Here is a 72,089-nt window from a genome sequence, read left to right as displayed (position 1 = left end):
AACTTATTAGGATTTCACCATTGCTTAGTATCTGATCAATCTTAATCTGTCAGAACTTTACCACTACCTAGTATCATGTCAACTTTGATTTGTTAGGATTTCACTACTGCTAAACATTCGGTCCTCTTTGACATATTTAGACTTCTCTAATTGCTAAATGTCCGATCAATCTTGATCCACTTGGATTTCACATTTGACTCCTTGTTAGATTTTTAATTGTCAAGTGTCTGAGCAACTATGATCCACTTAAATTTCTTTTTTATTAACTTCATGTTAAACTTTTGACTGTCAAATGTCCTGTCAATCGTGAACTACTTGAACTTCTCCATTGTCAAGTATTCGATCAGCCACAATCTACTTGACTTTTTGTTAATTAACCATCCACATCCAAATCAATCTTGATCAACATGACTCGAGATCGATAGCATCAATAATCTCCATCTCTAATAAAATTTCCTTCTACTAGATGTCTAGCTTTCATCAACAAACATATTATTTAAATATCGAAATTTGATTTGAGCCAACTTAAACTTAATCAATATTGATCAAAGGTCAATTGCACTAACAATAACAATAGAAACTAAGACGAGGTGTAATTCGACTCACACTCTGATCTAACCTAATGTTCTTTATAAGTATGAGCAGAAAGGTACATGCGAAGGTTAATTAGGACTGTAGTCTCTAGTAAATTAGGGACGGTTCACTCACCAAGTCATTTATTATTGCTTATTACTATTAATCCCAAAAACTGATGGTGTGAAAAGTTGCATAGATTGTGACCATAATCTACAGGAAAAATTAGAGATCATAGACGGACAATAAAGGAGTCGTGAACCATGTTTGCATACGACCAATAATTTCATTAGTAGTAGTGAGAGGTAGAGAACTCAGAATAAAGAATTCAAGGGATTGAGCTCGAACTAAAGAGTTAATGAGAATTAAGCTTAGAGCAGAGTTTAACGAACTAAGACTTGAGGTAGAGAGGTTAGGAAATTGAGCCCGTAATTAGTGTAGTTTGTTGGGGCAATTTTACCTCAAGTGATTTAGATTTTAATGTTTGGTTGAATCAGTTTAAGTTAGGCAATGTTTGTGATCTAACATGTGTGACTTGAGTTCACAGGAAAGTCTAGGAATGGAGTCTTGACATTTGGTGAATTCCCGGAGGCACGGCCTCTTGGCAAAGGACGAAGTCCCGGAGGCGAGGCCTCTTGGCAAGAGAAGACTTAGCACGACAAAGTTGAGGGAAACGTCTCAAGCTAGTGCAAGGAAGTGCACGAGGCTTGTAGAAGGCGTTTGAAGACTTGTGTCAATGCTAAGGGATGAAAAAGAAGCTGAAAAAGGGAGTTTTCAGCTTAGTCAGTCGATTGGCCCTGCCAGCAGTCGACTGGGGTTGATTCGAAGAACACACAGCCAAGTTCAGAAGTATCAGTCAACTGAAGTCTGAATTCTAGTCGACTGGTGTCAAACAGAAAGATCAGTCGAGAGGTACAGTCGACTGGTACCAATCGACTGGTGTTGGAGCAGTCGACTGATAGATTACCGTTGGGCGACAGCTGACAAATTAAATGCGTATTAAAAGAGTCATTGAAGTCCATCAGTCGACTGGCCCTAGGATCAGTCGACTGGCCCTAGGATCAGTCGACTGGCCTTAGGATCAGTCGACTGGTGCACGGAATTTTATAAAAAGAGCGGTCAACGTCGCAGAAAATAACACTTGATTCTTTCATCTTCCTGACAGCTCTCTGACATTGTAGAAACTCTTTCTTTTCCTCCTAAAACTCCACTACAAATCTTATACGAGGAAGGAATTGTGTTGTAAAGGTTTCTCTGCCTTCGAAGCGTGCTTTGAGAAGGAGATTATTTCATAGTGGAATCGTCGGCTATGTGTGTGGATCCTTGGATTAGTCACCTCGTTGAGGTGAATACCAAGTAAATAACTGGGTTAGCATTTGATCTTTATATTTTATTATTATTATTTTGCTTCCGTTAACAATCTCGCAAAGAAAGATCGAAAACTACTATTCACCCCCTCTAGCCAACGCATCGATCCCAACATTGTTGATAGTATTTATTAGCAAAACTTCAGAGATATCAACGTGCCAACCTAAACCGAGAGATTTTCCCATTAACCTAAGGTTTTTAAACATTTTTTTTCTAGTAATCTAGGTGTTCAGTTCTTTGAAGTGATTAATTATGGAGATGAAAGGTTTGGTGGCACAGTCATGATTTCCAACTAGAGGAGGCAAATTCAAATTAAATTTTCTAAAAGTCTTAAATTTTATATTTTACTTCACAACTACACACAATAATTTTTAAAAATTATATGTCACAATTATAATACATCAAACACTTCTAAAATCAAATTATCCAACTCTAAAAACTTGAAAATACTTAAAACATATAAGCTGAACTTTTCAAAATTTCCAAACATTAGTGTAAATCTATTTTCACAATCCAAGAGTCTAAATTTCAAATTTAAATTTAAGGAGTTGAAAACGAACTTAAATTCAAAAATTTTGAGCTTAGCCCTTGGTTCTAGTTAGTTGAAATAACTATTCGTCGATCCTTGAAGCTATTTTCTTCAATATCTATTCAAAAACACAACACAATTCAATCAATCAACCAAAGTTTAAAACCTTCTACTTTAAATGTCAAAAATCGAGCAAACAATCAAAAAGTGAGATGAGGTTCTATTTCACTCACTGCACTACAACCTTCAAAATTATAATATATGTATTGAAACTGAGCTTAAGTTTACTCAAATCATAATTTTTTCTGACAAGAATCAATGGCGACAGCAAGAAATGGGTCGCACAACTCTGGCAAGAGAAGAGGCCCAATAGACTTATTCCAAGTTGCGATATTTTCTCTGGCAAGTGATACTAATAGATAACTTAGGTTGAGGGCTTTCTAAATATATGGTCAATTTCAATTTTTCGATGACTAATAGTGGTGAGTTAGTCGGTCAAAATGATAGTGAGGATTTGAGACTATTTTGAAGAAGAAATAGAAAGAGAAATAGCTATGAATCAAATATATTTTAATCTTAAAAAATTCACATGGAGGTCTAATCTAGAAGAATTTTTATTTAATCTGATGGAAATTAAATAACACCAATTATGATATTGTGAAGTAGATGTAGTGCAGATTTTGATTTATGATATGATAATAATTTTTATAATTATGTATTTATGTATTTGTGAAGCTCATTATATATTATATTTGATGTAATTTATATGAAATTTTCTTTTTTATGTGTGGATCATTCACCTTAATTCTCCATGCATGTAGTACATACGGGTGGGTGCGGAGATAAAGATTTTATTGATTTAAACCAAAATTGATTTGGAGTTGATTTGATCAAGTTATGGCTGAATCAAGTTACTTAAGTCTGTTCGATTGATTTAAAATAAATTAAGAGTATTTTTATAATAATAACAAATAAATGATTTGAATTATCAAACACTAAACAAAGTGCTAAATTAAAATTGGATGAGGTTCAAACTAAATTTAACGGGTAGATGCGGAGATAAAGATTTTGTTGGTTCGAACTAGAATTGATTTGGAGTTGTTGTAGTCAAATTATGATCGAACCAAATATATTGACTTAAATTGGTTCGATCTATCCATAAATCTCAAGGGGGTCGCCCCTTCCAATCTCCATGTGGCTATGCAGTTCCACAAAAGTTTTCCACCATCCATCAGAGTAACTTCAAGACTACCAATAGTCAACTTCCATGATCAATCCATTGTTGTAAAACGTACTTAGGGGCATGATGATTATAGTATTTTAGAGAATCCACTGATGATCCTACTATTGCATCATGCCCCTAAGTGTGATATGCCAACCTAAAGTAGAGATATATTGACATGGCTTGTTATCATCCTTTACAATTTGATATTAATTGCATACATTATATATATATATAAGTTTTCACATTTATAATTTATAATTATTATTTTTATACTCTTAAGTGTTAGGGCATGATATTGTCCACTTTGGGCTTAAATCCTCATGGTTTTGTTCTTGGGCTCTCCCTAAAAGATCTCATACCAATGGAGATGCTTTTCATCCTTTTAAACCCCCCCTCAAACGGAAAGCTTCCGTTTGATGTCCGAATCCTCGATCCACTAGGATTTTCTGCCTCTCGGTCCATCCGACCTATTAGGACTTTCTGCTTAGCCACAACTAGGACTTTCTATCTGATGTCTGGTCCTCTTGATTTAGACATGGAAGCACCCACTTCCTTTGTTTAAGGTTCAACCCACATGGTTAGATCTGGATCATGACTTTTCCGGCGGTTAGTCCGGTGAAAAGCGGCCTCGCTCTGATACCACTTGTTAGTATCGATGGAATCAAAATATTTCCACAATTGTATGATATTGTCCACTTTAGGCCTAAGCCCTCATAGTTTTGTTCTTGGGCTCAACCCAAAAGGTCTCATATCAATAGAGATACTTTTCATCCTTTAAAACCCATGATCTTTTCTATGTATTTTAAATGTGAGAGTATGTTTCCACCCTTGCAACCCGACATTAAGTATCCGATCTTTGGTCCTTGTTTACAAACCAACTTATTTTGAGTGCCGATTGTTGTTTAAATTATATATAAATCTTTAATAATCACTATGTAGCTACCTTTCATCTAGTTTCTATGTATTTGGAGTCTATCTCCGAAGTATGATTGAGTTGGTTACTACGGAAAAAATCAAATCTTAACTAAGCTGATATTCCACCACCGTAGCAATATCATGGAGCCGCTCAAGTCCAGCAGATGAAGTGTAGGTGATTAATCCTTATACCTAGAGTCCGTCTGATACAAACATGCAAACCTACTGATCTCATTATGTCTCATTTTCATTTGGTTTATTTTTCTTATGATGCCTTCAATCAAAACAAGGAACCAAACATCTTCCCTTCTTCTTTCTTTTCTGATCATTTCATCGATTCTTTTTATTTTTTCCCTCCTCGATCGGCTTCTTTCTGTTCTTCTCTATTTCCAGCTTAAAAAGTCGTTATAACCGTCTTCTCTATTTCAAGAGGAGGGAATTAAAGAGGTACCAAATATCTTAAAGTTTACATAACTCCAACACTTAATTTGAATTACTCTAAAAAATTCAAGTTTTGGCCGGACGCCATCGGCTTTGACCAGATCAAACGGAGGAAGCCTCTCTAGCTATATATATATAATTCAAGTGGTTTAGATTTCAAGATATGATTGAAAGATAATGTTAGAGCTATATATAACAAATTCTGTAAAGAAAAAAAGTGTACGTTAACTATTTCCTCTCCGTATAATCCAAATATCACCTATTTTATATTAACAAATAGCAGTGATCAATTAATTAGTACCTTTCTCCTTCCTCTCCTGCAAAAAGGTGGATCCGCCACTTTAGCAGCTCCACACGGTCGGCCCACAGAGGTAAATCGAGAAAGTGCAATTGGTTACGACGCAGAAGGGTATTGCCTGGCTTCGCCAGGATTTGAACCCCCTCTAATATAAAGATATTAACAGAAATCGATGTGTCTATCCATTGTCATACACTGAGGTAGTTGATTTAAAATTTATCAAGACCAATTTAAAATATAAGAAACATCAATGTTTATATATAATAAATCTGTTAGGACATCGGCAATGTATTCTTTTTCAGCACAGAAAGAGAATATCATCCAATGGATCCGAGCTGATCGATAAGCAATCCTTTCCTTTTATTTAATTTGACACTTTATTGAAGAAGAAGATATATAGGGATTTAGAATATTTTGGTGACGCTGGAGGCTCCGTCGACCATGAGGTTGTGGCCGCTCACGAACCTCGACTCGTCGCTGGCCAAGAACAGCGCCGCCTCCGCTATATCCTCCGCTTTCAGCATCACGCCCTTCAGAGCCGAGATCACCTCTCCCAATGCCTTCACCTTCTCCTCGCCCGACAACGCCATCGGCGTCGCCACCACAGACGGTGACACGCAGTTCACACGCACCCCGTGCTTGCCCAGCTCCGCCGCCGCGCTCCGCGCTAGCCCCACCACCGCGTGCTTCGAGCACGAGTACACCGGATGACCCAGCATTCCCACCACCGACGCCAAGCTCGCCGTGATGATGATGCTCCCGCCTTGCCCCGCCGCCACCATGGCCCGCCCCGCGTGCTTCGTCCCCAGCAGCGGTCCCAGCACGTTGACCCCCATCATCCGCTCGAACACCGCGGTCGTGTCGTCCTCGCCGAGGATGCTGCTGCCGTAGGAGCCGAGGATGCCGGCGTTGTTGAACATGATGTCGAGCTTGCCGTGGAGGGAGATGGCGGTGTCCACGGCGTGCTTCACGTCGGACTCAAGGCGGACGTCGCAGTGGACGTAGGAGGCGACGTCGTCGGAACCTAGGTCGGCGCAGAGGGCCTTCCCCTTCTCGTCTTGGACATCGGCGACGATGACACGAGCGCCGTGGCGAACGAACAACTTAACCGTGGCCTCGCCTATACCGCTAGCGCCGCCGGTGATGACGGCGACCTTGCCTTCGAGCCTGATGAAAATTAATCAACCATACAATCCATTATATTAACTCAGGCGAAAGAAAACACTATAAAAATTTCACAGATTAAAAGTAAAGACCTCCTCTCCATTGAAGACATCTTACTAATCTACAGTAGCTTTTGGTGATGCTTGAATGATCCCTCTTCTTCTGTCTTTATAGACCGGACATTTGTATTGATTTAAATATTAATATATATATCATCTTTTAAATATATATATAAATATATAACATTCATCATATTAATATAATTCTTTTATTAACACGTTTATTTTAATATGAATATTTATTATTTATGAATTCTATTATCCACTTATTTATTTTTATTTTATACTAAATAAATAAATACACTCATCTCAATCACGTTCAATTCTTTAAACGCTAATTTATATGTGAGGATTATAATTAACATTTCCATCATTGATTATATAATATCACTTGAATATTATAATCCTCACACTCCTCGTGGGAATTATATTATTCCATGCTTTCAAATATTTAAATCTCCATTTTCCTATTTCTCGACTATATAAATGTAAATATATACATAATAAGTTGTGAAATAAACATAAGTCACTATCTTGACTTTAAGTGATCCACTTGAAAAACGTTGAAAAGCAGCTTTTAAACAATTTGGAATAAATAATTAGAGTGAAAAGCAGCTTTTAAACAATTTGGAATAAATAATTAGAGCGTACGTGTTATGTTATCGGTCCCTTGTCTAGATGCAAAGACATTTCTTTTTCTCGATAAAAATCTAAATTCGATAAGTTTCTTTCCTTTAATACAGATTTGGAGTTTTTTTAATTCAAAAACATGTAATTATTTTTTATTTTTTTGACAATATGACTAAAGTGCTACAACTTTGGAATAATATATGTAAATTTATGATGAGGTATGTTTATTATTAACTTTTTAGGAAATTACTTTCAATTTAGATAAGCTTGCAGCAGCCAAATTTTAAATAAGTTAATTTATTTAGAATATGGATAATGGAAACTAATCAACAGTTTAAACTACTAAAATTTGAAGAAGAAAAAAGAGTACCAATGATCGAAAATTCGCCAATGAGATAGATGTTGGCGTCCAGTGGGTCGTTAGAGGAAAATAAATAGTGATTCATGATTCGTCACTTATCGATTATATATGTAATATGTTTATCTGTACAAGAAGGTAGAAAATATAAATAACAAATACAAATTTATTCGAAATCTCAATTTCTACTCTAAGGTGTATCGTCCTAGCAATAGCATCTATAATTTTCGTAGATAGAGAAATTTTTTACCGTTCTTATTTTTATACAAGTAATATAACACAAATACAAAGATATAAATACAAAATAATGAAAGTGAATAACTTTACAAATGAGATCTTCACTTCACTTGTTGTTGAATGCTTTGAATTGCCTTTTGATATTAGATTTTTAACTGTCAAGTATCGGAGCAATTGTGATCCACTTGAATTTCTCTTTTGTTAACTACATGTTGAACTTTCGACTGTTAAATGTCCTATCGATCGTGATCCATTTAAACTTCTCCATTGTTAAGTATCTAGTCAACCACAATCTACTTGACTTTTTGCTAATTAACCATCCACATCCAAATCAATCTTGATCAGCATGACTCGAAATTGATTGCATCATTAATCTCCATCTCTAATAAATTTTTCTTGTACTAGATGTCTAGATTTCGTCAACAGACATATTGATTAAATATCAAAACTTAATTCGAGTCAACTCAAACTTAATCAATCTTGATCAAAGGTCGATTGTGCTAACAATAGAAACTAAGATAAGGTGTAATTTGACTCACATTCTGATCTAACATGTTCTTTATAAGTATGAGCAGAAGGTACATGCAAAGGTTGGGACTGTAGTCTCTAGTAAATTAGGGAAGGTTCAATTTGTAGGGATCTATATGCGCCTAAAAATAATTTTAGCCGCATAAACGCAGCGAAAAAAGGATCCCTCCAGATATCCATGCGAAAATCATGTTAGTGCAGGAAGCACTAGCAGATCGAACCTGAGTTTTGATTATGGAACTAGGATCAAGTTAAGTATGTGGTTTGGCTAATCAGGTTGAATTGAGTTTGCAGAAAACAAGTTAAGTCCTAGTGCTGCTAGGCATGAAGTCTTGACAGAGTCAAAGTGCACCAGGCAGAAGTCTGGACTTGGTCAGGAGGACCAAGTTGCAGAAGGCTGAACTTGGTCAGGAGGACCAAGTTGTAGTAGAAGAATGGACTGATCAGGAGGATCAGTTGCATTACAAGTCCTGGGGGGCAACGACAGAGCCGAGCACAAGTCCAACGGATCAGGAGGACTCGGTTGACATCAGGTAAATTCTCCCAAGGGAGTGGGTGAGGACGCGTTCCTACAAGGAACAGTAGGCGTCGGTCTAACCCAGGATCTCACCGGAGATCCGAAGTTAAGACTCGGAGTTGGTTCGGTGAACCGACTCAAATACTTTACATGTTATTTGTGAGCTAACTTTTGTGCAGGAAGAAAATCCGACGAATGCTTAACTCCGGCTGAAAAACTGAGTTTTCGGGTCTGGAGTCGACCCAGATGGGTTTTGGAGTCGACTCCAGCCGAGTCAGCCGAAGTCCGGAGTCAGCGCGTCGAGTTTTCTGCCAAATCAGTCTGGAGTCGACTCAAGTGAGCTTCTGAGTCGACCCAGAGTCAAAGTCTGATCGTCGCTGCCGCCACCGCAATTGGAGTCGACCCAGAACGAGATCAGAGTCGACTCAGAGAGGATAAACGTCGAAGGGATTAAGTTCTATCTGCCACATCTGCTGGAGTCGACCCAGATTGCAATCTGAGTCGACCCAGGTCGACTATATAAGCCCTCCGCGAGCAGCAGCCGAGAAACTCATTCCAAACACTCACAAACTCTGTTCCCGCGACCTCTGAGCCTCCATTCTTCGACGTCGGTGCTACGCCTGATCCAAGCTACTTCAACAAACACCGAGGCGCCGAATTCAATCTCCGGGGAGCGAAAAATTTGGTAACAAAGTCTAAGTCTGTAATTCAATTAATATCATTCTTGTAATCGAGTTTTGTATCAAACTTTTTACGATATACTTGCTGCCGGAAAGGGGCAAGTATTTTAGTGGATTGTCCAACGTAAACGGTCAAGGACCGTGGGCCTTGGAGTAGCAGCGTTGCGCTGTGAACCAAGTAAAAATAAATGAGTCGTTTATTTTTCTTGCACTTATTTACTGCTATTGATACTTGTGTGTAATCGCTTCCGTTTCCACACTCGAAAGTTTTACGAAAAATCAAAAAGCGTGCAAACACGCTATTCACCCCCCTCTAGCGTATTTTCGATCCTACAAATCATATTTGTTTTATCGATTCTATTTACTGGAATCGAGGTTACCTTCGATGCGAGCCCTTCGCAATCCCGACAGCAACTCTTGCTTTCAAAGGTTGACGGATCTCAGCACGATCAGTGTGTTTGCGCCTCCACGATATTCACACGAACACTGAGATGGAGAGGAACCAGATTGTGGTGCTAGTCACAATGATAGGTTCGACCAAGAGGTAGAAAAGAGGAGGAAGAAGACCAAGATCCTTTTCTCAAGAGTCTCTCACCCTTTTTTATATCCAACCATGGAATATGAAGGATTTTTGGCTCTTGGAATTCAATGGAATTAATACCTTTATTAATCTCATGCATGCTATGCATGATGATCATGCAACCCTCTTAATGATGCCCATGCAACCCTCTTAATGATGAGGGAATTAATACCCTATTAATCTCATGAATGATGATCATGCAACCATCTTAATGGATTCGATTTGACTTGAGTCCAACTCGAGTCTCACTCAATCTGAATTGACTTGAGTCCAACTCGAGTCTAATTCAACGAGTCTACCTTGAGTCCCACTCAATGAGTCTAATGTACATTAGACTCAATCCAATGGCCTAATGATCCATCACATGAACCATCTCCAAATCACATGTCCTAAGTGTGTGACCCAATAAGTTCTCGTAACGTTGACAATGTCTTTAAAACCATTTTAAAGACATAAGCAATGAGCGGCATCTAACAATACATCATTGTTATCCAAGTGACGAGAATGTCGAGATCTGACACAACCTTTCCGTGACTACTATCTTGCATGACTCAGTCCTTCTATCATTAATATCTAGATTGATCAATGAGGTATAGACCGTGTCATCCTCTTATCAATCATGAATTTCTTGATCTCTAAGTAGACTACTCAATCAAATAATCTCAATATCTCATATTGACTTATTCGAGCATGATCATGCATTTTTGCAGTCTTACTCTATCAAGGGGCCCATAGATATTACTTCCATTATATGAAATGGATAGATCCCATCTACATCATTCACATCCCTCCGCATAACTTATTGCATATCCAGTGATCGCCTTTATAGTCACCCTGTTACGGGTGACATTTGACGAAGCCAAAATATACAACTCATTATGTAGGGAACCGTAGTGACTTCAGGTCTAAGGACTGTTCATACTAATAGTCATATGAGAATGTTTATGACACTCATATAACGATCCATGAAATATTCTCATGGCGGATCAATTCAGTACATAGTCTCTAATATATACCCATGTGTCAACGTGATATCACATATCCATGACTTGTGAGATTAAGTCATCAATTGACCTATATGCTAGTCTCAACGCATTAATATTGTCCTTGCATATTAATGCTCAACTAGGAATAAATAAGAGTAGTGTTCTATATATGTCTACAGACTCTCACTATCAATTCTACCAATCGATATGTTATAGACAAGAACCTACTACTCAAGGACACTATTATATTTATTCATATAGCACGGATAAGAAATAAGCATAATAAGCAAACCTTGCCTTTATTAATGAATATGATACATATGTTCCCTAAACAACCATCTCATGATTGACACTGAGGACTGATACTAACACATTCATCATGTCATTTATTATTGCTTAATGACCATTAATCCCAAAAAATGATGATGTGAAAAGTTGTATAGATTGTGACCATAATCTACGGGAAATTAGGGATCATAGACGAACAATAAGGAGTCGTGAACTATGTTTGCATACGACCAATAACTTCATTAGTAGTAGCGAGAGGTAGAGAACTCAGAATAAAGAATTCAAGGGATTGAGCTCGAACTAAAGAGTCAATGAGAACTAAGCTTAGAGCAGAGTTTAATGAACTAAGACTTGAGGTAGAGAGGTTAGGAAATTGAGCCCGTAATTAGTGTAGTTGAGAGTATTTATTTGCAGAACTTCAGAGATATCAACGTGCCAATCTAAACCGAGAGATTTTCCCATTAACCTAGGTCTTTAAACATTTTTTTCTAGTAATCTAGGTTTTCCGTTCTTTGAAGCGATTAATTATGGAGGTGACAGGTTCGGTGGCATAATCATGATTTCCAACCAGAGGAGGCAAATTCAAATGAAATTTTCTAAAAAAATTTTAAATTTTATATTTTACTTCACAACTACACACAGTAATTTTTAAAAATTATATTTCACAATTATAACACATCAAACACTTTCAAAATCGAATTCCCCAATTCTAAAAACTTAGAAATACTTAAAAAATATAAGCTGAACTTTTCAAAAATTCCAAACATTATTGTAAATCTATTTTTACAATCCAAAAGTCTAAATTTTGAATTTAAGGAGTTGAAACAAACTTAAATTCAAAAATTTTAACCTTAGCCCTTAGTTCTAGTTGAAATAACTATCTATCGATCCTTGGAGCTATTTTCTTCAACATCTATTCAAGAACACAACACAATTCAATCAATCAATCAAAGTTTAAAATTTTCTACTCTAATGTTAAAAAATTGAACAAACAATCGAAAAGTAAGTTGAGGTTCCATTTCACTCATTGCACTACAACCTTCAAAATTACATTTTATGTACTGAAACGGAGCTTAAATTTACTCAAATCATAATTTTTTACAATAAGAATCAATGGCACCAACAAGAAATGAGTTACACCGTTCTGGCGAGAGAAAAGGCCCGACAAACTTATTCTAAATCATGATATTTTCTCATAAAAACGGTACCAATAGATAGCTTAGGTTGAGGACTTTCTAAATATGTGGTCAATTTTAATTTTTTGACAACTAAAAGTTGTGAGTAAGTCGGTCAAAATGATGGTGAGGGTTTGGAGAAGAAATAGAGAGAGAAATGAATCAGATATATTTTGATCTTAAAAAATCCCCATAGAGGTCTAATATAGAAGAATTAATCCGGTGGAAATTAAATAGTACCAATTATGATATCGTGAGGTAGATATAATTAATGTAGATTTTGATTTATGATGTGATAATAATTTTTTATAATTGTGTATTTATGTATTTGTGAAGCTCATTTTATATTATATTTGATGTAATTTATATGAATTTTTCTTTTTTATGCATGGATAATTCACCTTAATTCTCCATGCATGTAGCACATACGGGTGGGTGCAGAGATAAAGATTTCGTTGATTTAAACTGAAATTGATTTGAAGTTGATTTGATCAAGTTATATATGAAATCAAGTTACTTAAATCGGTTCGATCAATTTAAAATAAATTAAGAGTATTTTTATAATAATAACAAATAAATGAACTGAGTCGAACACTAAACAAGAGTTTTGAATTAAAATTGGATAGGGTTTAAACTAAATTTAACAAGTAGATATAGAGATCAAGATTTTGTTGGTTCGAACCGAAATTGATTTGGAGTTGATATGGTCAAGTTATGACTGAATCAAATATATTGACTTAAACTGGTTCGATCGGTCGATAAATCTCATGGGAGTCGCCCCCTCCCATCCCCACATTTCTGTGTCATTGTTCGGTTCCACAATTAAAAGTTTCCCACCAACCATCAAAGAACCTTCGAGAAGTGTTTACGTTGAGGCTATCAATAGTCGACCTCCATGATCAACCCATTGTTGTAGAGCGTCATGCTCTTATTTGGGTATTAGAATCGTAGACCGCAATATGATCGCTCTGTCAGATGGTAACCCAAAAGGAATCATACTTCATACTACTTTTCTTAATTTTTTTTTACCAAATAAAGAATATGGATGCTCCAATCGAGAATTAAATCATAGTATTTTCAAGAATCCACCAATAATCCTACCATTGCACCATGCCCTGGATGGTCAAAGGTTTAGATATGTAAGTGTGATATGCGAACCTAAAGTAGAGATATATAGACATGGCTTGCTGTGGTTGTTATCATCCTTTACAATTTGATATTAATTGCATACATTATTTATTTTAATATATATATAAAAGTGTCCGGTCCTTACTCTTTGTAAGTGTAGGTGATTCATCCTTATACCTATAGAGTCAGTCTGATACAAACATATATGCAAACCTACTGATCTCATTTTGTCTCATATGCTTGACGCCTTCAATCAAAACAAGGAACCAAACATCTTCCCTTCTTCTTTCTCTTCTCTCTTTTCTGATCATTTCATCGATTCTTTTTATTTTTCCCCCCTCGGTTTCTTTCTGTTCTTCTCTATTTCCAACTTAAAAAGTCATTATAACCGTCTTCTCTATTTCAAGAGGAGGGAAAGAGGTACCAAATATCTTAAAGTTTACATAACTCCAACACTTAATTTGAATTACTCTAAAAAATTCAAGTTTTGGCTGGACGCCATTGGCTCAGGGCCGGCTTTAGGCATATAGGCCTTAATAGCCTATGCCTAGGATCCCAATTTTATTGGACCCTAATTTTTTAATATATCAATTATTTTATATATATATATATTTTGAGAAAATAAAAAATTATTAAAATATTTTTATTAGATTTGGTAGAGATTTGACTTTAACCAGAGGACGAGGAAGATTTAAAGTCGTTCTTTATTAAATATACTTAATTGCTAAATTCAACCTCAGGTCTGTAACAAATATAGCAAAGTTCAAGCTCATTGATATGTGTGACTTGCAGTTTTAAAAGTTGATGCATACGTACTTGTTAAAATTCTTCGACTTCTCAAATATTAGGTCATATTTATGCCATCTAGCATTTCTAAGGTCATATTTACGCCATCAAGCTTTTCTATGTAAAACCACCAAGTATTTGCATAAAATTGAAACCAATCAAAATATACAATTTTACTCAATAGCTATAATCCAAATCATATGCCCCCACTAGCCACCATGTAATAGTGAGAAAAACTATAAATAAATGAGAAATGAAATGGCACAAATGAAAAGAAGATCAGTATTTAGTACTCCCTGGACTTTCTAAATAAGTTATATTGCTTTGAGCCTTTGAGAAATTTATGGATCCACTTGATCCCAATTCCTTATGAACTTCTGCAGTCTAGCCATGGTAGTTCACTATCTGATCAAGTTTCCTCAAGGATTTCAATGAGGCAAGTAGATCCTCTTCCACTTCTGTTACGGTCCAACACATGAACTGAGACCAAGAATCAACCTGATGTTGGTGAGTCGCTTATGGTTAGGGATAGATGTCCTAAGCTGAAATGAAATTTCAAACCTATCTCTCAACAATTAACACAATAAGTTATATTGCTTTGAGCCTTCGAGGAATTTATGGATTCACGTGATTCCTCAATTCCCTATGAACTTATGCAGTCAAGCCATGGTAGTTCACCATCTGATCAAGTTTCCTCAAGGATTTCAATGAGGCAAGTAGGTCTTATTCCACTTCTTCCATTAGGGTCCAACACATCGACTAAGACCAAGAAACATCACTTATGATTAGGATAGATATCCTAGCTCCAAATGAGATTTCAAACCTAGCTCTCATCAATTAACACAACTTTGAGCTACGTTGCAGATTTGATCTCTGACCAACACGATATGATTTTGATATTGTAGTGTCATGTCAACACAATTTTAGTACTCTTTTACTTTTAAAGTAAGTCTATATTAATTAAAAATATTTTCATTAATATTTAATTGCAATAGATACAAACTATCGAGTTTATATTTCAAATGTTTACTATTGAGTTCACATTACAATATATGTTTAGTGCTTTTGAATTTTCTGTAACAGTTATCAATAAGATATAAATTTAAATCCTATACTTTTATTATTATTGCACATAATGAAATCTGAGAAAGTTCAAGTCAAGATTTATCATAGAAGTCCTGACTCAACTTCTTCCATGGATCAATCTACTACTTATAGACCAAAAATTCATCACTCCAAAAATATATGATACAAATTCAAGTCTAGAACTTGCACCAAAGAATGGTCACAGAGATTGGCTTCAACATGTTTAAATATGCAATGAATCCAAATTGCTACAGATGATCTTAGGCATAAGCATTGCTTATGTTACATTTATTTTGATGTTTCAACTTTGGATTATTGATATAATTTAATGATGTTTTGTATTTTGAGGATATTTAAAAGTATCTAGTAAATTTTTGTGTGTGTGTACAAAACTGATATGTTGCGCGCATGCTCGCAGCGTCAACAACTGAATGTGCATCAGTGATCCGGGGCCCACTCAGTCGTGGACATGTGTCATGCACGAGAAGGCATGCAGCATAAGGAAACTATATATATATATATATATAACTATTTTTTATGAATGAGTGTTCACTCTATATAGTTTTTATTCAAAAAAAAACAATTCTCTTTTGTGCTTGACTTTTAACTTAGACAAACTAAGATAGTTAGATAAAGACAAATAAATATATTTCTTTCTAAAAAAGAATTTGATACAACACTTAATTGAATCAAAATTTATGCAAATAATTAAGATGAGTTTAGTGAAGCACATGGCATGTCACCTTGTTAATACCAAAAGGAGCTTCGTGTATCAGATGGAAGCATTAGTTCTTGCAACATCCTTGGAGTTGCACATATGTTCATTATAAATTACCATATGATGCAGCAAAGCTAAAGTCTCTCATATTCATATATCTCAACAATAATCATGAGTTTCACTTTGGCTATCACCCTTATATTGACATTGATACTGACTCTTAAGAGCTCTAGCATCATGATCATTATCCATGTGCAACTTTGTTCACATGTCCAATGATCCGGTGCAAGAGTCAAGGGAACATAACTTTCATCACTACCTGATGTATCTCTTTTATCATCACCTCCTTCAATAATTGCACTATTGTTCACACCACCTTCAGTAATTGCACTATTGTTCACACCACTATTATTATTTCAAACTTCTCATCAAATTGTAGTATTAGCAGGTGACAACATTTCGTCACTCATTATATTCTTACTCAGCGATTGCATCGAGTGGATTTTGACTGAATTATTAATTGGCTTTTTCCCTTGAAAGCAGGAATTTTGCCTTTCATATTCTCTTTAGTGGAGATTGTAGAAGTTTTGTCTATCCCTTTATTGGTGACCTTTGGTTGTGTTAGGGACTGAGATGTTTGAGAAGTCTAGGTTCAGATCCAAATAATAGAAATTCCTGGTTAAAAGCTTCATCATCATCTTCTTTACCAACATCTCCTCTACTTTCACTTATTCCATCTGTTGGGTTAGGAAATTAAGATGGTTGTAGTGGATCTACTACTTCATTAAATAATGGATTCTTGGCCTCAATAACAGTACACCAATTCATCATTAAATCATCCGTCGTTTGGACCCACAAAAAGATAACTGAAAGAGTTATATCCCTCTCAAAATAAATAACTTTTGTTAACACTTTGTTTAGTTATAGTCTTAATATTACACTTCTGAAAACTATTAAGAGATATCATTTTTTACTAGACTATATAGGTATTAATATGTCAAATTGACATAATACCTTAAAGTAATTGAATATATATAATCGTCAATACAGTATCAAAATTTTCTTAATATTAAAAAATTATATACCTACCAATTGAACATTTTTTTTCTGATTTAGTTAATCCATCTTGTAGTTATTTATCAACATAATGTTAATCCATCTTGTAGTTATTATATCAACATAATGTTCATAATTAGTTGTTGTATGCACCTTTTAATTTTCTTTTTCTTTGTGAATTAAATGGAAGTTGTTGCCTATTTACAACTTACTGTCCATGTTGACCTTGCGTAAAAAAACGCACAAGATTCTACTATCATAAGAATACTTGCAATATAATCTTAAATCTAGTAGATATAACAATTTAATGTGTCTGTCTGCCTTCAGTGGTGCTAGAATACTAAGAGCTTTCCTGGTGCTTAGAAGAGTGCAAACCTAGTTACTCTCAGTTGTAAAATCTCCTTATCAACAATTTTCCTCATTATTCCATGAACCATCCAATGATGATAATAAATAAATTTTATTAACGATTACCCTTTTCACTATCTTCTTCACTATATTTACTCCAGCAATATTCATCATCATCAAATCAATGTAGTGTGCTGCTCATGGTGTCTAGAACAATATTGCTGTTGGATGTTCTTACTCTAAGACCTCTCTAGTGCTCTTGAAGTTGGCACCATTATTTGCACTATATGTTTACATGTATCTCTCAAACTACACTATTAATTAAGTGACATATGGATGAATCATACTAACCACAATTACATCAATAAATTTGTGAAATATCACTTTTCTATTGCAACATAATGTAAAGTTGATAATGCTAGTTTATGTAGATCGAATCCAGTTATCACTCATTAACTAACCTCAAATAGGTAGTATTGTTTCTTGCACAATGGAATTTACATATTAATATGGACTAATATTAGAGGTTGTACAAAATATTTGCTGCATTAGAAGAAATTTGATTGAAATGAAAATTTTAACAACAATTTCACTGATCTATATCTTGTACATATTATTCTTGAACTGTGATTAGTGTTGCATGTTTAAGTATTCTTTTGCCAATCTAATATCTTCCATTCTAAAACAGTTGGTGCTTTTTAAAAGGTATTGTATCAATACAGGGCATAACAAATGAATGTCATCTTGTGAAAGGTATATAAAATATTGAAATACTCAGTAGAAGTTCCAAGAAATACTTACAGCATCACTGTGAAGTCCATATACTGACAGGACAAAACAAGTTTGATCTGACTCACACATTATATAGTACCTAATAAGAACATTAACTGCATCAAAGTTGGGTATGATTTAGGTACAAGCATTAAAGCACATTTGATGTGTGGCAAGTGAGAATATGAATCAAGGAGGCAATGTGCCACATTAAGGGGCCCACATATTTCTGCACAACTTAACACATAAGATATGAATATATAGATAAAAAGTCAACTTTTATTATCTTTTACAGCTTGGGATAATGTCAAACAAGGACCAGGACATGTCCTGGGCTATTGATACCTTTTCCAACTATGTAGTTAAATAATCAGTAGACTTAATACGATTGCTAATATAACATTGATGAAAACCATAGTTATAAATGCTATTGCTGAGTTGGCATTTCAGCTATTCTCACAAGATCACTTAATTGCACTTAAAAGAATTTAAAAAATTAAATAATAGGAGAATGATCCTTCACTATCAAGATGTATGTTAGGTATCAAATGGAATTGGCTTTGACAAAGCATATCAGTTCTCTCCTGTCCTTTAAACTATTTGCTTTACCTGTCATATAGAATAGCTGTTGAGAGCAAGTATAAAAGGCTCTTTAAATATCAAATCAGAATAATAAGATATAAAGAATCATTAGATGATGTGACCTAAAGACTTCTCTTGTAAATATTAATAAATAAACAGAATTAATAGCATAGAGAAAACTTACAATGGGGCAATATCCTCATGCTTAATGAAGAGTAGTATTTTCCCAATTACTGCCACTGCTTTGTTGAGCCCCTCCTTTAAAGTATTAATGCTAACTTTTCTGTGTGATGATTTCACTTAAAAAACATGTAAACATTAAGCAAAATGCTTTCAATCAAATAGATGGTACCCTACTGAATAGAAAAAACGATAACTTACAACTAATTTCATCTAAGCTTGATACTAGTGATGCTAATCGTTTAGCTCTGGTCAACACCTACAACAAATTTGTAGAACAAGAGCATCATTTTAGCAAAGTATAGCTGCAAGAATGTGAACACTTTTGACTTGCCCAAGCAAATTCTTTAGCCAAAAAACTAATAATAAATAAGGAAATATATTTTTTAAAAAAAATAAAAATATATACTAAGAAATAATAGGTGGATGAATATTGAACATTAAATGACAAAAATTCCATGTTTAAAACTTTAAGTCGACCAATAAAACCCCTGGACAAGGAGAAGGGCCTTTTAGACACTAGAATTCTAATGCAATAAAGAAGAGTTTATAAGAGAGGCATAATATATGTTAAGAGTGTTATTCATGAAGGTTTGTGTTCCCAGGACACATTGTGTATGAGAACTATCTAAAATATGTACACAAATCAACTTGGAAATATTAATGTCAGCAAAACCAATAATGATACTTACATTTGAGATTTTGTGTTCCCATACGATAATCTGAGAAACATTCTTATCCTCAAGCAATAATATTGTGCATACTCTGAAGCAAAGTTTAAAATATCGAGCCGTGCCGGAGTCTCAGTCCCGGACCGGAACGATACAGTTTTGGTACCATATCGTACCGTGCCGGTATAGTTTCGGTATTTTTAAAATATAAAATATATTAATTAAAATAAAAAAATTAATCTAAATATTTAAAAATAAAAAATAAATTTTTTTAATAATTTTATAGATTTTAATAAAGCCTATTTAAATTATCCCGAACTATAATTTTGAACTATAGCTAAGAATTGATTATTAAAACCTAATTAACCCCTAAGTTTTAAAAAACAAAAAGAAAAAGAAAAATCGCACGATCGGTATGCACGGCCCGCGCGCGGAGCGTCGCCGGGCCCCGGCGGCATCGCCGGCCCCGAGCGGCGCCTCCCGCGGTGTCGTCGGGCTCGGGCGGCGTCGTCGGGCTCGGGCGTCGCCGAGGCCTCACGATGCCTCTGGAGGCGTCGCTGAGCCCGGGCGACGCCTCCGAAGGCATTTCCCGGCCGGAATTCCTGTGTCGGCGCTGTGCCGGTGCCAGTGCCTCGGCAGAAAGATATTTTTTGCCCGTATCGCCCGATACAACACAAAATTTCAATCCTTGCTCTGAAGCAACTTGTTGTTACTTGTAATTTCATATCAAGGATATCTTCCCCATTGCAAAAGGTATGCATATCCGTTTTAAATAAAATCAAGTTTCTGTTCAATACATGCTTCTCTTAATCTCAATTGTGGATCCCATGACATCAACAGATGTGAGTATAATGTACCGATTAGCATTTTAGCTGAAAGGTAATGTATGCCTTTCAAGCCTTGTCTTCCCCTCAAGTTGCCCGAGTTGATACGCCGCCTCATCCTTATGATCTTTCAGCTCAGGGGACGCTGGAGGATCATCCAACCAAGGACTAGGGCAAGTATATGGCTACGGTGCCAAGCCCTAATTTTTGAGGGACACTCTCCCAAGAAATTGCATTTGCCCCTAGTAGCAAAAAAGAAGACACCCAGCTCACTCCCACAGAGATAAAATAAACGATGGAAAATGACCGGCTCCAAGGGTATTTGAAACAGCCGAAAGATAATGACAACGCTGGTGACTAAACGGAAGGAGTTGGGAGCCAGTTGGGAAAGAGATATCTGGAAGTACTGCGATAACTCCTGAAAATACGGGGAGAGGGGAAATCGCAATCCGCCCTGCATCTGACTCTCGAAGAAGGTCACAAATCCTGTGGGCTGGTTGTTCGATCGTTCGTCCGGCAGCGGAACCCGTAACTCGTGATCCCAAGGGAATGCCATATATCTCTCGAAAATGCCCCAACATTACTGCCGTCACGGAGGACTGTTCTCGATCGAACCACCTGTCAGTGGCCATCGCCTCTGCCATTGCTAGGGTTGCAAGAAGAAGAGAGACGGAAGAGCACAGAAACAACTCACGGTGAGGGGTCGAAATTAGAAGAAACTTGCGCCGCATGGCACATTTGTTCAAACTTGAACTAACCGGTAGCCGTCGGATCATGACCATAAGAAGATAAAGCGACAGGAGGCCGACAGATGGCTATATACCTCTCCCCATGCTTTTCTCTCTCTGCTCCAGGCATGGCATGGTGTATCGCCTCCTGTAGATCCTTGATGGTCCCCCATCTGCTGTTAAATCCGCCGTCGAACCTCTCCACCTTAATCCGTCCAATTAGTCGGACTACGTCTCCTTCGACTAGACTTGAGGGGGATGCTTATGATGCGGGGAGTCAAGGAAGGTAACGCGGTCTTTCTTTAAGGCACCGCCAAGTCAAAGTCTGAGCCATGGCGGCAAGCCCTCTCCTCTCAGTAGGAGAAACTCCCGTCTCGACAAGCCCTCTCCTCTCAGCAGGAGAGACTCCCGTCTCAGCAAACCCTCTCGTCTCGGCAGGAGAGACACCCGTCTCGGCAAACCCTCCCGTCTTGGTAGGAGAGACTCCTATTTCGGCAAGCCCTCTCCTCTCGGCAGGAGATACTCCCGTTTCGGCAAGCTCTCCCTCTCGGCAAAGGAGAATATTCAACTTGTTCCTTGGCGTCGACGTCGAGGAGCTCCCTCCCGGAAAGTTTCGTCCTGTCTCTTTTACCTCCGTCTATGAACCCGGCCACTCCACCTCTACCAGGATAGACTTTAACTCTAACCTTGACCTTCTGACACAGACCACAAGCGTCACCGCTGAAAGAGGAAGGGACCAGTCCATTGCTCAAACGCAGCTACTTCTGGCGCCAGTCCTTGTTACTCCGCCGTATTAAAGGAGCTCCCCGTCCTTATACGTGGCTTCTTCCTCTAACCTCGTGGCTTGCACGCATTACCATAAAGAAGATACGGGATATCAGACTCGGGCTTCCCCTATGAGCTTCCCCTATGCATATAGCCTAGAATACAGGGGACAAAAGGAAGGTTCTTCTGGTGATCGTGTGTGGGCCCGAGGCGCATAACAACCATCTTCCCATACGGAACCCAAAGGTTGGTTATAAAAGGAGTAACTCATCTCCATGCGGGAGGTCAATGTCGAAGGAACTCTCTTACTACTATTCTTACTACTGCTGCCTTTTACTTTTCCTGGCGGGAACCTTAACTTGAGCGTCGGAGTGGCTTACCGGGATCCCCCGGGGCGCCATTCTAACCTCCCTTGTGAAGTGTGTTTCAGAATTCTCTTGACCGTGGACACCCGAGGTGCCCTTAATCCCACTTGACTGCGGGATTGCTCACGGCAGACAGTTCGTTGACTAGTGGCTTGACCTTCCACGACATTTGGTCGGAACAGCTGGTAAGAGAATTTTATCACTATAACACTAGACAATAATTGTAACATATCTACAATTCAAGGATGTATACAAGTCTTAAAATAACGCGATAAATTATAATACGTATCATCAAAATTGTAACAAAAATAAGAATGCAAGAAACAAATAACAAGAAAATGATTTTTAAAAAAAACTCCACAAAACAACCTTGTAACCGCATATACAAGTGTTCCTACAAATTTGAGTCAACTATTTGTCTTTCTAATCTGAACAAAACTATAAAAGAGTACAACTATTAATAAAATTTGGAGAAGAGCCTCCTAGGAATGCAAACAATAAAATAAAAAATATATAGGTATAATACACCTCATGCTCAATACAAATAAATGGATAAGGCTACACTTTTTAACCTGATGGAGGCTCTCTTCAGCGCAAAGTGGGTATTTTATATTCTCTCATTAAAGTCAAAAGGCTCAATGAACAAAAACCACAATACTCTCATGCTATCCAATAAGGTGCCACCTATCTGTTATAGAACCAATGTATACTAACTATCATGAGCCTTAATTGTCTCATCAACCAAGATGTTTCTTTAGGGAAAAGGAGTTATTAATCTATATTGCAATATCTCATCTAGGACATCAATCGTGCAGGAAGAGCATGGTGCCAATCGGGAAGATATCTTGTTATGGCCAATCAACGAGGTCATCCAGGACATCAATCATGCAGGAAGAGCGTGGTGCCAATCGGGAAGATATCTTGCTATGGCCAATCAACGAGGCACATGCCCAACTAGGCACACGCTCGATCGAGCACACGTTTGAGTAAAACAGACATATATAGAGGTGAAGTGGCTCGACAACACATCATTTTGGGAATATCCTCGAAAAGATCATATAGGACTCCATCATTCACATCACTTTAGGAATGTCTGCTCAAGAACATCCTTAGAAAGATCACATGTAATTCTAGCTATGCACATCACTTTGGGAACATCTTTGCCTAGGAACATCTGGTTGGATATCTCTGTGCATTTTAAAATTTTTATTTCAATAAATAAGTAGCGAAAATATAATAAACTAAATTATTATAACATGCACATCACACATATACAACAAGGATACACACATGTGTAGATATAATAGTATAATTAAATAGCATGATTAAATTCTACATGTTGGACGACGTGAAGTAGAAACTGTATTAACTAGCAACCTTCTGAAAAATTACCTCTACTCGTATCCACACCAAGATCTTTATGAGATGACTTCACTAAGTGACGTGTAGCATCTTCTTTCGGTAGTAATCGAAGAAGGGAGACAAAGCGATCCAAGAGAGGATCCACGATTTGATTTGGTATTCAATGACATTAGGCAACCCGACGATACAAAATGAAGTATGAAATTTTGCTTCCACCCGATGGTTGATGGTTGGCTGATAGAGGAAAGAGTTCCACCAACGGCGCCAAGCTCTCGGCAGCGTTCTTCTCCTTGGTGGTCGATGGCAACTATTGTTTAGTGGCTGGCCGAAGGGGGGATGTCAGTGGCGTTCCTTTATCAATAGCAACTAGAGTTGTGGTTGGGAAGCCGGCGACGCTTGGAGGTGGTCGGCGGCAACAAAGGGGAGAGGGAGAGAAGAGAGGATCCAGAAACCTAACTCTTAGGTTTTAATCCACTTCTTTATTTTTCTCTTCTAACTATATCTATTTATAGATCTCTAACGGGTTCAATTAGAGAACCCAACCCATATCTCCTAATCCAAAATATAAACCATTATCCTTAAGTTTGGTTCAAGATCAAACTATGTTAGTTCAAAATCAAACCATCTTTTAATTAAAATCAAATTAATTTGGTTTACAATTAAATGAAAGAGGATCCAATTCGTCTTCAAAAGAAGTGAGCCATCTAGGCTTCCGTTCTGATAAAATACTCCCACCGTTGTTGAGCATCTACAGGAGACCTATGGTATCCCCGCCGACCATAAGATTAGGGTTCTATCACCCGAGCATCGATCGCATGAACCGCCTACCAGCTTTCTGACCTTCTTTGAGAGCTAACTGGTAGACGGGTTGCGATTCCCTCTTTATCTTTACTTCCAAGAGTTGTCCCATTACTTTCAAATCTCCCTATCCAAATTGGTGTCTAATTCCTACCGCCTAATATGCAGTGTAGTTATCCTCTCCTGCCTCTACCACAGCGGGTGATGGAGGAGCTCCAGGCCGCGTCTACGACTCCTCACTAGCCGAACGTTCAACGACCAAGGACTGCCTAGAGAGAAGCCCAGAGCCCACTCGATCTGCTGAAGGCACTCGGGGAGCGTCAAGTCGAGGAGGAACATCTCTTGAAGGAGCACCAAGAGGCTTTCTTCAAGTCAGTCGAATTCGTCGAGGCGCTATCCTCAAGGAGCAATAACATGCTGCATTACGACTTCAAGGGCGCTCTTCGGCAGTGCGTGGAGGCTGGGCCGATCTCCCGAGACTCGGACCTTGGCTTTCTGAACCTGTAGAGGGTGTGGGATGAGTTGCCCCTTCCAAGAAGGTAGACTAAGCGGGTGGCTATCCCTTCATGCTTCCATTGTATCATTTTTTTTTATTGTTTGAGGGACTGCACTATTTGTAAGGGGTTATGTTCCACATAGATAATTTTGAATAAAACTAGGTTTCTATTCAAATGAACCTTACATTTTATCTAAGGGTTTGGGCTTAAGTAGAGTGACAGAGTGAGGGTTCGTGGGGCCGAGATGGTCGGTAGCCCAGGCTGAGTCGACTGAGGTCATAAGGTTCAGAACGGAGGTATTGGAGATAAGAGTGGCTGAGACACTCAAGGACGAGAGCCAGGGTCAAGCTGAGACCGAGGTGTCTGAGATGAAAATGACCGAGATGCTTATAGACGAGAGTGAGTCGAGACCGAGGTATGGCTTTGGGCTGTGGCAGTGTCTGTGCCCATGGAGTTGAGTTGACCAATCTCGTCAGATCAACCCAGCCAACAATCTACCATCGCCTCTTATCCTGTTAAAAGGCTCGGTCTGGCAGATTAGGTGAGGGAAATCCTCAATGATATGGGTCGACTAGTCTTGATGGGTCGGCCCAAATCTTAATCTTATGGACGTCGTCCCCCATCTATTATTTTAGCTCAATCTAGGAGAGCGGATCAGGCGCATCGGTTTGACTGCACCCTAGCCGGCACCTGTGGGAAGGGTCAAGGGGCTCGACGGTGGGACTTCTCAAACGTGGGCACGTGGTGTTATAGGCTTTAAGTGCTTGTTTCAGAATCTCGAAGCTTGCTATGGAATCCCTTGGATCTTAAACTCCAATAACAAATATGAATCTGTCAATTGAATATTACTTGTTGAATTTTAAATCCATCTTAATGTTAAAAAATCTTATTCTCTAAGTTTTAATTTTAATTTTTTAAACTTGAATTTGATCTTTGTTGATCAGTCTTGAATCATTCGTCTTTAGTTTCGTCCTTGAATCTCAAATTTCAATACTTAAACTCTAGGTCAAATCACAATTTCAATCTTAAACATTAGAAAAACTGAGTATTAGAATCGAATCGTAAGTTCTTAAATCCTTAATTTTGATCTTCAATTTCGAATCAATGCCTCAAACTTCGAACTCACACTCAATTGTTGTTAATCAATCATTAATCATGTTCCTAAACCTCGATGTTTGATTTAAACTGAAATCTCTCTAGTAAATCTTCTTGAATCTCGATCTTTAATCAAAAAATCTAATCTATATCAATTTGTTGAGTCTCGAAATATTTTTCTTAAGTCTTTAATTTTAAACTTTGCGCTCAAATTCAAGATTTCTATTGAATTTTCAAACTTATTTCTCGATCTTGACTTCCAATCAAGCATTTGAATCTTGTTTCAGAATCTCAAAGTTTGTTATGGAATTCCTTGGGTCTCAAACTCCAATAACAAATATGAATTTGTCAATTGAATCATAAATCCATCTTAACTTTAAATAATCTTATTCTCTAAGCTTTAATTTTAATTTTTTAATCTCGAATATGATCCCTATTGATGAGTCCTGAACCGTTCATCTTTAGTTTCGCCCTTGAATCTCACATTTTAATACTTAAAGTCCAATTTAAATCTTAATTTCAGTCTCTTCTTCAGCAAAGGTGAAATCTGCCACCCCAGTAGGCTCACACGGTCGGCCCCACTACCATCTGTGAGGATTAATTTCAGTCTCAAACATTAGAAAAATAGAGTATTGGAGTCGAATCTTAAGTTCTTGAATCCTTAATTTCAATCTTCAACCTCGAATGAGCGTCTTGAATGTTGTTCTTGACTTCGTAATCCTTAAATCTTGAAGGTAGAGCTTCAGACTCGCATTCGATTATTGTTAATCAATCATAAGCATGTTCATGAATCTCGATCTTCAATTTAACTGGAATCTCTCTAGTAAATTCTTGAATCCAAATATTTAATCTGAAATATCATATCTATATCAATTTGTTGAGTCTTAAAATATTTTTCTTGAGTCTTTAATTTTAAACTTTGCGCTCGAATTCAAAGATTTCTATTGAATTTTCAAACTTATTTCTTGATCTCGACTTCCAATCAAGTATTTGAATGTTGTTTTAAAATCTTGAAGTTTGCTAAGAAATACCTTGGATCTTAAATGATGCACATCAAACAAATGATCATTTGTCACTTCCAGAAGGTCTAGTTACAAGATTTCAAGCAAAGCATTTCAAGGAAGCACTAAATGGACTAATAGAAGGACATTTTGTTAATTATGAAAAAGAAGAAATCCAGATAAATCAAAGTATCAATCAAGGGTGCAACAATGTAATTGGGCTTATCCATTGATACATTAACTTGCATGATGGAATGAGTACTCATTCTTACAATAAATAAGTATGAGGACTTGTTTAATTTGAGTTGCTTACTCATTCAATGAGTAACAGGACTAGTTTGATTTGAGTTGCTTACTCCTTCAATGAGTAAGAGGACTAGTTTGATTTGAGTTGCTAAACTATTTAATTGCATGCATGTATTACTCTTAATGGCTAGTATGAATGCTTTGTAATCTTAATTACTTCTTCCCACTATATAAGGGAGGGAGTATGTTTATGGAAAGAACAATTTTTGGATGAAGCTTTTGTTTGTGTGATCTCTTAGTTCTTGAAAGCACTTCTAAACTCATCGAGTTTGTCTCGTGACATTCAAACCCCCGAAACTTATCACCCTTGCGGTGTGACATTTTTTATCTGTAGTCTTTGGTTTGTTCCATCTCTTTGTTATAGGTCAAGGCTCAAACTCGTCTTCTAGTTCTTGGGGTTCTATCCATCAATTGTTCCCGAATTTCTTCATAATTGTTGGTGGAGTTCGTGTCATCAAACTCCAATAACAAATATGAATATATCAGTTGAATCATAAATAGTAGAATATTCGATCTACAATTTCATATTTGAATGTTGCTTGTCAAATCCTAAATTCATCTTAATCTTAAAAAAATCTTATTCTCTAAGCTTTAATTTTAATTTTTTTAATATCGAATCTAATCCCTACTAATGAGCCTAGAACCGCTCATCTAGTTTTGTTCTTGAATCTCAAATTTTGATACTTAAACTCAAGTTTAAAATTTTAATTAAATAAATAAAGTATTATTGAAGCCATGATCTCCTCTTGAAACCTTGAATGCAATTGTACTCTTTTCGGAACCTCTTGGATCACACGAACAGCAAGAACTTTGAGAGCACTTAGAGTAGAGAGTATTATGAGTTTTTGATGATTTGAACTTAAACTCCTTCAAGAGTCGTCAATTTGGATTGGATCCGTTGGGTTTAAGCTGGTTAATTGAAATTTTATCAACCCATTTTAAGATGGATTCAGGTGGGTTGACCCGCCTAGGCGCAACCCGCGTGAGTTGGCCCATGGCGGGCTTGGGTTGACCCGCGAGTTGAAAAAACTTTTTTTAATTTAAAATAAAGTAAAAAAACTCAGTAGACTAGTGGGCTTGACCCATCTAAATCGTAATCCAAACATAAAATTTTTAACTTGACTCGTTTAAACTGTAATCCAAACTTAAAATTTTAATACTTTCTATACTTTTTTTATTTTTTGATAAGTCCATGGGTTGGCCTGCCTAACCCGCAATTCACCTTAGGTTAAGTTGGGTTGGAGGTTTCCCAACCCACCAAGTTAGTGGAGCAACCCGTTCTACCTGCCATATGAAGGGTTTCTAGCGGGTTGGGTCACCCCGTCATGGGTTGGCCCATTTGAAAACTCTAGCCCCTACCCTCCTTTTATAGTCATCTGTTGAGTTGTTGACATAACACCTATCCGGTTGCCTAGACTAGGCTCTTGTCGCTCAGACTCTATTGACTCAATTCCTCGAACAAGTGACGCTTCATTCGATCTGGTTAACGTAGCACCTCTCCAGTCACCTAAAAAAGCTCCAATCGCTTGGAAGCCCGATCAATCCATATCGCTAACTGATTCAATCACCTAGATAGCTTTCGATAGCTCAAACCTGATTCCAATCGCTTGGACCCTCCAACTCGACTTTCTACAACATAAAATTAGTCTAGAATACAACTCAATATAATGTCTAATATCTATTCTACCTGACCTACTAGGCCGATTTGGTGTGAATTTACCTAACCTCCTGATTTCTCACTTACTCGAAATTCACTCCTCGAAGACTTCCTTTTGTTTAGTTTTCCCTTTGTTTGAAGTTCACTCCTCCAAGACTTTCTTCTATCTAGAGTTCACTCCTCTAAGATTTTTTTATTGTCAAGTATCCTATCACCCTTTGACCTATTTGGACATTTCCCTTACTAGAGATTTGATCACCCTTGACCAGTTTGGATTTTAGACTTAGCTAGAGTTCACTCCTCATGGGTTTCCAACCTTGCTAACATATGGTTCCCTACAACCTACTATGACTTCCTATTTGTTAGACATCCTGTCTCCTTTAACCTATTTGAACTTTCTCCAAATGCCAAGCATCCGATGGACTTTTATCAAATTTTCAACTCTCAGTCAACCTTGACTATAGTCACACACTTAGAGATATTGTCGATCATCAAAACCCTTAACTTGGAGGTCGATTGCACCAATAATAAGATTAATAATCAAAATCAATCATAAAAAACACAGTGCATACCACAATGCTAACATAGGCTTTTAACGTGGTTTGGCAATGCCTTGGTACTATTCCATGGCTTATGATCCTTCAGTGGAACACTCCCAAATCATCTATATTTACTCTATGATAGCACTAGATGTGAAAAATGCTTTTACAAATTGTTCAAAGTTAGCACAAGAGACTAACAACATAATAATTAGGGCTAACAAGAAAGCACAAAAAAATCACAAATATTGCTGTGAATATGTCGGTTGTTGTTTTGACTCATGGCTTTTGGAATCCTTATAATAGCGTCCTTGAATTGCTTCATTGCCACAATCTTATTGTATTAGCACACATCGATTATGGCTTTGAAGTCATCTTCATGTAGTATTAGTCAACTCATCAGTATCAATCGATTAAATTGGATCAACTCAGACTAATTCCCTTGAATCATGACAGTTTCCATTGGTGACTATTTCATCCGAGTTTCATCAATCAACTGCTAGTAGGTATCAACCTATTTAACCACTACTAATCAATTGCGTAATCACTAGTCTCTAGAATAAACCTTTCTATTTATTGCTTGAATTGACTACTTAATTCACTCAATCATTAGTCGACTAATGAACTCCTTCAGTCAACTAATATGTCAACTACAACTATGATAGAGTATGCCTAAGTTGGAAGTATCTCTTGCCTAAATATATTTGTTATCTCAACTCTCAGCTCACCGTACCCTTGTCTCCAATAGAATATCATTTCCTATTAAATTTCTCGTCCCTCGAATGGATTGAGCCCTCATGCTTTGCTTACGTATCCACCTTTCACCTTTCTCTTGAAATGTTTCTTGTCCCTCAAATGCACTAAGACTTCAACCCACTCCCTATATCATCTTTCACACTCTGCTTATGTAGTCCACCTCCCAAGCACAACTTTACTCCAATAGTCCTTGCCCAGTTGTCCTTCGAATGTCCCATATCACTTTCTCGATCTCTCCATTAACCAAGTCCCTACACACTCATACACACATCAAATCGCATGGCAAGATTTAACTTAAACCGTTTGCACAAACATCAATTCCTATAGTTGCATTAGACCATTTGGATCACGATTGTATCAATAATCTTTCCATTTCTAATTTTGACAATCCATTTAAGTTAGGAAAAACAATGTATTCAATAAAATTGCAAAATGATACCACACCTAAACCTTGACTGTCTTGCATCTAAGCTCCCCCTAGAGCCAAAAATTTTTAAATACCAACATTCTTCTTCTCCATCTTAAAACTTTATTAATCAAAAGAATATTAGGTTTCCTAACTTTAAATCATATCCTTCTCCTCCTTTAACAATATAAAAAAAATTGTACTTGGACAATTTAGGGTTCCAATTGAAAATTAGATGTTTTTGTTGATTAATTAACTCCTGCCTAGTACCAATCAACTCGTGTTAGTTGACTGATAATCTAAAACAATAGACTATAATCCAAAAACATCATAACTATGCTAATTTTTTAAAATTTATCAAAACTTTTAAAAAATATGAAATTTTATCATCAATTTTTGTTATGTGCTAATTGAACTTAAAAAGTTCATTTCCCTTTTAAAATCATATTAAATTTCAAGTTTTGATAAGTTTTAAATAGTTTCAAAGAACACGTCAATCATGATCATCAACCTAATTCATTTTGTTTAGGTTCCTTAATACAAAAAATCAAGTTATTCTTATTTTTTTGTGTGGGATGTAAAGCACGGATCCCTATATTGTGATCATGCAAAATCTATCCGATACTAAAATTACCAAGGCAACCATGTAATATATTTTGGATCTAATTCATCACAATTGACTACCCAAGATACTATAAAGATTAAAATTGAATTTTGACACCTAAAACAAATTAGGAGCCAACTAAGTTTAGAGCACTTCTTGAGAATATATATTATCCATACCTTCTTTATGAGTCGATTAGAAGACTATTCCAAGTGACTAGCAATGTAGTCATTGAAGTCAAAGATTCACATTTTAGCCATGAAGTCAATTGAACAAGTGTTCCATGTTATTGGAGTTGAGTTGGTCAAATTTTCTTAGCGAACGTAGAGCCAAGGGTTTATAAGCTCTTGGAGAAGAGCTAATGGACACTTGAAATTCATCGAACAGCATTTCATTTGTTGTGCTTCATTAAGATAGAGTTCACAAAAGCAATTCAAGAGTATAAAAGGATTAGCAGGTTTCATCCTTTTCCCTTTTATTTCTATTACTAGGAAGAAGTGAGCATCTTTGGAAATTATGTTCAAGCTCATTAGGCCTTGTGAAATTCCATTGGTGAGGTTCAAAGGTTGGTGCGTGAGATGTTTATGCTTAATTTGTAGAAATTTACTTAATTGGCCTAATATTTTTTAACAGTGACACCCTTTCTTAGGTGGTGAAATTGGAGAATCTCTAAATCCAAACCATATTAAATAGTTTTATCAACATGTGTTTTATTTCATACTTATTTTTGTTGCATTTTAAAAGCTCTAATCAATCATGCATTCCTTGAATTGAGTGTGTAGTGTGAAAGAAATTGATATAAAACACATTGATTATTACCATTATTTATCCAATCTGCTAAATCCTTAGAAGTTGGGCCTTCATCAATGTTAATTGAGAAAATAAATTGTGGGTCATATTACCGCGAAGGGAGATCAGCTTTTTTTGCTTGAAATAAGGTATATTTCTTCAAAATTATTGCATGTAGGATGGGAATGAGTAAATGCCAAAAATGCACAGGCAACTGCTTTGAGTGGGAGCAAGAATTGGAAACTAAGACCAGGTTAAGGGACAAGGAAAATAGTGGAAAATTCACGTGGCCTGGGGCACATTTTGATAAATTTAAATAATAATTTTCCCAGTGTAAGTACACAACCTTTAGGCTGCATGAATTGAAAATTTGCCCTACAGATGACAAACCTAACTAAAACACATTTTGCAAATTTATCAAGCTACTTGAGCAAATAATTTGCCCTAATATTGAATGACATTAATGGTTAGGTTAATTTTCACAACAATCCAATTTTCCAAACACTAATAAGATAGAAGGTGCCACCTTTTCTCGTCTCCTGGCTATTCTAATCCATGAACATACTTGAGCTAATAATATTTCTGATATGAGAATTTTCAATGGGACGGCTAATTCAGCCCAATTTATAAACTAGACCAACCCATGCTACCTACGAGCACTCAACCTATTTGGCCTCCATATCCATTAAGGGGAAATTGTGCTAGTAAACAAGCTCATATCAAAATAGAGGTACTTAATCATGTTTATCAACGATCTCAGATGGCAGTAATCAAGCACATCTCGCTTTATCTAAGAAAAGCAAAAAACCAATATCAAAAGGCAATAAACTTAAGGAAGCAAATGTCAATTTATCTATGAAAATCCTTGACACACAACACTGATTAGATGGTAACTCGTTCACCTTGTAATTCCTTCCAAGAAAGCAAGGAGATGAGGCGTGCCATCCTGCCTTCAAATATATAATATATACACATTTATTCTGTGGCAAATAAGACTGTTGTAAACAAGGAAGTTTTAAATACTTCAGAGGTTGCTAATGAATGGAAAAAAAGGGTTCACAATATGGGATAGTAATAATAGACTTGAGCAGCTTTAACCATATACACCGATGGGCTCAGTTGCTTTCTTAAGCCATTCTGATTCTTGCTCACTCAAGTATGGCGCCAGTATTTCTCTACAATCTGAGTGGTAGCAATTTAACCATTCAATTTCTTCTGGGGTCAGCAAAGTTGAATCAATAAGTTTCTTTTGGTATGGTGCCTGTGCAAGTGAACACAAAATGCATAAATAAAGGAACCAACATGTGAACATGTAATTCATCAACAAAAAACAAAAAGCTCCAACCACAAAAACTAGATGTAAGATGGTTATAATAAAGAATGGAGATGTAATTCCATTAAACTATATAAAATAATTACAATTTATTTATATAATAGACCCAAGCATAAAAATGCATACAACTTCTAATGCATAGAAAATAAGTCCTGGTTAAATATTAGGTAAAGATACTGATGATCTAATGTTCAAAAGCTAAATTTGATTTTTGAATACAATACCTTTGTTGAAGTGGGATATTAGTGTCTTTATTATATTGTTAAAACTTTAGTTGTTTACCAAATAAATGACCACTTGACTTCCACAATAGATATTTATGTTAGTAGTAGCCCTAGAATCAATTATATGATAATTGACTAGGAACTTTTGTATCATATTTTATTATTAATAAAGACAAAATTTGGCTATTATATTTATTTCATGTTTGTACCAAATGACTAAATATAGTAATGTCCTTGAGTAGTAGGTTCTAATCTATATCATATCAATAAGTTGAATTGATAGTGAGATGATATAGAGAACACTACTCTTTACTATTCCTAATCAAACATTAATATTCAAGGATAATATTAATGCATTGAGACTAGCATGTAGGTCAATTGATGACTTGATCTCACAAGTCATGAATATATGATATCACGTTGACACATAGGTATATATTAGAGAATATATACTGAATTGACTTGTCATGAGAAAGTTTAATGGATCATTATAAGAGTCATAAACTTTCTCATGGTATGAATAGTGCTTAAACTTGAAATCACTACGGTTCCCTACATAAGGAGTTGCGTACTTTGGTATCGTCAAACGTCATCCGTAACAGGGTGGGCTATAAAGGTGATCACTGGGTATGCAACGAATTATGCGGAGGAATGTGAGTGATGTAGATGGGATTTATCCCTTCCATATGACGAGAGTAACACTACGGTTCCCTACATAAGGAGTTGCGTACTTTGGTATCGTCAAACGTCATCCGTAACAGGGTGGGCTATAAAGGTGATCACTGGGTATGCAATGAATTATGCGGAGAGATGTGAGTGATGTAGATGAGATTTATCCCTTCCATATGACGAGAGTAATATTTGTGGGCCCCTTGATCGAGTAAGACTACTAAATGTATTGTCATGCTCAAATGAGTCAATATGAGATATTGAACTGATTTGCTTGAGTAAGTCTATTCGGAGATCAAGAAACACAAAGATTGATATCAAGGATAGAAGGACGTCATCATACATATAGTAGTCATGAAAAGGTTAGATCGGATCTCGACTTTCTCGTCACTTGGATAGCATTGATGCATTGCTAGATGTCGTTCATTGCTTATGTGTCTAAAGCGATTTAGACACATTACCAACGTTACGAGAACCTATTGGGTCACACACAAAGGGCACGGTGCTTTGGAGATTGATTAATTTTATTTTGACTAAAATATGATCCGATTTGGATTAATTGAGTTAGACTCAAGTGAATCCAATTGGATTATGGGATTGAGTCTAATTTGAGTTAGACTCAAATATTGATTCATTAAAATGTTTAATGAATTAATAATAGATGAAGACCAATTGTTTTTCTCTTCATTGGATGAAAAGAAGATGAAGAGTCAACATGAGAAACATGTGCTCTATTTGGATTTTAATTGGTTTTAATGTGGGGAAGCTAAAGAGGCAAAAATCCTTCATATTCATGAGATGAATATAAAAGGCTTTTCTTGTATTTTTCAAAGGTGCACAAGGCATTTTGAGCTATCTTCTCCCTCTTGGCCGAACACCCCTTTTCTTCCTCCTTGTTTTGGCTGAATCTCCTTGTGTGGCTAGCACCACAAAGGCGATTCTTCTTCGAAACTTGAGATCGTGTTCGTATGGATACCCATAGAGGTATGGACACTTGAACATGCAAGAAATCCGGTGAATTGAGGACTAGCGGGATAAACAAAGGGTACACTTCAAAGGTATAATCTATTAGATAGATAAATCGAACTCCATACGAGTTTTCTTTAACATGGATCGCTTGTTGGGATCTTATTTCCGCTGCAAATTTTATTGTTTATCGCATAGAATTCCCTACAATTTATTGGTACAAATTTATAAAGTCTGGATCACTTAGACTTGATCTACATCATCGCATGTGTTTCACAGCTTTATTTGTACCTATGGCATTAGAGCATGTGTTACTATCTAGATGTCTATTATTTGAATAAATTTTATTTTTTAGAGATACTATTTTTCTATATAATTATCATTTTTAATACCACTTATAAAGACAATTTTAGACACTTATAAATTATATAAATTTTAGTTTTTTATATAATTAACTTCATGTTTAATATGTCCAATTTACCCTAACTATTTTTGTAGGTTTAGTTATAAAGGTGTTCTCCATTCAATTCTATGCAAGGTTATGTGATGCTTTGTGATAATAAAGTACATAACTTTACCTACAAGCCATTGTTATCAACAATCTTTAAAATTATCTTCTTTTATTTTATGATCTGGAACAAGTGTTTAGTAGTTCATATTCAAATAAATATGTTGCTTTAAATCCATACTGTATTTTTTTTAGGCAAAGATTCACCTTCAAAACAATATATGGCTTTGAATTCGCTAAATTCTATTAAATGATATTATAAATTAGTTGCTCAGATAAGGATTCACATTCAATTCTATTAATTGATTTTATCATCTTTTAAACTCGTTAATGTTTGCTTATCGATGTTATTTGAAAATTACAAAATGAAAATTAAACAATCATGTTTATCCCATTGATCTCTATGAAAAATCGTCACTAAGAATATTCAGGAAAATGATTAAATTAAAATAAACTATTCTTATTAATTTAACTCATCTAACTATAGAATCATTTGGTTGTCTTTGAATATGCATCCCATCCCAATTTATTTTTCAAATTTTATTATTTATTAGAGCTATATCTCACTTAGATAATAACATTTCATTTTATCAATTCCATCCATGCATTCTCCTCTCTTTACAACATTAGTTTTTTTAGTTGTACAACCTAATACAATTTATACAATAAAGTGGGTGTTATCGTAATGCTATTAAATTTTCTAACTCAACTCTAAGAACTACTTTCTACCACCCTCAATTTATTTTATTTAAGATATGTTTATTATTAGTTTCTTATTGAATAATAAATCTAAAATGTCTCAATCTCACAAAGAATTTCATGTCCATATAGATTAACTATTCTATTGTCTAGCAACCCTACCATAGAAACTATATTTAATATATTAGTTTATACCTAACTTTAAACCATTAGTTTCAACTTTTTTTCAGTTCATAGTTCAATTTTAATTTATTTACACTTCCACTAATTAGCACAAACCTACCCCACCCCCACCTAATGGGAAAAGGTTTGGTTGCTGTTGCTATTCCATTAATTAGCACACTATCATGGGAAAATAACAATCACCAATAAGGGTTATCTAGAATATGATGGTAAGTTTATTTAGTACAATACAAAACATTAGCAACTAAGTCTTGAGTTCACATAAACAAATAGCTACAATAAATTCATTCATCACACTCCTAGTAGTTCTAAAGCTAATAATTACAGTTTCATACATGTCTTTTTGTCACATCAAAATAATGATTGGACTTTTCTAAACCCCATTAAAATAATTATATAGAAACACTATAAACGCATCTACATAGAAATTGTTAAACAACTATTCCTCCTATGGTGTGGTTCATTAACTTATCTACTTGGCTGAAATATAAACCAATATTAGTTACCACATCTTATGAAATCCAATTAAATTCTCTCATATTCCATACACTCAAGAAAACAAGGAGTCATTGCCAACTCACCCAAGTTATGTGCTCAAACTCTAGATATCCTTTTTCACCAAAGTTGAATGAAGTTTTTGCTTGCTTGACTATAAGAACATTCTCCAATCTAATACCAAAGTTTCCATCTTCATAATAGCCAGGTTCTGTAGAAGAAAAGAAAAAAAAAATTAACAAGTATTCGAACAGAATGATCTGGAAATTTATATTGACAATTATACATGAGGTGAGCAAAAAGGTTAATAGAGTTCATTTGGACTAATTCAACAAAACATCATGTCGACAGATAAAAATATGAAAGCCATGTGATTGTTTAAATTAAAACCAAGAACACAACCTCAACTTGCACCAAGGATGCTAGTCAACATAATGAAAGAAAACTAGAGTAGATGCATTTTGTAGCTTAAAAATGAGTTGGATCAAAGTGAACTCATGCAGTCAAGAACAGAACGACACACAAACAGATAAATCTAACCCCCAGACCAATTTATAACATGATAATTCGATAATTGTATGGAAAACAAGCATTATTTACAGCACAGAAACAATTAGAAAATCCAATTGAATACTCAATTCTAGGAACATTAAAGAATCAAAGTATGTGAATAATAAAATTCCCCACAAAAAAAATAAAACAAAAAACTTCATCTATCCCCTAAAACATGAAGTTGCTCCCCTAATATTAAACAAAAGAAAAGAGGATTGAGGAGACGAAATGTTTTATCATTTATTCAAATAAAGATAAATTTGCTTTCGAATTAGAAGAGTGACTTGTATTTAAATTTATCGGGAATTTTCCTCCTAGAAAAGACATCTTGCATCATGTATCTTTTCCTCTCTTGAACATATAGGAAATGTTGCACATGCACGTAGATTCAGGCAGCTAATAATTACATCAATTTTAGCTATGCCCTTTACAATATCAAAACAAACAAATTTTTGTTTTCACATAGAATCGATGCAGAAGAAATGGTCTTTTTTCTTTTTCTTTTTTTTTCAAAATTGCAAGGGAACCAATTACAAAGAGATTTCTTCAACAATTAATCCCAAAAAATAACTCTCTATAAAGATACAAGCATCATCATCAAAAAATATTTGAAAAATATCCCCTTCACAGGTCACTCCACCAATAAGAACCAATTAAAGAAGATAGCATCATCATGAGGAACAGCCAAAGCACCAACATCCCATCCTCCATATTCACTAACAAAGCATTCTCCTCATTCACTAATACAAAGCCCGATGCACGAAGCTCTAGCCAGTACAAGGTCTTGGGGAAGGGTGGGACCACATTGAATTAATTGTACGCAATCTTATCTTGCATTTTTGCAAGAGTCTGTTTCTATGACTCAAACCTGTGACCTCAAAATCATATGGCAACAACTTTACCGTTGCATCAAAGGTCTCCTTCTCATTCACTAATACAAAAAGAGAAAAAAATAGCACAAGCTCCTACAATCAATGAGAAACATCATTTCATCAACTCAATCTCAAATATTTCGGTATCTAGGTATTTCTAATATTTTGGCATCTAAGCATTTCTAAAACTTGTTAGTATTGAATCTTTCATCAAATAAAAAATGCAAGACGTATGCAGATGAGAGAAAGCAGACTGCATTTCTTATAGAAAAACCATCATACCACTTTGTTAGCCTTCAGGTAAGGTTCCAGTAGAATAATGCAACAGCCTAAATAAATATTTGAAACAAAGTTCCATGTCGGAGTTTGATCTCTAGTGGGAAAGATACAATTTTGATAATAAGCCGTGTCAACGCACTACATGCTCCAATGCAATTCAAAACATTTTGAATCAACTCTACTAAATTTTACTTTAATAATTTCTTTCTAGTTAACTTATTAACCACTTATAGTAATTATAAAGTCAATTAAACCAAAATTTAAGGGCAACAAATTAAATCATATAACAATCATGTTGACTAATGATTATATTTTTTTCTAATACGACAATGAATGCCATAGCTTGAATGTAAACATTGATTATTCTCGCAACATAATGAGATATTCGATAATTTCTCGAAACCAGTAACATTTTACCCAGGCCAACAAAAGAATATGTAGCAGTCGGCAACTAAAATAGTATGTTTTGACCACACTGTCAGATACTGACCATCACTTGAAACCATGCCTTAAGGTAGGCCTCATGTCAAACATGTTCCAATTTATTCAACATAAAAAGAAAATACGTTGATGGTTCTTGTTCCTACAAAGTAATAACTCTAACTCTTTGCTATAACCATCTGGATAAGTGAAAGAACGAAGGCTAACCAGAGGATAAGTGAAAGAAAAGCAAGATGTTCAATAGAGCCATCAAAGGTAAAGAACATTGAGTGATTTCTCACTAACAAGGGTTACCACAAGTCCTCAATGCTTCATTTGCCTTGAGGTTTTTCTAGGAGTGGTTCACTGCACAAGAAATTACCAAGTTATGTTGCATGGAGGACGGTGCTATTGTAGATGAGAATGGTTGATTTGTGGGTAGAGTATTGTGGAGCAAAAAAGCTATGAACTTTTCTGATGTCAAAGGTTATGGGAGAAAGAAACTGAGTTATACCTCCCGTTGAAGGGATTGATGAAAATATAAGAACACAGTTAAGGACAAAAAATTAAATGTTAGTATTAAGAGATAACCATACCATATTAACTAAAGCACCAAATATGGAACTAAACCACAAATAACTCACAACTCCCAACAAAATAATAAACTTGGACTTGAAAAGAAATGGATATTAATAATCCAGGAAATTAAAAAATAGACTATCACTACCATCTGTCACAGTCATTGATGCTTGTAGCGCCACATTTCTTGCATGAGGCCTGAAACTTATTAGATGTGGACCTAAAATATGAAATTTAGTGTTACAAGGTTTTATAGATGATAAATGATTAGATCCAAAAGATAAAAGAATAGATTATTATATACTGACCTTCATGAACATTAAGGTAAGATCCAATTCCATGTCCAGTCCCATGTCGATAATCAAGGCCATACTTCCATAAAGCAATTCGAGCAAGAATGTCCAGAGCATGTCCTGCAACAGATATAAATTAGAAGATTTCACCAATGTTTTGGTCATATCAGTATATAAACTCTTAATTTAACTCACCAGTTGTACCATTGGGAAATCTTGCAATATCCAAGGCAATATGGCCTTTGAGAACCTATTCATTCCAAACCACCAATTAGCATACAAGGTAGGGTTTAGCTACAGCAGGAAAGATAGACAACATAACTATTTGGCTACAACCATTCCAAGCTATAATATGAGGTCTGATAAATAAGTCTTACACAAATGCTAGTTTGATGAAATTATATAGGACATGTTCAATATGAATAAAATGCAAGCAATTGCCGAAAACCATGCTTGGAATAATGGGTACTACTATCAGCCAAATGAAGACACTAATTTAATCTACCTCTTAAGAGATAATAGAAACATGGCACTAACTCATGATGCATGTAACAGTATGAGTTTCTCATATTACCAAAACAATATGTACTTAACAATTAACATTCAACTAGGAGTAAAACCAAGGTTTGAAATCTCATACTGTACGGGCAAAATGGTCGAAATGTATTGTTCAGTAAATTACCGAAACTCGATATTACTCGGCACCGAGACAATCTCCTATGACGTAGTGTCAATCATGCTAATGAGCATCATTTCATATGAACATTTGAAGCCCTTTGACATACTAAAATTAAGATGGTGTTATTTTTTTTATAGTTTGTCTTCATACAAGATAATGTAAAAATTATAGCATTACACATGGAAAGCAAATATTGAATTTAACTATGTAATCGTTTATCTTTTTCTTATTCAACTCTTTCCTTCTTTGACCGCCAATTTACTACCAACACTATACATCGAAACATCAGGACGATACCAAAGCAGTATCATTCGAATCAAACACCGAAACACCGACACAACACGAGATTTCGAACCTTGAACTAGATCCTTATCTCAATGAAATCTGGTTACCAACAATATGATACATGTCCAATGTATTCCCACATAACTGAAAACGACAGCAAGAGTAAAAATTCCCACATTCCCATAATCAATTCCTTGGGATGGTAAATAGGACGTCTTCTAACCAAATTCCTGTGGAACCTTTTGCAAAAGCATTCAATGCATAATCATTTTCGAAAAGGAATCTAGAGAAACTTCAGATGCAAGGGAAATTTTAAGTCTAATAGAAATAATTATAAAAGCACATTTCAAACCCATAACCATGATCATGATTATTGTTAATGTCATATGATTGACATGCATCCCCATCTGCAAATGAAGCCAAAACAACTAGAAAAAATAATGGAAAAATGAATAGTTTAAACAATTCAATCACATATATCAGTGAAGTCTACTGATAATATAGCAAAAGACACCCACGAAGATTTTGATACGATAAATGTAAAGATAACATCTGGAAAAAGAAAAGCTAGAATTAAATTAAAAGCTAAAGACTACTTCCAGTCATCACAGAAATACAAAAAAAAAAAAAAATCTCACATACTGCAGTATAGCATGATTTTTCATGAGCAGAAGGTTTGCCAAAATGCACAGTCCTGGTTATATCAGTTGTCCCATCTAGATACTGTAAAATGTTGACAGTTACAAGTTAATGCTGAGACTTAGACGAAATGTTTCACTGGCCTAAAACTTAAACATTCATCAACTTAAAGTTACCTGTGCACCAGAATCAAATAGATAAATGCTATCAGCATCAAGTTCAGAACATGTATCAGCATGAGGAGAGTAGTGAATAACTGCTGCATGTGGACCAACAGATGAAATGGTTGGAAAACTCAGCCCCTTAAAGTTCTGTAATCAAATCATCCCAATTATACTAAGCACATAGAAAATGTCAAAAAAGAAAAAAAAGGAATATAATATTTCAAGACATCAGTCCATAAATCATCATCGCCAAGATCACCAAGTCTTGTCTATTCCAAATATTTGGATTTGGCTACATGAATTTTATCCCTCTAAATTTCTATGCAAGGATATATCACTAGTAATGTCCAAATCAATTAAATTATTATTTATTCATTGGCTAAGTATTCTTTGATCTTCCTCTACACCTCACACCTACTTTACCACATCTTTGCCAAGGAAGAGGACAGTTGGAAGTACATTTCAGCACTTGTCTTCTTCACCAACTGTAGCTCTTGTCGATATTTGAAGCCATTGTTGATTACTTGCCAATCTACACTTAAAGTCATCATCATGAACACCAACTCAGTGGATCTCCACTGATTACCTAATAGAGAAGAAAATCTATGCCATTACATCATGAACACCGTAGGGGATGTGATAGTTGAGACAACCCCAAAACCCTAAATGCAGATATCTCCCCTCTAACCAGCTTGCATACTATCTATATGAGGCTTGATAATATGCAATTGATTAAAGATGCCGACAATAAGAACAATAATCCATGTGAATAACTGTTTGAAGTCAGCCACATAGACATCATCCCACCACATAATAGTTTATTGTGAGAATATGATAGCTGAAAATGCTTCTTTCTTAAAGACTCAAGGTGTGGTAATGGGAATCGAAGTTAAATAACATCATTGTGATGCCAATAAAAGTATAAACAAAAGCTAAGGAACTTATGATACATACCTCTTGTTTTGCACGGAAGCTTTCTAATTTATCACTTACAGATACCTCTGTTAACTTCATCATTTCTCTGCAATAACTTGAAATTGTCATGAAAATACAAACTAGGAAATCCTTAGCAAACAAGAGAATAGATCATAAATTTCAGGTAGGTAACAAAAACGGAAGCATAAGACTTTTTTAAGATCATTTAAAAACAATAGAAAGAATCACAAACTAAATCAATGGATTGTATTTACAAGGCAAAATAACACAATGGTCATTCATAGGATACTGTAACCTCAAACTAAGCAGATTAATTTTATACGCACAAACAAAGCATTTATAGTTTTACAAAATGGTTCATGTGCTTTATAAGCATATACAATAATAACTGAATCGCACATTTCATATGCATTGATATTATGCAGTCAGGAAGTATATCATCATACTTGGACTACATAGCGTATATATGATTGCATATATTCTAATATTCAATTAGCAATCTAGAATTGATTTGGTGCTAAAGCAAACATCATTAAAAGAAAATGACAATGAGAAAGATGATGAAGTATATGAATTCCACACATCTATATAATATCTAAGTATCGACAAAATAAAAAGGGGTGAGGTAACTACAAAAGATGTGTCAAATGTAAAGAAATGATTAATTAATGGTTTCCTAGAAGAAGGATCATACTAGGATCCAACTTAATAAGAATTAGGTTCAGAAGAGTTGTGGTTTAACAAGCCCTCATAGTTATGATGTAGCTTCAAGTTTCCTCAAGTTTAAAAAGTGTGTGCAAATGGTAAATGATTAGGTTAACACATATTACCAGTAGATGTAGGCTACTATTAAGCAAAAATTAAATAGTTAAAAAAACTTAAGCAGTAAGAAAAATCAATAGTAGTTTTCACCTAGGAAAATATCATTAGAAATGAGAATTGAACTGGCTTTCTTTAAAAAAAACCTTAATCTTTTTATGTCAATGATGACACATATGATGTCATATTAATGTGTAAATAATAATAATAACAATAAACTAGTTAGGAACTTGGCACTTATTGCCAAGATCTTACGTTTGAATCCAACATTCATCCTTCTCTCATTTGGATCACACCGTCTATTTAATATATCAATGATGACATATATGATTTAATAGGTTTCATTACAAAATTAAAAAAAGATAGTTAGGAACCTAGAAATTACCCAATCTTCATTCTCTCCAATATTGCAAAATATTATATGTAAATTAAAATAGTAAAAACAATAACAAAATAAGTTATATCAAGTTTTGTGTGTGTGTGTGTGTGTGTGTGTTGCCTAGCACCACTGAGAAAACAATTCCGAAAATTTTAATAGAATGCGGAATTAGGCAACACATGGTACGTTAGTTGCTACCCATGCCAAAATAGTATTGTCCATGACAAGTAGTTTCCAGCGATACCAAATGTTGTCTCAATTAGATTAAGATAGAATGAATTCATGTCGAGTTAACCGAAAGAAGCTCTAAATCTTCCAACCAATCATGAGGAGGAGATGAGGAGGCAAGGGAAGACGCTATAAATATACTTAAAGCATAAAGGAAGGCCTTCAAGAAGATTGACAACGAACTAAGGGAGGCTAACAAAGATGCTTGATAGACCAATAGAGGAAAGGGGAGAAGTCGACAAAGAGAAGCTTGTTGAAGTTGCAATCCTCACCATCACCATGATTTGGCAACTGCAATTTGCAAAACACAGAGAAGATCATGAAGAGTAGACGGATGATTGAGTCAAGTCTATAACTATATATCATATAATACATATATATTACATAATTATATGTTTTAATTATATAAATAGATGATACATATAACTAAATACAATACATTAATTACTTGATATATAAACTTTTAATTATAATTTATAAGTAGAATTATTTTACATAAATTAATCAATTAATACTGTAATTAATTGATATTATACACATTCACACTATGCAATTATTATACATATATTAATTAATTGATATATAAATTAGTGTAATTTATTATCATAGTATTACATATAATGTATTATTTATAATTTATTATAAAGAGTATTATGTTGTATATGAGCTGATGTATACTGTACTAATTGCATAAATATAATTGATTATATTAATGGTCGGCATGACTTATGATTTGACAATCTTTGTAGACTTTCATGTCTTTCAATAAGCGAATCCCACAACCCTCCCTTGGAAAATCATATTATTAGTAATTTTGATAATAGTTTGATTATTTAGCATGACTTGAAACCCCCGCTAAGTGTGCATGAAGTCCTTGTCATTCTTTGAGACAATAAATTATATATTAATCTCGAAAAGCTTTACATGTACCTTAAAAATGTTATTCCTTGGTTGCATGGTTTATGCTGAAGGAATTGCCACAAATACAGATCATTACAGTCATTCAAGCACCATTCAATCTAAAACTGTCTAGAATTTCTGTAGCTTTCATTTAATAGTCTTCAAAAAAAAATTATTCGTAAGTTTACTATGATAATTAGTGTAATTATTAATTGCATGAGAATGAGGTACAGTTTTGAACTTTAATTGCTGCCAAAGTTTTTGAAGAGAGCAAAGAGAAGATGACCGGCGCTCCTATATTCAACTCTTTAGCAAACCCTTTAAAGTCATATGCAATGTAGGAATAGTAGACGGGTTAGGTATTGAGCCAAGAGTGTTTCCTCATTGTTTTATTTAGTGAATTCTAACAATCCCTAGCTAAAGTACTATGCTTATGATAAAGAACCATAGTTTAAAAGATGGCTAGTGTTCTTATTCAACTTTAGCAAACCCTTTGAAGTCATATGCAATATAGGTATAGTAGTGGTGTGAGTGTTGAACCAAGAGAATTAACTCATTGCTTTCTTTAGTGAAATTTTAGTGAATTTTGACTCATCCTTAGCTAAAGTACTATACTTACGATAAAGTGTTGTACATTACCATGCATTGTCTTAGGTATTGGTGATATTACTAATTACCAAAGGGAAAAAACAAAATGGGAATTGCCTTTTGTGTTTGAAAGTAACTCCATCCAGGTCATGAATTTTTCATTATGACCATCAATAGGGTCAAGACAAAACCGAGTTTTTATTATGACCAACAATAGGTCAAGACAAAACCATTGTGTTGGTCAGGAACTAATTTTATTGGTGTTCCTTAAAGTGGATGTTGTTTAAATCAAAGTTTCAAATCTCATTTTGAGCCACGGATTTGGTTTCCAATCCAAATGAGATGTGCTAACTCTGCTGATAATGTGCTAAGGTGGTGTCAGCCAACACATTAAAGAAGGAAGAAATGACCAGAAATGAGCTAATTTTAAACCCTAGCTAACCTTAGGATTCTAGACCTTACATGGCCATGAGCCTGGGTTCAAAATCATGCTCCATGATGAGATATGAACAATTATTAATAGAGGAGAGCTTTGGGGAAAGAACCTTATTTAAAAATTCACCAAAGCTATCACGGTAGTATCCTTGAAATTGCTTTTGGAGGCCTTCACAAACTTTCAATGGCATGCAATGTTGTAGTCGAGCTGATATCTCAACCCGTGCACAAAATGCATGACATCATGGTTTAAACAATATCTTAGTCTCACATTTATATATATTCGGAGCTTGGATATGATTCTATCCTCAGTTATATTTCAAAATTATCTACTATATCTCTTGGAAAAAATCCAACAACGCCTAATATATTGCCAAGTTATTACTTCAATAGAAAGTTACGCTACATTGTCTATTTTCCACTATAATTTTTGATAAAAACATAATTAATTACATTTGATAGAATTGTGGCAATTGTTCGACATAACAACTTATTCTTAGTCTTCAACTCTTAAATCGATGATTAAAATGAACATGAATTATTCTTTAAGTCGACATGAAAAATACATTTTGCTAATATTCTGTGAAGTAAAATCAAGGAGATCATATTTTTTTTTTTTTTATTTTATTAGTTGGCACGAGATATCCAATTTACACCGACTAATCCTAGAATGACTGGCCCGACCCCACGAAAGTTTCCCATCAGCCACCAAGGTAAATCGAGAAGCGTTCATAGTAGGGTGGCCTATCAGCCCAACATTTTTAGGTCAACCGTCCATTAAGGAAAATTCATCCGTTAATTTGTTGAAGCTAGAATTCGATCCTTAAATGTCTAGGAAACTGAGAAAACATTGCCCCGAGGGCAAGGAAATCATATTATATTCTTATAGAAAAACGCCTAGCATATATTTATCATTTTCTCAATCTAGCTTCAAGAAAGGGCTATTAACAGCTTTAGTTGATTATGCTCCTTGCATTGCCATTAACCTTAAACCCTTCCCAACAAACTAAGATACCTTTAAATTAACTACTTCCTTAGTTCAACATAGTTTATGATTTGTATACTGTACGACAATTCCCAAAAACTTACTAATAGAACACCATGCTTAAGACATTGGCCCTTTTTGCCTCACAAAAAAAAACATAGATCTAATACATAGCTTAATTAATTTTTCACACAATTATTAATATGCAAATTTTGGATCTAGATCAGAGAATCTTATGATTTTATGGACCAAATTGGCCTCAACAATCTAAATTTCTAGGAAGATCTTAGTTGAATTACAACTTCACAAACCTACAATTCGACCTTATGTTCCCTCACTATTCTAGGTAAGATATATGGAGGAGTTTAATCTATACAATCATGATTTAACATAATAACCCTACATATATTTTGAAATTTAATATTCAAAAATAAAATAAACAAACTTAATCTATCCACGATTACCTTTGTAACTTCTAATTAGAAACAAAGTTCATTATCATGAATTGTATAAAAGTTAGAACAATAAAAAGTGCTTTAAGACCCTTAGAATAAATTTGATAATTCAATTTGTAAAATAGTGATTATGTTATAGAACTATTACTTTATTTTCTACATGAATATAATTTTCAAGATAGTATGTATTGAAATATTCATAATAGTATGTATTGAAGATAATATATATGAGAAATTCAAGAAAAAGTAATCACAAGATCTCTTGATTCTTGGCTCAAATCAAACTGTGCCAATTGAATCTTTTGTTGTTCCTTGATCTTGATCTAACAATCTTGATTATTACTCTAGTTTTCAACATAGAAGATGTACCTTTAAGCCTCCTTTTATAGGTAACAATAATTTTCAAGAAAAATTAATTACAGGATCTCTTGATTCTTGGCTCAAATCAAACTATGCGAATTGAATCTTTTGTTGTTCCTTGATCTTGATCTAACAACCTTGATTATTACTCTAGGTTTCAACATAGAAGATGTACCTTTAAGCCTCCTTTTATAGGTAACAATCAACTTCCATCCAACATCAACAACGTCAAAGCCTTTCTTGATAACAATCTTTTTTTTTTTTTACTTCTTTTGGGTTGCACAAATTTCTCATTAAATTACATAACCAACTAGATACACAAATTAATTTAGCAAAGTTTAAAGACTTTCCACCTAATCATCAAAGGTTGCATGAGAAACTTAAATTTGCCACAAGAATTTTAAAGCTTTTGTGAAGCCTTGTTGAAATTGTCAACAAAATAAATGAGTATTGAAATATTTATAAAGACTTGTCACAACTTTAAAGTTATATGGGTAATAAAGTATTAATAAGGCTTGTTGGGACTCAAATTCTGTGGGAACTCCACAGGGTGTGTGATATCTTTCAGAGTGAGTGGAGTTTTCAAGGCTTATATAAACTGTCTTGAATTTTTTTGTATTGTTTCAAGGTTTATATAACCTGTCTTGATTTTTTTTTTGTATTGTTTCAAGGTCTAAGATTTATATTACATTCATCTTACTAGACATCATTTAGAATACAACTCATATTGCTCTCTTTTTCCACTTCTTCTATTATGTAATTTCTCTTACCTTTCTCAACTCTTCTCCTACTACTAGTTACTACATGCTACATAATTATTCGCTTTCACCATCAAATATGTTAATGTTTCATGAATGCTAAAACTTGCTTTAAAAAGTGAAACCTGCACAAGTACAAAGAGAAGAACTAGAAAACCTTGTTATGTCAAACAAGTAGCCTAAACCAATAGGTGCTTATATGTAGAAGATATGTTCACATTTTATGTCTAGAACTGATATGTAGGCCAAATTATGATGGTCTTACGAATGTTTTTTCTTGCTCCCCTCTTGCTCACTGAAGTAGCCAGGAGCTCCATCGATCTCTTGCATCTACAAAATGATGATAGGCTGATAAATGCAATGCAGCAGCAACAAGCTATTTGTGAAAGATTTTAAACAACTCCTATGAGAATCACAGGCAAACAACATAAGTAGAAAAGAAAGAAATTAACACAAGTTCCTCAAAAATCAAGCTGAAAGTCATAAAAAATTTTGTTTCTAAACCATCGACTATACTAGCCCATCGATTACAAGTTGGTAACTGTACTTGCATGATATAGAAATCAAGCAAGCTAGTTAAGTGTATCAATAATTCAGCAACTACTACAAAATGAATATCAACCGAATATATAAAAAGGGCAGCCCAGAGCATGAAGCTTCCGCCAATGTAGAGTCCAGATCAAGGATCTATTGTACACAACCTTACCCTACTTTGCAAGAGGTTATTTCTGTGATTCGAGCTCATGACCTCCAAATCATATGGCAGCTATTGAATATATAATACCAGGAATTTCTGATGTAAGGTTACAAAGAATAAACTTCTCCATGCCAACTCAATTACTTCCTAGACGAATCACTATCATCATCACCATCAAGTGTTTGTTTCAAGTTCAACATTTTGGGACGAACTCCCATTAAACCAAAATGAGGTACTCAGAATGAAGCACCATAAGAACCGGATAAGAACCACTATTTGTTTTATGTTTTTTTTTTTTAGTTTGAGGATTGGGGTGAAATATACTTGTTTTCTCTTATCTTGTTATTTCATATCAATGTGGCTGAGTGATTTTGGATGAGTTTGTTCTTGTAATCAAGTTTTTCAAGTAGCACAGTAGTTATTTTCTGCACAAAAAAGCAAAAGTGATAATCTCACAGCACCTTACCTGATTATCCAGCCAAACAAGATATTGAACAACAGCTGCACCATCACGAATATGTGCCTTTCTTAAACCATCCAGTTCAGTTGGATTCTGCATTTGGAATATTATAAACAGAATTCATAAGAAAGAAAAGAAACCAAATAAGTGTTTTCATTCTGCAAGATTAGTAAAATACAGAAAGAAGAAACTAAGAAATGAGATTTATTAACCATGTTGAGCAAAAGATGTAAAAGATGTAAGACTTCTTTCAAAAAATCTAACAAAATGTTTCACAGGAACTGATTACACTATAGTAAATAGATCAGAATTAACACAAGGATTCTAGATAACTGAAGGGTATTTATGAATTCAGTAGGTGTTTGGGTAAAAATATGAAGGATATGGAAATTGAAGCCAATTAATTAATGAAATCAAAATAAACATTAATTCTTTAAAAAAATAATAGCAATATGAAAAATTATCAGTAACAGTTTGGATAACACATCCAATGACATCAAATCCATTGATCAGTATTTGAAAAATTAGGCATGCCGCCTAGCATGAACGACACGTTCCATTTTTTTGAAGGATAGAGAAATAGAAGTGAGGGTTTAATCACTGATGTTACCCATGATAGAACGATGTCACTCGTGCCAAAATAGTGTTGCTTGTGTTGGAATTGCCCATGCCAATTCAGTGCCGCCTATGCCTGATCAATGTTGCCCATGCCATGCCCTAGCAATGTCACCCCTACAAAGTATGGTTAGGCATTGCATTCGTTTGTCTTAGTTAGCACAAACGCAAACCTCGTGAAATTTGTGAGAACTCAAACCATGAAAATCAGAATTATTTTACCGATCACAAGGGAGAAGAGAAGAAGGGAAGAGGCTATAAAAGGATTCAAAATTGAGAAGGTGTGTCAGATTCCATTGAAGCTATTGGAGGCTTGGAGCATCAAACGAAGATTTACAATGGATAACAACCTAGAATCCTTGGAATCAACAACAATAATCAAGCCTTTAATCTCACTAAGTGGAATCTGCTATTTGAATTTTCCTGCGCCATGGGACTCGATCCCCTACTATATTTAAATGAATTTTATCTTATTTTATTATTGCTAAATAAATCTTCTTTAGGCTCTCTTCCTTGATCAATATGCATATTTATCATGATCTCACATTGTCTAATTAAGGATTTTGGGGATGAGATGGTCGGAGGGAATTTCAAGAGGTCTCAAGTCCCACTAGTGATTCGATTTAGCAAACATGGAGTAATGTGTGTGAGAGCTTCACATATTTGCAATTACCTTGTATGAAATCCCTCATCTATATGTGATGTATTATATATAATACCAAGGTTTAAAATCTCGACCCGTGCCGAGGTTTCGGTCTCAGACCGGAACGATACTGTTTCGGTATCGTATCGTGCCGTGCCGGTAGAATTTCGGTACTTATTTATTTATATATATAATAATTATTAGATAAATATATTTATTGTGTATAATTTAAAAATAAATTATATATTGATTGGATATAAGTTCTCAATGATTGACCATCTTAATATTGTTAAACAAAAATAAATAAATTAAGTTTGAGCGATAGTTTCCTAATTAATTATTCTAACTAAATTAAATAGGTAAGAGTTTAACTAAATAAGTAAACAACCACTTTGATATATTTATTTAATTCATAATTCATTGTTAAATAATTTTTATCATAAAATTATCATTAATTAAATTATTTAAATAATAATATATAATTGATTAAATTTTTTTTAACAGATTAAATAATTTATTAAAATTATTTAACATATAAATTTAAATTAATTTTTTTAATTTTTAATAAAAATAAATTTATATATTATAATTATATTAATTAATAGTAATTTATTTAATTAATTGTTAATCTATATAATATATACATAATTACAGTTTATTATATAATTAATTATTAATTAACAATTATATATATTAAATAATACTTTATATATTTATATATATTAAATAATATATTTTATAAAAATTTAATATAACACTGTTTATATCAGTTTCAATATAACGGTTTTAAACCGTTATATTGAATTTCATTTTAAATTTTTTTTTATATAGAACTTTTCCTCGCGATCGATCGCGATTCCGCCCGCTCACCGCTCGCCGCTCGCCACCTCGCCGCCTCGCCGCTCGCCGCTCGCCGCTCGCCGCTCGCCACCTCGCCGCCTCGCCGCTCGCCGCTCGCCGCTCGTCTTGCGCTGCAACCCGACGAAACCGAACGGCGCTGACGCGAACGACGCACGCAAACGACGCACGCGAACGTCGCGCGCGTGCCGGTCGGGTACCGGTGCCGGTCCCCAAGTGGAACGGTAAATTTCGGGCGATACGCCCGATTCGGCTCGGTATTTTAATCCCTGTATAATACTATATGTTATATATATTATACATAGATGTGTTGTATGTTATAAGCTATAATAAATGTTACATGTGTTCTGCACATGTTATAGCATGTGTTACAATAAGTATACCTTTTATTATATAATATAAAATTATATATTTATATGTTTGTTTTCATTTTTTTAACTTTTTTAGTAATTAATATATAATATATATGTTATTTATCATGTACATACCATTAATTATATAATACAATATTATATATCATATCAATAGTGTATATTATACATATTAGTTATTAATGTATTGTTAATTAATTATATAGTTAATAAATAATATATCAATTAATTACTTGTTAATTAGATAATTATATATTTGATTGTTAATGTATTAATTAAATAATGGCTTATTTAACAAGTATTGGTGTATCTAGTTGGTGTGGTGGTGTGATAGTTAAACATGCTTGATGGTGTGATAATTAGTTGGTGTTGGTGTGGATGATTTTACTTTTTTAATAATCTTAGGCTTTTTTCTAATGATGCATGGGTATTCAAATGACACTAAAGCAGTAATATAAAGAAAGATACAGCTTGGAGACACGATAGAAAATCAATTCCACTAGTAATGTTTACACTGTGATAATTGGAGGTGGCAATGGGGTCACACACATTAAGAAACATGATTTTTATGCATTTTAAAGTATTCAAAAGTTCTTAGAGAAATGCATCATGCAGTAAAAGAGAAATTTCATATAAAAAAATGTAAAATACAAACAACTAAAACAATGTGAAGAGTTTAATAGATTAGCTTAGAGAGATCCCATATAGGAGGAATTTGAAGGTCGTAGCAATGACAACACAGAAGACCCTTAATTTTTAGCTACTTTTCATGTCTCTTAAGATATAAGCAATAAATGTGGCATGGTTGTGGCACAATTAGTGCTAGTGAAACTGGTTCAACTGCTACACCAACATCAGCGAGAAGTAGAAGTGTTCACGTTCCATCATCACAAAGTGGCATTGATTGTTTATTTCCTTCCGTGGGACAAAGACATGTGGTAGATATTGTTGATATTAATTTGGTGGCATTGCTTTACTATGATTAATGATGTTTACATACAAAAGAAATAATCCTCGCTCAAAGTATTGCTAAATTTTTCCATTTCAATCCAACACCAGCTAATGCAACAAACAACACCATACATATCCATCATATAAAAGTTTGGTCTAGTATCCAACTCCTAACAACATATCATATTATTAATCTATAACAAGACAAACAAGTAGAGAAAATCAAGATAGAATCATGCCATGAAAATAGCATTAGGAGATCGATACAAGGATACATTGATATGAAATAGTTGGATAAAACCAAAGCAAATGAATATCATCCACTTTCAATAAAAAGGTGATATTTCATAAATTAGTTGATGCAACTAAGGTTTAAAATCTCAATACGTGACAAAATTTAAATCTTTTGATACCATGTTGGTATTCCGTCATATGGTGTCAGTGACAAATTAAAGGTAGAAAAAGGAAAAAGATGAAAAAGAAGAGAACAAAACTATATACCTAAATTTGGATTTTGTGACTCATCCAAAATGGTATAATTTTAACATTATGGTGTACAACTTAAGTTACATTTGGATTTTATTAATAGTCTTATTTACTCATATAGAAGATTAGTTTAATTTTGAGGTTCAACCTTAAATGAAAATCGATTGTAGTACAAAATCTCTCGAGGACGCTCCAGCTATTAAAAGTTAGCAGAGAGTTTAGATGAGATTTCTATTAATGAGATATTGATAAGCATATAGAGAAATTAAGAAATTATTTAATTTGGCTCTTAGAGTACTATAGGGTTGATCTTAAAAGGATATTGCATGCTCTCATCCAATGCGCAACACTCCTTTTGATATTAGTAAGGTGGTGGAATATTGTAATAATTTATACCCTATTGTCCTTATATAATAGAAATAAATTATCTAATTGATATATACTTATATTTTCAAAATAAATACCAAAACACTATGGATCAAGATTTTAAAGCTTACAAATAATCTTCTGGATAAGTTTCCCCTTTACTCTTATTAGAGCCAACACAAACATAGGGTTCTACCCCACTAACATGTAATGACCACATCACACTCCAATCAAGTGTCAATACGTGAATGAGTTGTGGTAAGGGTTTTATGAATCATGTGAAGAATCATAAGGAAATGCAATGTCCAAGAAAACTATAGTTGAAGAGAATGTCATTGCATAGTTATCACCACTCTTGTACAATGTGAAAATAATAGGAAAAGTCAATCAAATATGTATTAAATTAAGGATATTTTAAGTAGGCCCTTGTATATTTACAATTGCAAGTTTTTGCTCAACCATTACTGTGTTTCTATGGTTCATTTGAGATCTCAATATATTTATTCTAAGGTAATTGGGTGAGCATCACACACACCAAAAGAGCCTACTCCTATGAGATAGTGGCTCATTGAAGCATGACTTGTACAGTTGCATAATCAATTCCACAAAGTATGCATTTTGATATCATGACCACATGAAAAATGAAAGCCCTATTTGCAATATAAAACTAGAGAGCAAACAGTGTGAACAGGTATCATATTTGAAGTTTACTTTCACTTACCTAGTTGTAGGTAGTGAACCTTTGTGTACCACAAGTTTTGCATAGTTCAATTTACGTTTAAAAAAAAATAAAATTTCATCATCAGGCATGACAACAAAATTCAAATTTCAATGGAAAAAACCAAAAACTTGTTTAAGTTTCTGAACATTAAATTGTCATAAAATTTAAATGAAAAAGTAGGCAACCAATTGATTGACAGATTTGTCATTTAAAATTTATATGAGACTATGACAATCCTCCCAATCTAAAGTTCAGGGCTTTAAACTATTCACGCTAAGTAGTCTTCATAAATTTACCTTAACAGCTTTTGCCAGGGCCAAAGGTGATTGCTGCATTAAAACTTGATTAGGGTACAATTTTGAGAAAAGAGCAAGGTTGCATGAGAAATGATCGATCCATATGACATTATTTTTCATCTCTTCCTCTGCATTGTCACCCTTTGCTTGAACATTACTAGCACCTCTGCTAGCTTCATGGGGTTTAGCTCCAGATAAACTTTTTGTTAGTTGTCCAGATGCAATTAAGCTTACATCAGAGGCAACAATGTCATAATCCCGCACATTAATTCGATTTTCTAACATATACTGAAGTACCTGTGATAGACAACAGAAAAGGAAAACAATTAAAGATGCCATTTGGATGCAAGGAAACATGCTATTACAACATACAACAAAGGAGACAAGTGCATAAGTGAGTTCTTTAAATACTCCTGGTTAAAAGCGACATGAAACAAGGTGTGTTAACAGACAAGAAGGGTTTGATTTGACTCTAGCTTTCACTCTCCACTTCAGAATTTTTCTCAATTATTGTCTGTACCCTACCCAAAGCTGTTAGATTAGAGATTTGGATATTAAATCAAATTGTGATGCCAGAAAATCTTTTGATTCATGAGGCTTCCAATATGTCCTTTAAAGATATGTTCACAAGTTTGGCCATATTCACCCACAGTCAAAAGCACAAGCTAAACTTTAGATGGAAAAAATGATGCTCCAAACCCAAATTCCTGGGTTAAGATTATCCATCAAACATGGGTGAATCTCAGATCCATATTAAATAAATAATTAAACTATTCCCAATCTGAACATTTATTACTGTTAGAAAAGATAAAAGCGAATGATACCCAAATGAGATAATATTGCGTGAACAAGTGGTCAGAAGATGATAATCAAATTAGCAAACAAAATTAATTTTAAAATACAAAGTTACTCAAAAGAATAAGCAAACAAAATTAATTTTAAAATACAAAGTTACTCAAAAGAAAACATGACTCTAGGAACTTGTAGACCCTACAGAATGTTACCAAGTTAATGTTTTTGCTGTGTGGTTCCAACATGAATGTTGACTGGTTTATCAATCTAAGGCAAAGAAACAGTTAAATCTCTAAACTGCACATAGGAATTGAACGAGGCTATTAAAATAAAAGCTAAAGGATCTCTGACCTCTGAAGATAATTTTCTCTTATCTACATAAAAGAACGCCGAGTCCAAAGTTACAACAGCATACGCATGAACAACCGGAGAGTAATCGACATCACTACCACGAATATTGTATAACCAAGCAACCTGATCATTTCCAAACGACGAGAAAAAAGAATTAAGACTGTCATCATCAAGAATAGGTAAATAGTCACAGCAGGTACAAGAGCACTACATAGAAGACACTCAAAAGGTATTGACAATGGAGGAACAGAAGTGCAGATGGAAAATACCTCATCGAGGGCAGTGATGATAATACCAAAAGATTTTTCATGTAACAGCTTTTCTCTCAGATTTTTTAATTTATCTGCTACGGTACAACCAGCAAATTCCAAAGGGTATATGTTAATAGGTCGAATGTCAGCAAGAGGGCGGTCCTTCCATACTAAATCCACCATATTAGTGGATAACTGAATTAACTTTTGATTCTTCTTCAAGAAAGCCAGCTCCCATCTCTGAGATGTTTCTGCAGATACACACCATGGATCTGTTCCAATAGCAGCATTGTTTGGCAGGTTCTGATAACATGTTGATACCACCATCAAAGGGGAACAGAATTAAACATTGAGAATTATCATACAAGTCGCATCAACTAACAAGTAAAACAGTATTATAGCACTTTATAATTACATTATCCAGTTTTTTTTATTATCCAAGTGTTCGGACTTCACCCGACTAATCCTAGAGACGGTCTTCCCCTAATTCGCCTACTAGGTTAATCCGAAGCACAACTCATGCACACTCAGTCATTCCATTTGGGATTTGAACCCTGATTCACTTATTACTCCTCCAACTGTTTTACCAATGCACAACACCCATGAAGGCAATTACATTATTTTTTGATGATTAATGATGATGGATAGTCGTTTTGGAAAATTACTTCTACAGTTCTTCAATTTTCTTTTCATGAAGGAAAAGTGCATGTGAATGACAAAAAGGTAACTATAATCAAATTTTTTTTAAAAAAAACATAAACAAATAAAATTAGGTAAAGTTTCTTTTAATTAAACTTGAAACACTATTATGGAACAAATTTTCAGATACATTTTTTTTAATGGAAAGGGAGAATTGGGAAAATTTTCAGAAAACAAATCCTAAACCTGAGTTTACTTGGATATCTGTGTGAGATGCACGATGCCACATGTCTTGGTTTGTTGACAAATCAAGATGCTGTAGCGACTACTTTTTAGTCATGCACTAATGACACAAGTTATAGAAGACAAATCTGGGGGAATAAATATAAATGTACTCAAAAATGCAATGTCTTACTTCAGCAATCCAATTTTCAACAGTTGGGTCTTCCCCAATTCGCATAAGTTTCCATCTAATACTCAATTGTTGTGTTGCTTGCAAGAAGTATCGTCCATCAGTCCAAAGTAAGGCTTCATTTATTGTTATAAGAGCCAAACCTGTTGATAATACAGAATTATCTAGTTAATAAAGAAAATCTCAATTCACAGAGATATTCAAATATAACATGACGAGGAGAATATATAACAATATCAACAATACAAGAAAAGGCACATCTAACTAAATTTTATCTACAGGCAGTTTTTCCAAGTAAAAAAATATATACATACAAGATGACTTGCTAAGCCATGAAATTGGAATGAAGAACATTAACATGGCAGGTTAAAACATATAAAACTATACAGAACATCAACCTGTTGGCAGATCAAATCTAACTACGGTTGATCCACTGCCATCAACATTCCAAAAAAAAGTATAGAGGACAGGAAAATTCACATTGATCAATGAATCTTGGATCGTTCCGTGCAGCTCAAAAGCAATGCAGAAATCATTAGGAAGGCGATAACATGTCACTTGCCTCTACTAAGTGAAACTTTAAATGGAAAGGAAATCAAAAGACGACTAATAAGTTATTGCGAGTGCCAAGTACTACTAAGTGGCATGTCAAGTGCACAAATACACAAAATACCTTGATAAAGTCAAACATTTAAATGGATCCTAATATCGCAAACATTAAGTGCTTGGTTGAGGTTCTGAAAATTTTTCTTTATATCTTAAAAATAGCATGGTATAAAATATGGTTTTGTGCTAATCGACACAAGCTAACCATCTTGTTTTGCCTATGGACCAGAAAAACTCTTCGAGATGAATGAAAACAACTTAAGGGTTTATGAGAGGATTAGCACCCACTATAAGGGTTTCCACAAGGTGGAGGGCTTCAGCAAGGCAACACATGAGCCAACGATTTTCGCAAGTCAACACAATGACTTCCGTGAAGGCAACACAACGATACAAAGGGCATCTACAAGGTGGCGTGGCAAGCCAATGACTTATGTGAAGCGATGCAATGACTTTTGAAGAATGTGATGGCTTTCACAAGACTGACTTCTGTAAGGTGATGACTTCTGCAAGGTTTTTGATCTATCCATTAGGGTTTCCATAGTTACAAAATAACTCCGTTGCACATTTCTTCTCCACTACCTACTCTGCAATTGGGGCTGAGCACAGCCATCAACACCCAACACGATGAGCGCATCTTGTTCCAACTACGAATTGAAACACCTGTAAAATACCAAAAACTAGGAGTTTGTTTATAAATAAAATTAACCTTAAAATTTATGGGATTAAAGGAAGATTAAGAAGGTTAATTACAATTTACCCTAAAAGTTGATTGAGTGGATTAATTAAGGCTTAAATCATCTAATGAAATTGGTTTTAGGTTATAGGTTAATGGGTTAATGGATCAACCCGACCCGTTAACACCGAATATAAGAGGTACTGTTGATTCCCGATCGCGAGCTGCCTTCTCCGTCTCCCGATCGCAAGTCGTGCTTCACCTCGCCGCCAAAGCTGAGTAAGCGCTGGCCGACGCCGGAGATGGGAGCCAAGGAAGAACAGCCGGCGATTGGAGGGGAGTCGATTGGGGCTAGATCTCGCCGGAAAAGGGGGTTCGTGAGGAGCTGTGGTAGTGGCTTGCGACGGCGGATCGAAGAGAGGAGGAAGAAATCTGAGTTAGGTTCCAGCTTGTGTTTAGTTTTTGAGTTGAAACTAGTTGGATGGCTTTCCATTTACTTGGATCTTGATGATTTCGTTCCCACAGTTCATCGAGGTGAGCTGACCCGATCAAAGCTTGAGAAAGCTTCGGCTGCAAGGGAAGGAAGAAGAGGAGCTAGATTAAGGTTGCTGATCCGGTAAGTTAAGCTGGGATTTATAGACTTCTAGGGTTTGGGAGCTCAATCCTAGGATCCTTGCTAGATTTCGGAGTTTGATGTTGAATCAGGTTGATTCCCCTGTTCGACCGCGAGTGAAGAAGACGAAGGAGGGTTGGAATCGGGCGAATCTAGGGAGTTGAATCCAATCTGAGGTAAGTCTCTCGGGGCTGAATGTTCTTGATGAACAATGAACTTGTGGGTTGATTTCCTCAGTTTGTAGAGGAGAGCAGATCTGATTAAAAGGATTGTGTGGGTTTCGGCTGTTGAAGAAGAAGCCAGCTCAGATCTGGAATTGGAGTTGGATTCTAGGGCACCGATTTGAGGTGAGCTCTTGGTTGATTCTAGTTTGATTATTTGTGATTAGCAGTGGATTGTTATGTTGGATTGTTGGGTTGTGGGTTGATCAGTTGGTGGGATTTGGTGATCCAATCACTGTTGATTGGGTTTGTATAGGATTAGATCTTGAATGAATTATTCTGTTGAATCTAGGGTTGGATTGGGGTTGTGAATTGAGGATTAACCACTGTTGGGTTATGTTAACTGATTTGTTGGGTTTTATGTGTTGAACTCGGTTGTAAACCAAGGAGAGTGAGGTTGGTTAGTTTAACTGGATTGTTGTTGAATTAGTTAGGATCATTAGATTAGGTTAAATTAAATATAGTTTAAGCTAAGTATTGTATCGTTGCTTTATTTCAAGACCTTGATTTGGATTGGTCCTATTATACACGGAGGTTGGGTATATTTTCTAGAGGTTCTTTGGTTGACGATCGTCTGATCAGGTGGGTACTCTGTACTTGGTCAATACAGGTTCATTTTCCCCGTGCATGTCTTGTTGTTATTTTATTCATCCTGTTGCCACTCATGCTACTTGAGATAGCTGCCTAGTTGATATTTTTGATGGTCATTGCTTGATACTTGCTATTTGACCTTATGATGATATGTTGATACCATGTTGATACTCTTGTTAGCTATATCATCTATCTTGTTGATACTCGTATGATTCGTTATCTGATACATGTCATATGACCTCTGATGGATTAACTGCTGTATTATTGACCTATGTCGATTCCTGTTGACTCATGTTTACTCCAGTTGAACATGCTAATTAATTTTAGCTATTACATGTTGGGATAATCATCATACATCCATAAACTAGTTGTAGGTGTTGTTGTTGTTGGCTCTTACCTGACACCGTATTGTGGTGGCACATGGGTAAGATGTTGCACTATAGTTGGGTGCGACCAGGACTGGCTATATTGCCCTCCTTCTACACTGTCACTCCCCACTTATTATTAGTGGTCAGTTGTTGGAGTTTGTGCAGTATGTCCTGTTTGGCGCCTCAGTTCACTGCCCTGAAGGGGTGACTGGGGGTGGCGAGTGCAGACAGTGACTTGCATTTGATTGAGATGGTTGATGCATATTACATGCATTTGTTGGTAGGTTATTACATAGTTTACTTTATTCATATGGCTGTGAATGTTGCATTTATTTGCTATGATTGTTGCACTTGTATGACATTACATACATGATTACATGTTCCTGATACCTATCCCTGTTGCATAGTATCATTCTTTCTTTATTGTCTCAGTTGATACACCATGTGCAATTACCATGATTCATGCTATCTGTTGATACCGATTATCTGTTGATTAGTGTTTACTTCTTCTGTACTTATTCATTCTAGATGTTACATTCCTGTTATTCCTGCTGGTTTATCTTACATGCACATCTATTCTGTACCCACTGAGTATCTAATGCTCACTACCCAGACCCTGGGGTTATTTTGTTTTCTCTCCAGGTAGCAGATAGGCTATTTGGAGCTTGGAGATTCAGTCGGCTGGTTCTATCTCACTTCAGGAGGTTTATGTAGTGGTTGGTATGGCTTGTGGTTGTATTTGAGTATGGATTTTGTATTTCGTGGGCATGGACTGTAGTTATGTTGGATTTGCATTTGCGGTTGTTTGTTTTGTCGGATTTATGCAGTTTTCGCTACACAGATTTACTTAATTTGGTTATTGTGCATGTAATAGTAGTGTGTGGTCGTGTAGGCCTTATGTTGCATCTATGATGTGTGTTGTGATGTATTGTTGGACGTATAGTCCTTACTCCGGCCGTATGTGGCTGTGTATCTTTGTATGTATTTAGGAAAGGTCATTGTTATAGGGGAGATGCTGCCGAAATTTTTCGGACGGCCTCCCGGGACGTGACAACACCAACTTTGAATGAGATTTAAACCCTGAAAAAAAGAATTGAAAAGTTGAAAAGGTATATACAATAACATTTAGAATTGACTTTTTGATACTTTTGAATTTGCTAGAGGTGAATATTGTGATAAATAGTTTTTTCCCAATTTTCAACAACTTGATGTTATTTTCTAGAAACTAAAACCTGAAATTAGAAAAAAATTCAAGAACCAAAAAAGGAATATGATGTCAAATAGGTCACCACTTGCCCACAAATTTGCATTTCCACTACTCCAACAAGTTGAACGAGGTTTTGACAAAAATGAGTTTTATTAATAAGATGATGATGAAATTTGAATATTTAATTAGTTTAATTTGTTCACTATTTGACCAAACCAAAATTGAGAATTGAATTAGCTAGCCTAGTACATTTTTAATACTTTGAACTAAAGGAAAGAGCAAAATGCCTAGACAATATCAAAGAAATATATGTATGCATGACTTCCTAATGTACCTATTATGTCTATAGTCAACTTTGTCCATGAACATCCCATATTTAGAAAGTGATGCTAGCCCATCCCTTCTAAAAATCTTTCACAAGTAACTATAAAAGAGGTAGAAAAAAAATACCCAAGTGCATTCATAATCATAGAAATATTCTAAAGGCATTTTTTTAGAAGCGAATGAAATTGCATATGTGAATAGATCACCACACGGCATGTAAGAACTACAAAGACATCATAATTTGAAGTAGCCATATAAGAAGTTTCTATACCCACATGGATCTACAAACAAAAAATCAAAACGGACTTCAATCTGAATCACTAGTTCATATAACCATGAATGTAGTTGCGCATGTTATTTCCATTCTGTTGGTTAATATTAGTTATATTTATTAGAATAAATCTTATAGAATAGGTCTATAAAACTCCTATATAAATAGGGGCTTGTATCTCTTAATGGAATATAATTTTCTGGATTACTTTGGATAACATGGTATCAGAGCCTAATTAATTAGGGTTAGGTGTCGGCGCCGATTAGTTTTCTTTCTTCTCGCGCTCGCTCGCGATCGCGATTCTGCCGCTGCCGCTCGCGCCCGTCGCCGCTCCCATCGGCGCTCCCCATCGGTTTGGTTCGGCGAACTTGCTTCCGCTTTGCTTGTTCTTCCGGTCGCCTCAGCTTCGCGAGGTTTGTTTCCTCCGTCGCTTCGATTGCGGCGCCGCGAACTTGTCTACGTCTCCTGCTGCCGCATGCGATTTCAGAAAGGAAGGCCCCCTAGGAGGTCTGCGCGATCGCAGACGCTTCCAGCTCCTTGCTGCCGAGCTCGCGCGCCTCGCCACTGGTCCACGCCTTTGCCCGCCTTCGGCACCACCCGTATCGATCCTCGTCCTCACGAGTTCGCCTGTGCTCTTCCCTTGCGCCGTCGGCTAACCATCTTCTTCATCGCACCCCCTGCTTGGAGCTAGCATCGTGTCGCCTCCTTGTCCAAGCAAACCAGCAGTTCCTTCCCTTTTCTTGTGAGCGCCGGCGCACTTTTCTTCTCCCGATTTCTGGAACCGGGAATCCAGGTCAGAAGTTTCAATAGCGTTGTCTGCACGTTATCAATTCGGCTCTGTTCGGATTTTTTTTTGCTCCTTCTGCTCTGTTCGGATTGTTGCTCCTGCTTGTTTGTTTCCTGACCTGGTTTAGGGTTGTTTTGCTTTATTCTGGTGTTCCATCACCTTGGACAGCGCAACCAGAGTTAGGGTGCTTCCACCGCCGACGTCTCCACACGACCTCTTTGCTACCGGCACTTTATTTGAGCTTTCAAGGATTCAGGTTTCTCTTGATCTTGAGCAATATTTTCACAAAGCTTATAAGCTACATCTTTGTGAGTTATTAGAATCAGAATTATTTGATTTCTTTTATAAATCTTATGGCTGAAAATAAACCCTCTATCGTAATGGATATGGTGCCTGTGGTATCTAAAATTACGGATTATAAGTTAAATGGTTCAAATTATTTGGATTGGAGTAAAACTGTCCGTCTTTATCTACGAAGTATTGACAAAGATGGACATTTGACCGATGACCCACCTAAGGATGATTCAAAACAGACATGGCTTAGAGAAGATGCTCGCTTATTCCTTCAGATTCGGAATTGTATTGATAATGAGGTAATTGGTTTAATTAATCACTGTGAATTCGTTAAAGAATTGATGGATTATCTAGATTTTCTGTACTCTGGAAAAGGAAATCTCACCCGTATGTATGAAGTTTGCAAAGCTTTTTATCGTGTGGAAAAACAAGATCAGCCTCTGATTAATTATTTCATGGCTTTCAAAAAGACATATGAGGAGCTTAATATGTTGTTACCCTTTAGTCCTGATGTGAAGGTTCAACAACGCCAACGAGAACAGATGGCTATCATGAGTTTCCTTGCTGGCTTATCACCTGATTTTGAATCTGCTAAATCACAAATTCTATCTAGCTCTGAGGTCTCCTCATTACAAGAAGTGTTTAGCCGCATTCTTCGTACAGAAAATACCACACCTGTTCCACCTAGTGGTGCTTTGGTGAGTTATAATAATAATTATGTATCAAAAAGATCAACTGTTCACAATAGAAACAAAGGAGGAGACTCACAAGCTTCTGAAATTCGGACATCAAATTCTAGTGGTATTATATGTAACTATTGTCGCAAGCCGGGTCATACAAAATTTGAGTGCAAAAAGCTTCAGTACAAAAATCAGCAAAAACATCGGGCTCATATTGCATCCACTAATGATACCTCTGATAAATCGGTGCTTGTCTCTGCAGAAGAATTTGCCAAGTTCTCTCAATATCAGGAATCACTTAAGTCTTCATCTTCCTCTATCACTGCTATTGCTGATTCAGGTAACCACAATACATGCCTTGTTTCCTCATCCTCTAAGTGGGTCATTGATTCTGGTGCCACGGATCATATGACAGGTAATTCTAGTCTCTTTTCTACTTTCACGCATAAATCCAACACTCCTATTGTTACCTTAGCTGATGGGTCTTCATCTTGCGTTCGTGGGTCTGGCACTGTCAATCCCACTCCTTTGCTTTCCTTATCCTCTGTCTTACATTTACCAAATTTATCATTTAATTTGCTCTCTGTTAGTCAATTAACTCGTAATCTTAACTGTTGCATCTCATTCTTTCCTGATCATTGTTTATTTCAGGATCTTTTGACGAAGAAGACTATTGGTAAAGGACATGAAAATGGAGGTCTCTACATTCTTGATTCACCTGCCCCAAGATCTCTCGTTTGTTCAGGTGTAAATTCTCCTTTTGAGGCTCATTGTAGGTTAGGACATCCATCCCTTCCATTGCTCAAGAAACTCTGTCCACAATATAGTAGCGTGTCTTCATTAAATTGTGAGTCATGTCAATTTGCAAAGCATCACCGTCTTAGTTCAAGTCCAAGGATAAATAAACGTGCTATTAGTCCTTTTGAGTTAGTTCATTCTGATATTTGGGGTCCTTGTCCTATTCTGTCTAAACCTGGTTTTAGGTATTTTGTCACTTTTGTGGATGATTATTCTCGTGTAACTTGGTTATATTTAATGAAAAATCGTTCTGAGTTATTTTCTTTATTTTGTGCTTTTTGTACGGAAATTAAAACTCAGTTCAATATGTCCATCCGTACTTTAAGAAGTGACAATGCCAAAGAATATACGTCCAGTCTATTTCAATCTTATATGAGTCAGAATGGTATACTTCATGAAACCTCTTGTGTTGATACTCCATCCCAGAATGGTGTGGCTGAACGTAAGAATAGACATCTTCTTGAAACAGCACGAGCTCTTTTATTTCAAATGAATGTTCCCAAGTCTTTTTGGGCAGACGCAGTTTCTACTGCATGTTTTCTCATTAACCGTATGCCATCCTCTGTTCTTCATGGCGAGATTCCTTACAAAATTTTGTTTCCTAACAAGTCATTGTTTCCTGTTAACCCTAGGATATTTGGTAGCACTTGTTTTGTTCGGGATGTCCGTCCACAAGTCACTAAATTAGACCCTAAATCTTTGAAATGTATTTTCCTTGGTTATTCTCGTCTTCAAAAGGGTTATAGGTGTTATTGTCCTAGTATTAATAAATATCTTGTTTCAATCGATGTTACTTTCATGGAAGACACACCTTATTTCTCATCCTCACATATCCCGACTTCTCAAAAGGAAGATGATGATTTATTAGTATATTCTGTTACATCCTCTACACCTGTCTCAGAATCGGCTTTTGTCAAGCCTCCTATTATTGAAATATACTCCAGGCGTCGACCTCCTGATTCATGTCCTGCACCTACTACTTCGTCATCAGATCCAATTCCGAATGATGATCTTCCTATTGCATTACGAAAAGGTAAACGTCAGTGTACTTATCCTATCTCTTCGTTTGTTTCTAATAATGGCTTGTCGTCCTCTTCTTGTTCTTTTATTGCTTCACTTGACTCTATTTCTATTCCTAAAACTGTCCGTGAGGCCTTATCTCATCATGGTTGGAGAGATGCAATGATAGAGGAAATGAAAGCCTTGGATGATAATGATACTTGGGACTTGGTTGATCTACCTCCAGGAAAACAAGCTATTGGATGCAAATGGATATTTAATGTTAAAGTCAATCCAGATGGGTCAGTTGCCAGACTAAAAGCTCGTCTTGTGGCTAAGGGGTATGCTCAAACATATGGTGTGGATTATTCTGATACTTTTTCTCCTGTTGCAAAGTTGACATCTGTTCGGTTATTTATTTCTCTTGCTGCTACTCATCATTGGCCTTTACATCAACTTGATATCAAGAATGCTTTTCTTCATGGTAATCTTCAAGAGGAGGTGTATATGGAGCAACCTCCTGGTTTCGTTGCTCAGGGGGAGATGGGGCGAGTTTGTCGTCTTCGAAAGACTTTGTATGGTTTGAAACAAAGTCCACGTGCTTGGTTTGGAAAATTTAGTCAGGTTATTGAAAAGTTTGGTATGAAGAAAAGCAAGTCTGATCATTCTGTGTTCTACAAGCAGTCAGGAGCTGGTATTATTCTGTTAGTTGTGTATGTGGATGATATTGTGATTACTGGTAGTGATACTACGGGAATTTCATCTCTCAAATCTTTCATTCTCACTCAATTTCATACAAAAGATTTAGGGGTGCTAAAGTATTTCTTAGGTGTTGAAGTAATGAGGAGTAAAAATGGTATATTTCTATCTCAGAGGAAATATGTTCTTGACTTATTAACTGAGACAGGAAAGTTAGGGGCAAAACCTTGTAGTACTCCAATGACTCAGAACGTGGATCTTACAGCAGATGGAGAATTATTTGAACATCCAGAGAGATATCGAAGGTTGGTTGGAAAGTTGAATTATCTTACCTTGACTCGTCCAGATATTGCATATTCGGTTAGTGTTGTTAGTCAGTATATGTCATCTCCAACGGTTCATCATTGGGCAGCATTAGAACAAATTTTGTGTTATTTGAAGGGTGCACCCGGACGAGGTATTGTATATAAAAATCATGGGCACACTCATATTGAATGTTTTTCAGATGCAGATTGGGCAGGTTCCAAAATGGATAGGAGGTCTACTTCAGGTTATTGTATCTTTGTTGGAGGAAATTTAGTATCATGGAAAAGTAAAAAGCAAAAGGTTGTGTCACGATCCAGTGCAGAATCAGAATACAGGGCTATGACACAGTCTGTGTGTGAAATAATGTGGATATATCAATTGTTGACTGAAGTAGGACTCAAAATTTCAATACCAGCAAAACTATGGTGTGATAATCAAGCTGCTATTCACATTGCATCAAATCCCGTGTTCCATGAGCGAACTAAGCACATTGAAATTGATTGTCATTTTGTTCGTGAGAAAATTCAACAAGGTTTGATTACTACAGGATATGTAAAAACTGGAGAACAATTGGGGGACATCTTCACAAAAGCTTTGAATGAGATCCGAGTTGATTATCTTTGTAACAAGTTGGGCATGATTAATATCTATGCTCCAACTTGAGGGGGAGTGTTGGTTAATATTAGTTATATTTATTAGAATAAATCTTTTAGAATAGGTCTATAAAACTCCTATATAAATAGGGGCTTGTATCTCTTAATGGAATAATAATTGATTACTTTGGATAACAATAATATTTCCTTCGGCTTATCATAATATAAATATGTGTGTGTGTGTGTATTTAGCATCTTCTTTCTGCATTTTCTTCTACCACTACATTATCACTTCCATGAAATGATGTAATAATTGTATTATTAACATCGAATAAAATTTTATTTCTCCACAAATTCTATCATATTGTACATGACAATTTTGCCAAGGTAAAAGTGATTGTCCACAAGCGTGACAAAAAATCAAATTGCCTATTCAAAGACTTGAATGTCCAGTCAACTAAATCCCCCGGTTAAACGCCGTATTTGATCAACATACAAGCTCTGATTTTCTTGAAGAAGAGACAATGCTGGTGAAATGGAGAAATTAAACTCACCAGCACTACCAGTAAATCCAGAAACAAAAGCCCTACGCTTGTCCCGCGCAGAGACGTATTCACTCTGTGGATCCAAAAAATTACTTTCGATTAAAAGTAAACTATATACGAAGAAGAAGAAAACAGGAAAAGTTAGGAATTTGTATATAAAGTACAGAGGCTGATTGCAAAAAGGGAAATCATGTTAGCGAAAATTCAAGAAACAAATTCAAATTTAAATGCCAGCAAAACTAAAATCCTATGAGAGAATGAAGCGGGGAGAGAAGTGGTGACCTGGTGATTGTCCTCGGAAGGTACAACGAGGGCGTCTAGAGGCGGGGAGTGAGAAGCCATTAAAGCTCTCAGAGCATCGAGCGGATCCGACATCGATCTCCGATCCTCGTCTTCTTCAGCGTTGATCGCGGGGATCTGCTGATCTACAATAATAATAGAGTTGGCGTAACCAAGGGTTTCCTGCTGCTTCCTTCCTTCTTGATAGGCGAGAGGTAAAACTGCCGGCCCAAGTGCGGACGGAGGTGACATGGCTAAAACGATAATTAACTTGGTGGGCCTCATTTATCAACCCAATAAATACCCGTGAAAATGCTAACTCCAAACTGACTCGGATTCCATCGATTGATTTTCTTCCCAGGGCACGCTGGACTTACGCTGCTCTATCACAGGGCGGATCATCTATGACTCCAAGTCATAGATTTTTTTTTTCCCCCTTGGAATAGAATTGAGTAGATTATTATGGGACAAATATTATAACAATGAACAAAAGATCAAATTTTGATGAAAAAAAATATTCTTCTTATAATGGTCAACTACAATTTTTCCATTTATCTCCTCACATATGATCATGAAATTGATCGTATGGGACTCGTTGGGGGATGAATTTCACTTTTATTGCTACAATCTATGACTTCAGACAAACTTAGACTCAATTCAATTGATTTTGATTGACTCAATCAATTTTTTTATTAATAATAATAATTTTAAAAATAAAATTATAAAAAAAATAATATAAGTATTTTTATAAGATAGTTTAAGTATCTAAATTGTATCTAGTCCATGCCTAATCTGACCACCAGCACAAGGTGGGCTAGCACAATATCGTGTCGAGTCAAACATAATCCAGTCATGTTAGTTGACCAAGGTACCAAGAAGGGAGGGTGTTGGCTTAACCAAGAGTCCTCTTGGCACACATACATGGCTAGTATTGGTTATTAGTGGCATGCAATTTAGTTGATCGTGGGTAGTCGTAGTTGCATAAACTTGTATCGGTTAATGTTGCCTCAAACAATGTAGAACACTACGTGCATTGAACATCACAAGGCATGTGACTATGGGCATGATCAAAGATGCACATGAAAGCAATTTATATGGTTGTTACGATGCACTTGCTATGAATGTTATTTGTGTAATTTTTGCAACACACGTGGCTACAAACATGGTACATGTTTTGTCACAACCTGCATGATCAAATATATCATCTATGTGATTACAATAAAAGAATATATCTTTTAGTAAAACAAATATGCATAGTCACTTTTTCAGTCCTCTATGTTGGCAATATATTTCTTTTTGAGAATGATATTCTAGTATTGCAATTTCTTATAATTTATCCCTCCATGAAATTCTCCGGATTCCGGCCGGATTGGGCCGGAATCCTGCCGAAATTCCGGCTGAAACACAGCAGACGCGCTGGTGGCCGATTTCGTCGGAATCCGGCCGGATTCCGGCCGAATCGGGGCCGGACTCCGGCCGCGGTCGACGCGCCCGGCGCCGGCGCGTCGACCGCGGCCGGAGTCCGGCCAGAACTCGGCCGGATTCTGGCGGAGATTTCGGCCGGAATCCGGCAGGATTCCGGCCGAATCGGGGCCGGACTCCGGCCGCGATCGACGCGCTTATATATGCTCTGAGAGTACAATACCATGTAATATTAGAAGCAATTATCATCCCTTGGCAGGGGCAGAGCTAGGATCTTGATTCAATGTAGGCATCAATATAATATAATTAATAATATATATATATATAGATTTGATATACTGCGCGACGAAAAAAACGTGACCCCGTGCGCGATCGATCCACGCCGTCCACGCCCGATCGCGATCAACCGCAGCCGACCAAAAATCACGATTGCACAGTGTTTCTCCTCGGACGTTCGCCGCTTCCCGACGTCCGTTCATCGTCGTCCGACCACCGATTGCCGCCGGACCGGACCCGTTGGAACCGCAACTCACCGGCGGTCCGGTGAGTGCCGGAGTCCGGCCCAGATTCGGCCGGAATCTGGCCAGATTCCGGCCGAAATCGCCGCCAGACGCTGGCGACCGATTTCGACCAGAATCGGACCGGATTCTGGCGAAATCGGCCACCAGCGCGTCTGCTGTGTTTCGGCCGGAATTCCGGCCGGATTCCGGCCCAATCCAGCCGGAATCCGGTGCCGATGTGTGCGCCGTCGAGTTGCGCTTCCAACGAGCCCGGGATGGTGGCCGACGGTGACCGGACGACGAAGAACGGCGGCGATGAACGCGGGGAGGTCGGGCGGTCGCGTACGGGAGTCGGGTTTTTTCGTCGCGCTGGATATCAAACCTCTATATATATATATATATATATATATATATATATATATATAATCTTATAATTATAAAGCATTATAAAATAATTATTTTATAATTATTCTTTTTGAATCTTTAAATTTTGAAACTTTTATACAATAGCTTTATTATTAACCATTAGAAATATATCCTTCTTTACATATACAATAAAACGTGAACATATCATCCATTTTAAGAACATCAATATAATATTACTAAAAAACATTGAACCTTTTCTAAAAATGAATTTCAACCAACATTTCTCATACTTTGGAGTTGGTGTTTGCGTACTATATCAAATCTATTGCATTCATAATATCCTAATATTTCTTTTGTAATGTCGTTGATATTTTACTTAAAATTTCTAAGACATATTTCATTAAGTGTAGATTGAATACGAAATCAAATGAAAGTATTGACTCTAATAAATTAAATGTCTCAATTTTTAATCAAGAGAACTAGAAATATTATTTTAGAAGCATGTTTGGAGCTCTGTGCCATTTGTTTGTCCTTGCATTGTAGAAGACTACATGCCCCATTGATCCCTATGATGGTTCTTTACCACCGAATAGGTAGAGGCAGCAACCACCAAGAACAACACAACCAAAACCAAGAGCTTCAAAATAATCAGTAAGAGCAGGTGAAAGTGACCTCCAAAGTTTATATTTAAAATCAAATGTATACTCAAATATTTTTCCATCATGGCCTCTCTTGATGGCATATACCTGCTCTCCTATGCCACCCCTAGCTTTTGAATACAAAATCATTTTTTATTTGGGTCCACTAGTTGTGTAGGCAAAGAATTACTACCAACCACTCAATTTGAAACTAACTAATATTTTTTTATTTGATCTATCCCAGTGTGGGCAACCGCCTACACCGGGCCTACATTAGCTCCGTCCATGTCCGTTGGGGTCTTCTATGTCCTAGTTAGGACTTTATCAATGTGAAAACATAAGAGTCCCA

General features: G+C 35.7%; 2 protein-coding genes and 1 long non-coding RNA gene across 4 annotated transcripts; all 3 read right to left on the bottom strand.

Annotated features, from left to right (window-relative positions):
- Positions 1-5,607: 5,607 nt before the first annotated feature.
- LOC141833546 (momilactone A synthase-like) lies at positions 5,608-6,658 on the bottom strand. Its single transcript, XM_074721023.1, has 2 exons — positions 6,606-6,658; positions 5,608-6,516 (listed from the first exon to the last, which is right to left on the bottom strand). Exons 1-2 carry the CDS (start codon positions 6,623-6,625, stop codon positions 5,754-5,756), a joined length of 783 nt encoding a protein of 260 aa, XP_074577124.1. The 5' UTR covers positions 6,626-6,658; the 3' UTR covers positions 5,608-5,753.
- An 11,815-nt stretch (positions 6,659-18,473) lies between these two features.
- LOC141832925 (uncharacterized) lies at positions 18,474-19,470 on the bottom strand. Its single transcript, XR_012602177.1, has 3 exons — positions 19,408-19,470; positions 19,211-19,325; positions 18,474-18,544 (listed from the first exon to the last, which is right to left on the bottom strand). It is a non-coding gene; the product is annotated as an uncharacterized LOC141832925 (long non-coding RNA).
- A 13,728-nt stretch (positions 19,471-33,198) lies between these two features.
- On the bottom strand, positions 33,199-69,021 carry LOC141833092 (aminopeptidase P1). Of its 2 annotated transcripts, XM_074720488.1 has the most exons (16): positions 68,818-69,021; positions 68,545-68,608; positions 57,964-58,103; positions 56,928-57,212; positions 56,659-56,781; positions 55,516-55,812; positions 50,215-50,301; positions 49,317-49,381; positions 43,163-43,229; positions 42,221-42,355; positions 42,048-42,128; positions 40,637-40,691; positions 40,457-40,561; positions 40,297-40,368; positions 37,533-37,657; positions 33,199-33,630 (listed from the first exon to the last, which is right to left on the bottom strand). In XM_074720488.1, exons 1-16 carry the CDS (start codon positions 68,908-68,910, stop codon positions 33,463-33,465), a joined length of 1,962 nt encoding a protein of 653 aa, XP_074576589.1. In that variant the 5' UTR covers positions 68,911-69,021; the 3' UTR covers positions 33,199-33,462. The 2 variants fall into 2 exon arrangements, with proteins under 2 accessions (XP_074576589.1, XP_074576590.1); XM_074720489.1 differs by lacking the exon at positions 68,545-68,608 and having other exon boundaries at positions 68,818-68,892.
- Positions 69,022-72,089: the final 3,068 nt, after the last annotated feature.

The sequence above is a fragment of the Curcuma longa genome, chromosome 8 (assembly GCF_044706935.1).
Source record: "Curcuma longa cultivar G26 ecotype Majalengka, Jawa Barat chromosome 8, ITB_CL_G26_1.1, whole genome shotgun sequence".
In the NCBI taxonomy this organism is placed as follows: domain Eukaryota; kingdom Viridiplantae; phylum Streptophyta; class Magnoliopsida; order Zingiberales; family Zingiberaceae; genus Curcuma; species Curcuma longa.
Note: the sequence above shows the minus strand (reverse complement) of the source record. Positions and strands in the feature narration are given on the sequence as shown.

Excerpts from the sequence above, each read along its gene's own strand:
- LOC141833546 (XM_074721023.1), bottom strand. The coding sequence starts at position 6,625 with ATGTCTTCAATGGAGAGGAG. Across the intron at positions 6,517-6,605 it reads ATGTCTTCAATGGAGAGGAG|GCTCGAAGGCAAGGTCGCCG; the intron begins GTCTTTACTTTT and ends AATTTTCATCAG.
- LOC141833092 (XM_074720488.1), bottom strand. The coding sequence starts at position 68,910 with ATGTCGGATCCGCTCGATGCTCTGAGAGCTTTAATGGCTTCTCACTCC. Across the intron at positions 68,609-68,817 it reads CTTCCGAGGACAATCACCAG|AGTGAATACGTCTCTGCGCG; the intron begins GTCACCACTTCT and ends TTGGATCCACAG. Across the intron at positions 43,230-49,316 it reads GGGAGCAAGAAAAAACATTC|AGAAATGATGAAGTTAACAG; the intron begins GTAAGACCATCA and ends AAGTTATTGCAG.